Source organism: Lontra canadensis, unplaced genomic scaffold (assembly GCF_010015895.1).
Source record: "Lontra canadensis isolate GAN:19392208 unplaced genomic scaffold, GSC_riverotter_1.0 scaffold150, whole genome shotgun sequence".
NCBI classification, from domain to species: domain Eukaryota; kingdom Metazoa; phylum Chordata; class Mammalia; order Carnivora; family Mustelidae; genus Lontra; species Lontra canadensis.
The window spans coordinates 2,523,057-2,595,145 of NW_022631144.1; positions in this window are offsets into that span (position 1 = coordinate 2,523,057).

A 72,089-nucleotide genomic window follows, 5' to 3' on the forward strand; every position below is an offset into this window, starting at 1 on the left:
AATTTTTTAATTCCTTTAAGTGTCGTTCTTTGTAAATGGGCCTAAAAAAAACAATATGTACCTTATAGAGGTGTTGAAGGATATAATTATCCACACACAAAAAGCATCAAGCACAAGGTCCAGCACGTTGTGCTATCTAAATGTTATCCAATATCATAATAATAATTATTACAATTTCACCTATGACCCAAGTGGTTTGAAGAAAAGCTTTGGTTTAGGGGGAGGAGGGGGGAGATATCTACATTTCAACTAGGAGTTATAGAATATTTATAAATCCTGTCTCTAAGCCAGACCAGAGAGACGTCTTTCACAACTAGCAAGGCAGAAAGCTAAAAAGCAATGGTATGATTTTTGGAAGACTTATTTCACTGGGACCAATGGATAACTTTTGTTCCTAAAAGGGGAGGGTGCTTCCTGTGAGAGACAGTAATGTCATTATTCATGCAGTAAGCCAGCCCACTTCAACTGCCGGTCCTCACAATGCCTACAAGTGTAATAAAAAAAAGAATACAAAAAAACCACTTGCTTCCTTTTTTATGAGTATTGACATTCTTGTGCAGTATTAGGAGAGCTAATTTAGCTTCCAGTTCTAAGAATTTTTGAATCTATAGCCAGTAATTATTGGCATTCAGAGGTACAAAAGAGGAAAACAAAGCTTGCAAATTCTAGCACATTCATGTGGGATTGGGAGCTGAATTAGGATCCTCACACCCCATTGAATGATCAGCCCCCCTATTAGAGCCTTATTAAAATGGTAATGATTATATGCCAGCTATAGGCAGGCAGCCGCACCTGTCAAAAACTACCCCGATTATCCTGTTCATTGAACTGTCTGGCTCTTGAATCAGTGTCTCAGGTTTACTTCTCTGTGAAGTTTTTTTTTTTTTTTTTCCCCCATTTTAAATAAAAAAGATACAAGAACAAACATCTCTTTGGGGTCACAGAACACTCTTAGAGTCCATTATATCTTCTCCTCATTTTCTGTTTTTTATCTGGTCTGGCAATATGATAGGGGAGCTGTCCTCTCTTTGGTTTGGGATGCAAATAGGAGAAAGAAACAGAAGAAATGTAAACTCTCATCCAAATAAAAATTCTAATGTCAGTAAAAGATAATGCAAATCTATAATTAATCTGTAAACTGGGATTATTCGATTGTCAGTTATAAGTACTGTGATCAAGGCATAGATTCTTGTTACTCATGCATCATTTGCCAAGCCTAGAGATCTGTTGTCCTTTATTTAAAAGATATTTTGGGCTGTCATCTACCTTTTGCCTTTTAAAACCCACAGAACAATAACATGTTTCATTTGAAATCACTCCCCCCAACGAATGAACCATATCTTTGAATGCACAATGCTGGGTTTTTCCAGGGCTAAATTCTGCCCTTACTGGGAGGAAAAATGTCTTTAAAAGTGTTTCATCTAGTGGTTTACCAAATTCCAGAATATAAAAGAACATCGGTGGGAGAGGGCCCTGAGGGGTTGGATGTCACTGATAGCACTTGTGACAGATGCTATAATGGTTACTGCTCAGAGCACAGGAGAGAAAAGCAGATTTTTTTGGTTTGGTTTGCTTTTGTTGGTCAGAGGATCACTTCCTCTGATTCCTAGCATTTCGTGGGTAGGTGGGGGCATCATGAAGGATTTTGGTTTCCTACAATAGCTACTGAAATGCAGGGATTGCCATTACTTATAAGCCATATGAGAGGAGTGAAGGAAGCACAGACTTTCTTATCATCTGCCCTTTGGTAGAACTTCCCCCTAGAGGGACTTTGAAGATACAGGAAGTTAATAATAGAAAGAATCTCAGATTCCTTTTACACATTGTTTCATTAAGTTGCAGGAAGACAAACAACATTCAAATTTAGGATTTTGTGACACTATCCTAGCTGAAGTACCCTGGGTTTCTAGTCACTTTCATATTACAACGTGAAAATATTCACAACTAGGTCTGTTAACCAGTATCTTAATTACACTGAGCTGCTGCTTCTATTACTATAACAACAAAAGAATGCCTTTTTTACAGCAATTCACAACTCATCTGAGACATTCTTTCTCAACATGCTATTTATTTATTGAATGACTTCGGTGCAATATATTGCCGTGCCTTCCCAACACCCACTGCAATCTACCTTTGTCCCCATCCAGCCAGTATTGATTGACTATCATGAAGTACCACCTGCATCATTCTCAAGCCTTTCTTGCCACAATATTTGAAGAAGGTTGTATTATGGGATGATTACATATTGAAATAATTGATTTACTATGCAGCCAAGATTATTACTAGAGTGTCTGGGTGCCCAAATCCTGTTCCTAACCCTAAAGCCCCCTGACCTTGTTCTAGCATAAACAACCCTTGCCTCTCTGTCCAGAACCATTCAGCCTGACACCTTTGTGATATGTTATCTCCCTGGCTCTCCTCCTACTTCCCTTCTCTTTTCTTTCCACACTTTTCTTTTTAGCAATTTATTTTTCCTGCGATTCCTTGTAGTCATCTCTAAAAAGACAGCCCCAAATTTCAGCCTCAAGCAGAGACCTCTGCAGTCACTCATTCCCAATAGCTGGTCCTCCCTCAAAGGTATCTCAGGAGTTCCCAGCTCAGCCTGACTATTTCTGAGTTAGTTTTCTTATACCTGTTCCCATTTCTGTAGCATTCTCCTCCACTAATGGGTCACAAATTGACCATCGATATTCAAACTTTATAGCGTCTTACAGCAGGATATTCTGACAAACTAGACAGTGTTTCTGTCTAGAAATATATAGCCAGTAATTATTTGCATTCAATGTACATGCTTCCTCATGTACATTTTGTCTCACAAAGACCACCATTCAATGGGTAGTAAAGGGTATCACAGAAGAAAACAATCTTGGGTCTTCCAAGTTCAAAGCCAAGACCCCAAGAAAATTTAGTGTATAAACTGAATCTGGAGGAATTTGTGATAAATTATTCCAGTTTTCCTATCCACATCAGCTAGGTACAGATATCTTGGGTTGAAGGGGAAAATGAGAGGACCAGAGGGGTAACTAAGGAGTGAAGCCTGTGGGTTCTAGTACAAGGAGAACAGGGCTTGCACAACCTCCACTCTTGTGGATGTCATCTTTAGCCAGTCCTGTGAGCCGGGGGGAACTGGACCAGTGCTCACAGTAGTGGTTCTTCCCAGTGCACAATGTACATGGTCATGCTGGGCAGTTCCACTGGTGGTCCTTCATGGTGGCATCTGGTGCTCATCCATGGAGAGTAACCAGCAGAAATGACTTGGGACTTAGGACATTGAAGTCCTAAATGACTCACTGTGACTTACCAACTTACCATGCATAGGCAGCCTCCTGTCACTGATTTTGTAAACCTCTCCCTCCCAGCGATTCCTTGACGTGGAGAAAAGGCTCTGTCCTGCACTTCAGAGAGAGCATGGTGTTGTGAGAGGTAAAGCTCAAGGTCTTCCTCTTAGTCAAGGCACTGGTGGGAGAAACAGCCCACCCCACAATCTCTTAAATCTGTGACCTTATTCCTACTTGGCCTGCCACTAACCTATATGAGGTCTTCATTACCTTCTTACTTAACGCTGCATGTCACTGGTTTATCCCTCCTCCCATCTGTCTTGCGGATTGGGTCCCTTCAAGTTAGTTCCCTGTTGAAACACTATGAGTGGTCCTCTATTTCATGCTGCATCAAGTTCAAACTGCTCTTATGTCTTATCTACATAGGTATAAAAATCAGTCTCACTTCCTCTAAGTCTTAAAGAGAGCCATCCATTCTTGGCTCTGTTTGGATTCATAGATCACAAAGGTTACTCCTTATTTCAACAGATTTAAGTTCCTTCCACTCCTAGAGGCCCCCAATTCATGAGTCCTGTCCGCAGATAACCTCCTTTGACAGTAAAAGCTAGAAGTTATCTCTTCCTCCTCTGACTCTCCACAACACTTTATCTAAACCTCTTTCCTGGCCCCTTTCTCTTTAAATATTCCATATGTACCTATTTTATTTACCTCTCAGTTGTACATCTCTTGAAGGCAGGAGCAAATTTTGTTCCATTTCCAGAGAACCCAAGACCTTGCCTGCTATATCAAATTCAAAATACATGCTTGTTAGAGGAAAACATATCTGTGGTTTGTGTTATGCACCTGGCTGTACTGAAGTGTTGTTAATGTGTCCTGAAGTAATTTCCCAGTAAAATTGCTTAATATTCAGTGCGAAAGGTGAAAAAAGGTAGAAATGCTTAAAATTGAACTGTAAAGTTAATTTTATTATTTTATGAACTGATTCACATCAATGTTTAGAAAATTTTTTTTAATTGTAGCATTTCATTTTTGCCTCATGCCCCAAATCTTGAATTCTTTTTGACTCTACTGTTTCACATCTCAGAATACATCAGGACATCCTTTCAGAATATATCCAGAATCCTAGCCATTCTTACCACTTCTACTACTACTCTGGTTTAAGCTGCCATCAACTATGTTACCATAAATATATAATATATAACATATATGAAATATTATATAACATATATGCCATATGGTATATATAATATATAACATCTAACATATAATTATACATTATACATCATATATTATAAGTATATTTTATTTACATAAGTATATTAATATAAGTCTATTTTACATATATAATAATATATAGAATATGTTAGATGTTATCATATCATATTATAATCACCACCACCTAGATTACTATAAGAGCCCCCTAATTGGTCCATTATCTCTACAGTTTATTTCAATATAGAAGCTGAAGTGATACTGTTAAGATGTAAGTTAGATCATGTCATACCCCCTCTCAGAACTCAATGGCTTCCCATTTCATTCAGAAAAAAACTTAGCAACGGTCTACCAGGACTTACCTATTCTGCCTCCAGTCCTACCTCATCTATGACCTCTTTTCTTATCACTCCACTTCTTGATGGCTCTGAGCCAGTCACACTGGTATCCTTGATGGTTCTTGAGCACCCCAGATACTCTTGTGCCTTAGAGTCTGTGCCTGACTGTCCCTCTGTCTGAAACACCCCCTTCTAGATTTGTACGGGACTTACATCTCATTTCCTTTGAGTATCTGCTTGGATGTCACTTTCTCATAACATCTATTTCCAACAGCCCTGTTTAAAATTATAGTTTCCTAGGGTCTCCTGATGTCTAACCCCCACCACCACCACTCATCACCTTCCAACATATAACATAATTCACTTATTTTATTTTATTATCTGCATTCTCCATTAGAATATAAGTTCCACCAAACTAAGTTTTTATGTTTTGTTCTATGGTGTATCCTAAGATTTTAGATCAGCTTCTCATATATAGTAGCTGCTCAATAATATGGAGTAAATGAATGGTACCATATTAGACTTGAAAGAGAGGTCTCCACAATCTTCTGGTCTCATGGTTTCTGACTTGAGGGTCTCTGAAAGTCATAATAGCATCTCTTAGCACTTTCCATAATTTTCAAGAAGTCTAATAAAATAAAAACAACCACTTGGCTAGATAAAATTATCTAGTTTGGGAGTCACACTCCCAAACTGTGTGCTAGGGACCAGAGTCATCATCTAGCTCATGTTCCTTTCTTCAGGCTTTCTCCCTATGTCTACAAGGAGTCTGTGGAGGGATTTTCAATACATTAGATTTTGATAGGTACATGATCATTCTATCTGTGCTCTAGTAAAGAGTGTACTTTCCTTCCCTTGCCATGTCTTATGGTCATTGAGTAATTCTTGGGACATATTCAAAAAATGTATCTCAATTGAATTATACAGTGACCTTTCCATGTATAGATCAGATTTCTTAAGTAGAGATGTATATTGATGATAATGAAACCAACAGGAAAGTTAGAAAAACTGCTTGGTTCATAGAAGGAAGGAACTGGTGCTGGTTAACACATCAATGCATTAAAAATGGAGTGTGTTGAACAGGTGTGCTTGGACATGACTTTATTTCACAGAACATCTTGTGAATGCTGGAAAGAATATAGCCGTATCTATACACAGCACTCTTAGTTAAGAGAAAAGTTTGATTAAGAAGTCAAGGCCCTAATCATTTTTTTTAATGTAGATCATGCATTATTAGGATTTGAGGATAAGAATATTTTTAATTCCATCCTTGACAATAGAAACACCAGTCTTACTTACCAAATCCAAGTCAGCAATCTAAGAAATGTGTTGGCTTAGTAACCATAAGTATCTAGAGTTGTATATAGAATAGTTTCAAACTGAAAAATGAGAAAATGCAGAATAATGCCTGCTTCTTTAACATCTTGTGCTCCACAGATGGTCCCCTAGTCAACATAATTTTCTCTCTCATTTTGATGATATGGGCTGGAAAATGTCTCAACCAAATTAAGCTAATGGAGGTCAGTGTGTGGTATGTGCCATTAATTTGAAAAACAAGGAGATAGATAGAGGAAAGACAAGGTAATGATTTGTGACAGGGGGCCCCAGATTTGATTTAAACAATTCAATTACCCCTTTTAAAGTCCCCCGAAGAAATGTACTGCAAAGCTCTCCATTTCCCACCCATGCAGACAGGGACACAAAAGATGCTCTTAATAACAGTTCTATATTACTTCCCCTGTGACATGCTGTGGGGATTGCAAGACAAGAGCAAAACAAACCCCAATGTGTCCTATTGTAAAAGATTAGAGGTGGCCAGGCTGTGAAGGTCTGTTTATGCAGGGCTTAGAGAACAGAAGATGGCAAGTCTCATGGGAACAGCCTTTTGGCACCTTACTGGGAACGCTGGGCTAATGTTGCCAAAGTAGCTCTGGCATTATGAGAGACTTACTTAAGGAAATTTCCACCTGCAACAGCCCAAAGATACCAAGTATATTTAAACTTCAGCCCTGGCCTCACAAGGGAAACCAATGAAAGCATGTACTCTTGTCAAGGTCACAAGCTCTAAAAAGAAGCTTGAACACTGGTTCAGTGGCCTTCCCTAATCTTGGGCAAATTGGTGAGCTTTTCCCTGTCTCAATTTTTTCATGTGTGAAATAGAGATTATAGCAAAACTGATCTCATAGGACCCTTATGAGGTTCTTAGGAGGACCTCATATTTAATCCTCAGAAGGATTAAATGAGATAATTCGCATAAAGTATTTATAACTAAATTGAATTTGTGAAGGTCGGAGCTAACATATTATGGATACTAAAGAAACTTTCTAAAAAAGTAAGCAATAAAGAATCAATATTTGTTTGTTTTTCTTATTTTAATAATGACAAAAACACTTCAAAGTCTTAGTTATTAGCCATCTTCTGGGTACTTCCTTTCAAAACCAACACCAGTCATCTCTCACCCTAAAAAGGAGCAAGGCCATATGCTTAACTGTCTTTAGTTTGGAAAAGAGAGAGAATTCTCTGATCAAAGGGGAGAGTGTATCATTAGATACACTCAATGAGTAGTAGATCATTAGATTTACTCAAGGAATATTCTTTTATTACTTCACCTGCAAAGCCAAAACACATGTATAAGACAGAGATTGTTTGAAAGTGCTATGAAAGAGAAAATTGTTCAGTTTTTGAAACAGAATAACTGTAGAAGTATTTCACAATATTTCATAAATACACAACCTTTGCAAAGGGATTGTGGCTACAACACTGTGTAGAAGCACTGTGCAGCCATCATACTACCTTACATATTCATGGAATTAGTAAAGGCAGCTGGACAGATTTGAATGAGCAAAGACCATAGTCATCAGTTTGTGTCTGGTGTATAGTAGGTGCTCAATTATTGAAAGCTATGGTGATGGTAACAATGAGAAGAGGTACGATGGAAAAGAAACTGTATCTTAAGAAGAAAACATAAAAATAATTTGGAGACATATAGCCTGTCAGTTAGAACATGGATATTTTAAACATGTGTTCATCCTACTGCAAATATTTTGGTCAGGAAGTGATCTTTTTATCTATCATAACCAAAGTCCAAAATTTGCAAGGTATGTTGACTGGATGTAACATTCCAAAAATGTTTAATAGGTTGATCTCTTTTTGTGGCACCACGAGGTTAAAAGTACAAAGAGATAGATTCACTTGTTGATGACTTTGTGACATTGATTCTTAATTCAACATATAATTGTTGCTCATCTAATCACCCGTATGTGCTTAGTCAACCAAAATAAGCAAGAAGTAGAAAGAGATTTCTAGCAGCTCTCAGTGTAGCAAGGGATGCAGACACACAAGCCAATAACTTAAAAATCTTCTTGGTCTTGACAAGAAAATAATTATATACAAGAGCATACAGAAGCTGGATATACTAAGCATAAAGGAGCTTGAGGGTGAGCTTGAGGGACTCAGGATCTCTGTCATGTTGATCATTACCTACTTCGTCAAATACAAAATAAATTACAACAGCCCCTTTGTAGAGGACTTTGAAAGAATGGAAAACATATTGCATCCAAGCATAGGAAACTTTATTCATCTAATTAAAATAGAATGTATTTTCCATAGTGGTATGAAATGCTGTATCTGGAGAATCATTTTTAGTGCTTCTGTATTTCAAGAAAATGAGACCAATTCTTAATCACCTGGTTATCAAAACATTGCACAAATGGGAGTATCACCTTTCTTTCTAAAAGCTTATAAGTTTTGTAATAAGTAAATAATAAATATAGTAAAACTTAAAAATTTTACATGACATTTTATAGACAACTTTCTCTTCTATGTACTGGGAAAATAGACCAAGTTATTCAGGAATAAAAGAATATATATCCTGTGAGTAGATAAACCTATCTAATTAGTGCAGTCCCCCTCCCTTGATCAGAGTTCTCTTTTTTCCAAACTATAAAACATTATTTTGGATGAAATAAGTTACCCAATCTTGCCATACTTGCAATTTCTACTATGCTCATAGTATATTCTTAGCCCAATTCTGTACATTGCGTGTCATTTTGATTTTCTAATGCATAAGGAAATCAAACCTCAGATGTCTATGCTGTTCAGATCCCTAAGACAGGAGGACATAGGCCTGGTGTCCTTCCTTTGGAGCCACACACGCCATGCCCACAGGACTGGCCCAAACTTTGGCCAGCAATCTTGCCCACAGAATCGGTGAGCTGATGATGAATGGCTGTGAAGGCTTTGTGATTGCTCAGGCTCCTTTGTGGTACTGGACAATGGAGGAGGACACAAGTCTGGCTCAGGAGAGCAACGGATAAAACTGCTGGGCAGGATGGCGGGCTCCTGCCGACACGACCACTTGTTGACATTGAAAGGATTTCACAACAAGTGAGCAGAAACAGAAACGATTCTGTTCAGCAGAGCTATTAGTTGCAACGTGTGGCACCGGAGCGGTCACTCCCGATGTGTTTCCTCACTAATGAGCTCTGAATGCCCATTAAACTGGGCTGCCATAGGCCCAGAGCCACCCGGACAATGGCATGCATGAATGCCTGCCCCTGTTACTATTGGTTGGCCCAAGGAAGAAACAACTGGTATCACTCAAATTTAAACAGAGTTGACAGTACAGTTAAATGATCATTAATTAGAGTTTGTGGGCAGATAAAGATGCAGAGCCATTTCTAATGACAAGATAGGTTAGTGTGACTCACTCGGGAGCATAACCCAGTCTGGTCCTGCCCTATTTCTTGGGCCATGTGGAGGGGCATCCATGGGATTTTAGATAGGGTAAAATCATCTTTGGAAAAGTGTGTCAGGGTGGGGGTGACAAAAATAAAGCTTTATAAGTTGTAGGAGGTTTTTTAGCGATTAATAATACCTCAGAAATAGTATTAAGAACTGAGTTCAATTGTATATATGAAAAGTCCTTGAGCTGGAATAGTGTAGTAGGAGGTGCAAAAGACTTTAGATAGAAAACCAGGCTTAAACTTTGGCTTTTAAGTTTATTTGCTGAATGATCTTGAGCAGCTTTTGAAGCTCAGGAATCTCCATTTCTCCATCTGTGAAATGGGGATAATCATCACCTCAACTGCACAGCATTATTGCAAGGATCACATGAGGGAGAAATTCTTAGGTTATGTTGAATCATACAGCTGTCATTATCTCTCACTTTCAGGCTACCTACGTTATACACAGATATGACATATCCAGAAGGTGGCTAGGACTCTCAATAAGCAAAAATATAGACAGTTCCAATAAAATGACAAATTTAAACTTTGTTTTCCAAACATTTCATTCTTAGAGGAATGATTCAAGCTGCATGATGCCTCAAAACACCTTAAGAGAAAAATCAGTCATTCTCTCAGAGGTATTTTCCTTAATTGTTCACCTCATAGTATCTCCTCAGAAATAATGGCAACAGAGCTGAATGAAGAACAGTATTTCATGATCAGAAGATTAACATCTTATTCAGAAATTAAGAAATATTCTCATATATATCCTTGACATCAGTTTCCATCCCCATGCTGATAACCCATAAATCTCTACATAGAACTTCATCTGCTCTCCCAAAATTCAGATCTGAATCTTCCTTCATATCTAAATGGATATTTCACAAAAATCTCAAATGTAATACTTCTATAAAAGTTAGCTTTTGCTGTATGATAAACTTCTCCAAAACTTAGTGACTATTGATTTAGCTTATGATTCTGTGGGTTGGCAATTTGGGCTGGGCTCAGTAGGGTGATTCTTCTGGTGTTGGATGGACTCCAACACCATCCTTGGTGTTGGTCCACCTTGGATGGTCCAAGCTCAGCTGTTTGGTAAGGTGGGCTGTCTGACTGGTCCAGGATGGCTTCGGTCAAGGTGGCTTGTTTCTGCTGCACGTGACCTTCCATCCTGGAGTTGGTCAGCCTAGGCTTGCTCACATAAGGGTACAAGGTTCCAAGAGAAAGAGCAGAAGTGGTCAGAGCCTTTTTAGGCCTAGACTTGGAACTGGCAGGCATTCCTTCATCTGCATTCTTTTGGCCAACACAAGTCACACAGGTTAAGGGTGGGAGAAAAATGTTGAGTAGATTCCATTTCTCGGTGGAAAGAGCTGCAAAGTCTCACAGCAAAGAAGCATAGATATGCAGAGGGAAATTAACATGGCCATGTTTGCTGATAATCCCAAACTCTTCCAAACTGAACTCATGTTCCCAGTGAAATTTTTCTCACCCCTGTTTGTCCCACTTTGGTTAAAACCATCAAGACCTACCTGAAAACCTTAATGTTATTCCAGGACATTTCATGCTGACAGTGGGTGGTTGAGTTTTATTATGTCTCCTTGATTGATAGATCTTTATTCAATACTCACATCATCTCCATTCCAATAGACTCAGTGTGAAGTTATTTTGTTTTAAAGAGACAGTGCTCCCTCTTTTCCTAAAGAGGTTTCTCTCTCTCTCTCTCTGTCTTTAAGTATCTTAACTTCTCCTCCCCACCTTTTTCTTTTCTTCCCTTTTTTTTTTTTTTTAAATATTGATTCAGAGGTGTTTTTCCACTGCTGTCAAGGGAGGGTACTAAGGGGGGTATTGGCCCCTTGGGCTCCTGAAACTTTTTGTTTTATGTACTTAAGTTTAAAATATGAGTTTGAGTTCTCTTTTGTGGAACTTAAGATGTAGTATAAATGATTCTTTCCAAAATTTTCCAACAGCTTTAAGGAGGCAGTGACAGTTTCTAAGTAGTTGGCTGGGAGTCCTTTCACATTTCTCCTTAGATAATTTTGCAATCTGAGTGGCTATCACTGCCCCCAGAATGCCTGCTTAGCCATTTCCCCCTAATACGGATGTTTTATAAGAATCTGCTGATAACTTGGAGTTCGGCAGACCTTGTTATCTGGGCTCCAGGGAAACACACATTTTCTTGATTTCAAAAACCCAAAACACAAGCGACTTTACAATTTGGAGAATTAGCTGATGTGCCTCCCAGAGACCTGAGGAGGTGGTGGGGAATATGAGCAGTGTTGTCTCTTTAAAAGTGCATTTTATATGATTCCCCCTCCTGGGGCCTCCTGCAGGAGCTGTAGGCTTTGGTGAGATTGCTGTAGATGATAGTGAATCAGAATGAAATGATTTTGTGTAGATGCATTTGGCTGCATATATATATATACATATATATATGTGTATATATATCTTATTATAACTGTATAGTTTGTTTCTGTGGTAAAACATCATTAAACCATTTCCAAGTGAAAAAAAAATGATTCTTCTCATTTTTGCCTGGATTATTCTGATAACCCAACTGACCTGTCTCCAGTACTACATTCTGTATTAGTTTTCTGTTGCTATGTCACAATTTGCTACAAATTTAGCAGCTTAAAAAACAACCATTTATTATCTCACAGTTTCTATAGGTCCAAATTCTGGGTATAGGTTAGCTGGATTCTCTGCTGAAGATCTCACAAGATGTCAGCTGGGTTATGTTCCTTTCTGGAGCTCATTACCCTTTACCAATGTCATGGGGCTATTAGTAGAATTCAGTTCCTTGGTGTTGTAGGATGGAGGTCTCTACTTTCTTTCTGGCCATCAGAACACCAGAAGCCACCTGTTCTTCCTGTCACAAGGCCTGCTCCATTAACATTAGAGTTGCTTTCTTCCAGGTCAGGAGCACATCTCTCTGACTTCCATCCTTTCCCCATCCCAGGATGCTAAGACGGAATCTTATATACAATATAACTAAGTCACAGGAATGACTTGTCGTCATTCTCAGGTTCCTCTCACACTCAAAAGTAGAGGGTTACATAAGTTATGCACACCTACTCACAGGCAGTGGGAATCTTGGGGACCATTTAGAATTCTGTCTACTATATCTTCCTCCAAAAGCCATCTCATCAGAATGCAAATTGCATTATGTCATTCCTTGGTTTTTAATCCATTCATGGATTCCTATTACCTACGAGATAAGCATCTTCTTTGACAGGTTGAATCTTTCCCTTGAAACTCTTTCTTATTTAAGCCAGGACACAGGGAAAATGCTCTCAGTTTGGAATAAGCCTATCAAGTCAGAGACATGGCTAGACCAGCAGACATGTGGCACATATAATGACTTGGGCTCAAAATATATCATCTGTTCAGTATTTGGACTATATTTAATCATGGGCCCTATGGACACTAAAAAATCACCAGAAAGAAAATATTGTGGGTCATATAGGTTTTTTACTCCCTTTAAGACTCAAGAATAAAATAACTACACAACATACAAGCACACGCTTGTGTTTATTAAAAATAAATAAGCAGAAACAGATTCTAATAAACTTTAAAATCTGTAGAGTTATAGATACCAAACAACATAATTAAAGTTTGTCAACTGTACTCAATCCCACTTAATTAATAGTTCACGTTTATCCTGGGGCTACTCTATGCCAGGTGCTGTGTCCAGCTTATATGCATCATTTCATTTAATCTTTATGGCAGTCAAATGTGGTAGTATGATTAACTCAATTTTTTTGGAGGAGGAAGCTGAGGTAGTAGGAAGTTAGTTAGAGCACAGCTAATGAGTGACCAAAAAGAAAAAAAAGGTTTTCAAATATATATGTCAGAATGAAGTTACATGTAAGTACTTTCAGTCCTGGCAACGCACACACACAGGGGATAAAATATAACATAATTAGTTAAGTATGAGTTCAAAATAAAGAAAGACAAAGTCCCAGATATACAGATACCAGAATGAAAAGCCCAAATGAAGTCTGAACAAATGAACACTGCAGCCATCTAGGAAAATGCTGGATGTAGAAACATATTCCAATAGCTAGGAGTTGCGGTTTTCACATTCAGGTAGGGAGAGAAAACTGAGAAGATGGGGCCTTGGGTCTGCTCAAAATGTGCGGCTGGAGCTGAAGCGGGTGCATAAGGTTCTAAGCCCGATGGAGCTGTCTTGCCATACAAGAGTGGGGAGAAAATCTCTACCCACAAGGTCATGAAAACAGGAGGGATGTTTGTCTCTCCTTGGGGCTCTCACAGAACAAAATAGCCCCCACCTTCCACATGAAATATTAAAACCCAGGCCTGAACTGAACTGTCTGCAGGTGTGGCTTGGAATGCATGTTCCCACACTGTGTTGGTATTCTAAGCAAAGAAACATATGTAAAGATTTGTCTTAGACAGAAACCAGAGGCACATATGTATGCTGTGTACAGACTTCTACCCAGGCTCGTGGGACCTGGCAGGAAGGAGGTGCAGATAGAGATGAATTCAGAGTCAAAAATTATAAACCATATGAGGGAAAGATCCACTATAAGGGAGAATCAACAGGCACAATAAAGAGGAGGATGGACATTTCCATAATTTTAGATGTTCTTACAGCTGAAGGAGTTTATAAAATAGGAGACAAAAAAACTCAATTTTAAAAATAGACTGAAAACTAAAACATAATTAGATTTGAAGAAAAACTGAGTGGAACTGCCTATATTTTAATGTCTTATTTAAGTGAAAAACTCAATAGTTATTTAAATTAAATTAATTAATGTTTATTTAAATTAAAACCTCAACAGCAGACTAGATACAAGATAAAAGTACAGATTTAGAGCTAAATATGAGGAAATTAGCCTCAGAATGCTACACAGAGGAAGCAAAAGATAGAACATAAAAATTTGTGTTTTTTTCGTTTTTTCTTTTAGTGAAGTGTATTTCACACACAGTGTTATATGAGATTCAGGTGTACAAAATAGTGGTTCAATAGTTCTATACATTACTCAGTGCTCATCACCTTAAGTGTACTCTTAATCTCCTTTATCCACATGTGAAATTTGAAAGGGATGTTAGTGACAAGAACATAGTGATATAACATTTCAACATGCACCTGGGAAGAGGTTTGAGAATGGAGAAGACAATATATTCAAAGATATAATAATAGAAGTTCTTTTCATAATTCACTAGAAATGTGAAAGTATAGACTGAGGCACATAAGTACCAAGTAGGATAAAATGAATAAAACCATATCTGATAAATCATGCTACAGTTGCAGAGAAAACTTATTTTAATGTAGCCATGGGGCAAAAATTTATGTCCTCCTGAGGCATGGTAGATCAATTGACAAGGCTCCCCAGCAATAGAAATTGAAGTCAGAAAGTGATGGAATAATGCCTAGTTTACATATAATTCAAGAAAGAAAGTCATTGCCAGACATGCAATGACTGAGTTTATCGCTTGCCAACCCTCACTGAAATAAGATTGCTAAAGGATGCACCTGGGTAACAAGGAAGCGAACCTGAAGGAAACAGGTTCTAGCAATGGTGGGGAAAGAAAATACCAAATGTGAGGGAAAATATGAACAAACATGGACTGTTTTCTAAAAATGAGTAATTCTTAAAGTTATAATTCCATTTATTTTTTAAAAAATAAAACAATATGGAATTATCATTTTGTAACAGTAACACGAAATGTGGAATAAATGATCTAAAATTTTTTGTTTCATTAAGAAGGGATGTAGAAATACTGCTAAAATTTAGACTTTGTGAATACATAGTTAAAAGTTGTGGGTACGCACTAAAAGTATGAAAATAATATATTTGACTTCTAAAGACTGATGGTGAAGAAAAGGGTATAAAGAAAAGTCAAATAATCCCAAGAAGGCAGGAAAAGAGGAGGGGAAAAAAAAGAAGGTATGGGGAAAATAAAACTGAAAATTAAACAACAAAAAGAAATCACATGTATCAGTAATCACAATAAGCATGAATTTGTAAGCTCCATAGTCAAAAGACAGATATTCTGAGAACGAATAAAATTATAAAATCCTGCTAAGGCTGTTTCTAAGAGACACTATTGAAATACAATAATAATGAAAGATTGAAAGTAACCTAAAGGAAAATTATTTACCAGGAAAATATTAATCAGAAAAAAGCAGCTGGGAATGCAAACTGTTGCAGCCACTCTGGAAAACAGTATGGAGTGTCCTCAAAAAGTTAAAAATAGAACTACTCTATGACCCAGCAATTGCACTACCAGGAATTTATTCGAAGGATACAAAAATACTGATTTGAAGACATACACGCACCCTGACATTTATAACAGCATCATCTACACTAGCCAAATTATCGAAAGAGCCCAAATGTCCATTGACTGATGAATGGATAAAGATGATGTGGTATATATACACAATGGAATATTACTCAGACATCAAGAAAAATGAAATTTGCCATTTGCAATGACGTGGATGGAGCTAGAGAGTATTATGCTAAGTGAAAAAAAAAGTCAGAGAAAGACAAACACCATATGATTTCACTCATATGTGGAATTTAAGGAAAAAAAAAAAAAACAGATGAACATAAGCGGAAAAAAAAGAGAGGCAAACCAAAAAAGACTCCTAAGGATAGAAAACAAACAAGGTTGCTGGAGGGGAGGTGGACGGGGATGAGCTAGAAGCATGATGGGTAGTAAGGAGGGCACTGGTTGTGATGAACTGAATATCTTACGTATGAACTGAATATCTTACGTATGAACTGAATATCTTACGTACGTGCTGAATCACTAGATTTTACACCTCAACCTAATGTTACATGTTATACTACATGTTAACTGTATGTTAATGAACTGGAATTTAAATAAAAACTTGAAAAAAAAGAAAGGAAGTATAACATTATGGAAGGGAAAAAGCATTATGAAAAATGTTAAAAAGAATAATTTATGAGAAAACTATGGTAATCCTGGACTGTAAGAACCGCCTCATCTAGATTCACACTATCTAAAGCAGCAATCAGATAATGACAGACTCACAAGTTAACACACCTCTGTGAGCAACTGATAGGTCAGTTAAGCAGATAAAATTAGCAAAGTCATAAAACATTTGGTAAACAAAATAAAAACACTTAAATATATGTCTTGCCTATTGAAACCTGGAATCCTAAAATTATAGAATAGCATTCTTAATCTTAAAACTAGAGAACAGTATTCTTTTTAAGCACACAGTGGACATTTATAAAATTAACCATGCACAGAGTCACAAAGCAATTGCCAAAAAATATTAAAGAATCGAAGTACAAATCTGGGTTTTTTTCCCCTTGATATAGGTAAATATAAAAAGCAATAATAAAATTATAGTCCTTCCCTTCCTCTCTCTGCCTGCCTCTCTGCCTACTTGTGATCTCTGTCTGTCAAATAAATAAATAAAATGTTTAAAAAAAATTATACTCCTACTTCTCATTATGTTTGGAAACTAAACAAAATATATGTTTAATCAGTTTACCGGTTAAAAATGTGTTACAGAAATGACAATATTTAAAATTAGGTGACAGTGAAAGGACTACATTTTAAAGATTATGAGATACAGCTGATACAGCACTTAGAGAAAATTCATAATCTTTAACACATAAATTAGAAAGAGAGAGAGATTAAAAATGAATGAGTTAAACATTTAAGTTAAGAAGTTAGAAAAGAGGGGCACCTGGGTGGCTCAATCCTTAAGCATCTGCCTTTGGCTCAGGTCATGATCTCAGGGACCAGAGATCGAGCCCCATCTTAGGCTCCCTGCATAACAGGAGTCTGTTTCTCTCTCTCTCTCTCCCTCTGCCCTTCCTCCACTCCACTCACACTCTCTTTCTCTCTCAAATAAATAAATAAAATCTAAAAAAAGAAAAAAAAGTTAGAAAAAAGCAACATTGCAAACTTTTAAAGTAGAAGGAAGGAAATAATAAAGAGAATGTGTTAATGACAAAAAGAAATAACAATTAAGCCAAATGTTATCCTACTGCAAAGACAATAAAATCATTCTCTAGAATGACTGATTTAAAAAGAGAGACAAGGAAAAAAAATAATAAAAAGAGAGACAGAAGAAATAAACAAATAAAATCAGGAAGTTTAAAGGGACAAATAAAGACAGAGAGGAAAATATTTAAAAATATAAAGTGAAAAACAGCTTAATGCCAATTATTTTTAAAAGCATTAAAATAAACAACAGTCCAGATAAATATTAATTCCTATAATTGACTAACACAAAACTTCATGACATGAGCAGATTTATTTATAATCATTATACAAATTTGATCTACATCCAAAATTTCCTTGTTATGAAAAAGAACTGGCCAACAAAATTTTTCTGGAGCGACCTATCAAATCTTCTAGGAACAGACACTGTTGTGTTATAGCAACTGTTTCAGAAAACAACAAAGGAAGGAAAGCTCCCTGATTCATCTCATGAAACCAATAAAATCTCCATGGCAAAAGTATACAAACTAGTGTTGGAATGAAAACTTACAAGGCACACTCATTCATGAGTATATATGCAAAATCATAAATAGAATTCCAATAAATTGAATCAAACTCTGTGTGTGTGTGTGTGTGTGTGTGTGTGTGTGAGAGAGAGAGAGAGAGAGAAAGAGAATGAGAGAGAATGTGTATGTATATGTCTGCATGTAGGACTTATCATAAGAGGTAAATATGATTTAATACAAAAATATTTGTTAATGTAGTTTATCACATGAGCAGACTAAAGGAGGAAAAACCACATAGTAATTCGAAAAAAATGTAAACATGCAATGCAATCATTATTTTAAAAACTTTTAGCCAAATTGGTATTGAAAGACTCTTTCTCAATCTGATAAAGAGAATCTACCTCAGACTGAAAACAAACATCATAATTACTCATAGGAGTATACCTTTCAAAATTAGGAACAAATCAAGGATGCCAGTTATTAATTTCTATTTAACATTGTATAAAAGATCTTAACAAGTTGCCATCCAAAAACTGTGGATTAGCCATATACTGAGGTAAAACATTTGTAAAACATGTATTTGACAAAGGTTCAGAATATAAAAAGAATATTCTGGAATATGTAAGTAGCTGTAAGTTACCTACAAATAGATCTAGATATGAAAGACCCAATGGAGAAAATTATTAGCATTTGTTGAAGTACAAAAGGGAAGATATTAATCTTTGGAGAAATGTGTATGTCATTGTAGGAAGATTTGATATCATAGAGGTGTCAGTTGTCACCTAACAAATGTCTAAATTTAATGCAGCAAATCACAACTGACAGTTTTTCATGGGCTTGGCAGAACGCTAACCCCAAAATTTATACGGATGAAGGGGGGGGCAAGAATAATCAAGAAAATTTTGAAGAAGAATTAAGAGGGGAAATTTGACTGATCAGATATTAAGAGTTATTATAGAGCCAGATTAATGAAAGTAGCATGATATTACTGCAGGTGTAGAGAGACAGACCAATGAAACAGAGCAGACAACTCAAAAACAGGCCCATATACACACCTGTGCAGGTGTGTGCATGTAGGTGTATGTGTGCATACATGTGTGTGTTGCAAAGCTAGTCTATGAGACAGGTGCCATTACAGATGAGTGGGGAAAAAAGAACCACTTACAATCTGATTTGGGGACCAATGGCTTGCATTACAGAAAAAAAGAAAATTGAATCCCCATCTTAAGCCTTTCCCTAAAAGCAATTCTAGATAAGTTAAAGTTCTCGGTGTGAAATGCAAAACTTTAATATGCTTAGAAGAAAAATAAAAGAAAATGTCACTATACTATCAGGATAAGCAATGATATCATAAGCAATACACAAAAGCATCAATCATAAATGAAGTCTTCTTATAAATGATACTACACTAAAATTTAAATAATTAGATAAAAATGGGCACCATGAGCAAATAAACATGATAAGACACTGATTTTTTTAAATGTGCATTAAAGGGCTAAAGACAATTTATTAGCATCTAAAATGTATAAACAATTTCAATTAATGTTAAGTAAGTGTCAAACAATCCCTCCCCCATCTCCAGCTCCCTACAATGAGAAAAGGTTATGAATAAGAAATTCACAGAGAGGGAGTGCCTGGTTGGCGCAGTCCTTGAATGTCCCAATTTTCATTTCTGAATCAGATCATGATCTCAGGGTCTGGACCGCCAGCCCGGCATGGGTCTCTGCACTCCGCACGGGGTCAGCTTGAGATTCTCTCTTCTCCCTTTTCCCTCCTGCTTATGCTCTCTCTCTGTCTCAAATAAATAAATCTTTTAAAAAAATCACAAAAAGGAAATAAAAATCCCCATAATAATATCGATGGTAATCAGAAAAAATCAGTAAAGCAATAGGGAGAGAATGTTAACTTTTTACACTATGTAAAAATAAAAAATCTGATGACCTCAGATGTCTTACAATGTCTAGCAGAAGGTTTAATGGTGGACCCAGGCCCTCCCTGTCTGCTACACCTCTTTGGGGAGTAATAATCAGCTTGTCCATCAATAGAGGGTACATAAATATATTTATTACACCTTGAACTACTTACTACAGAGCGGAGATTAATGAACAAAAGTTAATCAACATGGTTAAAACTGGAACACTTTGTTGAGTAAACAAAGCAATAATCAAGAATGGACCTTGGGTATGATACCATTTATGTAAATTCTCAGAACATGCAAAATAAGATTGCCTGTTGTTTATGGAAACGTGTACTAAAAGCACAGGAATGTTATATAAGCAACCTCGGGATAAGAGTTCTGTCTGGGACTGGAAAAGGGGAGTTGGTTAGGGAAGGTTATCTTCCCATCCATTTTATGTAAAACAAAAGCTCTGGAGCAATTATGACAAAGAGTTTTTGTTAAATCTAAGTACTGGATACAAAAGAGCCTGAAAAACCATGAGCTTTTTTTCATGTCTGAAATATATCAAAATTAAAGTTTTAAAAAGTCATACAAAATTTTCTGGCTAATGCAAAAACTACATAAAATTACCAGAAATCTCTATGCATTAGAGTATAAATACGTACAAATATCTACTTCCTTATTTTCTATTTTCAAAACTCTTCTGGATTATAAAAAGAATAAGCTGCTACATTTCAAATTTGGTTTGTATGTTTAGGATGAGAGATTTGGCAAGGGTTTTATTTGCAAATAATGCTAATATCTTGGAAGCACTTGTTTTTTAGCCGTTTATAGCAAATATGTAAATAGATTTTAAGTCGGTAACGCCAGTGGGCTTATTTGGTCATTATTAAATGTCACGTTCCTGGTGCTCTCACCAAGGAGGGTTAAAAGAGCAGACAGTGCTGAGCAACTCTCGGTTTTTATCAAAACTCTATGTCCTTTGGCCTCCAGGAAACTCAGAGCTCATTGAATTATCAGGTACAGCTGCCAATTTTACTTTGTTTTGAGTCTTATTTATTCTACCTTTCGCTTTTTTTTTTTTTTCATTTTTGATCGTCCTTTCAACAGTCTTATTGTTCTGTCTCTTACACCAATCTCAACCAACAGCAATAGAAAACGAAAATAAGACATTGGAAAATAACTAAAATGTGAAGAAAGTACTTGTTCAGAAAATTAAGTTTAAAACATGTAAATTTAAAACTTGGACCCCCTCCCCTGTCCTGGCCTTTCTGACATTAGTCAGTGTCCCTAAACTCAAGTCTTACAGAAGTGGGAGGGATAGTGTGTTATTACTTTCAGAGTCCCTGTACCTTCAAAGAATTTCATGGAAATAAATGGCCAGTGGTTAGCCCCAAGGAAAACAAACAGTAGGATTTCAGGAACAGTGGGAAGATGTTGTGGGGTTAAGGCCTCCCCAGCATCTCTAGAGCCACATGAAATTAACCAGTTCAGTTATCTTGTATGCAAAACGCCCCACCCAGTTCAGGACAGAGAGCAAGCAGTCAATTAGAGTTCTCTTCTCTTGAAGCCTTTGTTCTCAACATTTGGTCACATCTGGAGACATTTAGGGTTGTCCTAACTAAGGAGAGGCCCCCAGCATCTAGTGGGTAGGGTTTAGGGGTGTTGCTAAAGATCCTACAATACACTGAACAGCCCTCTCCCCTGCCCCAACAAAAAAGGACCCAACCCAAATGCCAATAGTTTCAAGGTTGAGAGACCCCAGCTCAGAGTTCACGTTTAATAGCAGAGATTTAGAAGAAGCTAACTGCTTTTTTAAATTAAAGTCATTGCTTTCTCTTCCGTACTATGGAGTCCTTCAAGTATGTGTTTCAGAATCTTCATTTTGTGAACGGTCATATAGGGTTTGGAGTATGGAAATGTCGATTCCAACCAGACCGCACTTTATCTAGTATGTGTTTCTTTTCACCAAATGAGTTCATTTGTCAAAGTTTAAATTTTCTTGTCAGATCATAGGTTTTTAAAAAACACTCTTTAATAACGTGATTTCCCCTACCAGAAAGGGGGAGGGGAGACATTTTCCATTTTTGTTAAAATGTTTTTCATAAGATAGAAGGTATTCCTTTGGAAACGTTTGAATTGTTTGAATAAGATTTTGTGGTTTGCATTTTAAAGAAAGATTAATTTAAAGTGTCTGGAGGGAGATAGCCAGTGGATCTGTGGCGATTTGTTGTACACGGGCAGTGGGGTCTAGAAAGAGGAGGCATGGCTAGGAATCAGAAACCCGTCTTTTACTCCGGTGGTCCTCAACATGGGGTCCATGGAAGAGTAGCAGCATCAGCATCACCCAGGAATTAGTGAGAAATGCAGGTTCTCAGTGACCTGCTCACTCGTGCATCAGGAGCTGGGGCAGGCACACAAGACTTCCACATAACCCTGATGCATACCCAGGTGTGAGAGCCACAGACCTAAAGCTCTTTCACTTCCTATTCATATCACTTGGGCAAGTCAGTGACCCTCCATGACCCTCAATTTCTTTGTGTATTTGCCTCTTTGGATGAAAACAAAAGGAGACTTCACTATAAAGGCACTTTGCAAACTGCATGGTGTAACACTAATATTGTTAATCTGCAACACATCAGAACCAGAATCCACACTGTTGAGGACAGAAGGCCTGCACCTCCTTTAGAAATGTGTCCTTGTCTTTTTCTGTTCGTTATCCCCAAAGTAGAGACATCTACCCCTAGGATGAGAGGCTTAGGCCATGTATCAATCAGATAGAGGGTTCACAGAAATGACTCAGTGTTTACCAGGTAAACAAGAGAATTTGCAAGCTGTGCAAAAAAGGCACCCCAAAACACTTAATGATTGTTTTCATCCTGGCATAACTGTATCCCAATGTACTTGGTCCTTGTTGATAACAAAGTGTACCCTGAACTTCAGTCTCACTGGTAAAGTGTGAGAACTAAAAACACACTGTGGGAATGGCATTTGGTCTGGTTGGTCACCCATCGCCTCTCAAAAAAGGAATGGAGTCTTTGTATTCATCTCTAAATTAATAATTTCTAAATTAATCTCTCATGCTCTCACTTCCTTGCCCTTCAGCTAAGTTACCATAGCAGCAGATCCTCTCAGAATAACACAAGTTGTGGAATCTCCTGGATCCCTAAATAGTCAATGGATAATTTTTTTTAAAGTTTTATTTATTTATTTGAAAGAGAACGAGCAGGGTGAGAGGCAGAAGAAGAGGGAGAGAGAGAATTCAAGCAGACTCCCTGCTCAGTGTGGAGCCCTATGTAGGTCTCTATCTCATGACCCTGAGATCATGACCTGAGCTGAAATCAAGAGTCAGATGCTCAACCGACCAGGCCACCCAGACACCCCCCTCACTGGATTATTTTTTGATTATGACTATAAAATAATCTGGAGATGCTGAGTGTTTTAGTTGAGATTCCAAAGTGATATTATAAGGGTTTTTGCCCCCACCCTTTTATCCCCCACAAACCCCAAAAATCTCTATTTACTGAAAGATAAGAGTTCTAAGCTGTTTTGTTTCCTTTATCTCATAAAGTCAAAAGGGTACCTTGGAAAATTGTGTGGGTGATGAAGTAAAATTGAAGTAGATGCTGTTTTTATTTGGAACATGTAGAGAAATGGGGGCTTTTATTCACAGCAGGTTCTGTTCTTGGTACCCACTTGTAAAGTAGGACCATATCACTCACCTATCAGATTTGTCTGGATAATTTAATGGGATTATAAGATGTTTAGTACATGCGAAGAATTTCATGCAGAGGATGGCACATAGTAAGTGATCATTTAAGATTATATATTTATCTGCAAAAGTCAGTTCAAATGCTCAGGCTTGCTTTTGTGGACACATAAGGACCTCTCCCAATTCCGCCCACAGTGTTTGAATTTTCTTGGCAAATATGGCTGGATTCAGTTGTAGAAATCCTGACTATAATGGTGGGTTTCACAAAAACTATAGCTTTTTTTTTGCCTAGCTATCTACATAGGTAGCGAGTGGAATAGGATTTCAGTCACGGGGAGCTCTGAACTTGGAGTTTGGGTTATAAAAGGACATTTGTGAAACAATAGATCAATATGTGAACATACCATTGCCCCTGCTGATAAGGAGAGTCAAACAGAGCAAATTTTTATTGCCAAAATGGGGTGTTGAGAAAGGCGTCATTACCTCTTGATGACATTTAAATTTGGGGTGAAATGGTGTCTGTCTTGTTGGGTATTTCATCCAAGCCCAATGGTTCCATTACATTGTGAATACTAGGATGTGCACTTCAATACCTTGGTCCCAAAACTCTATACCAGAAAGTGCTATTTTTAAAAATAGTGATGACCCATTGAGCATTCATCCTGAGCCAGCAAAGTGCTCCCGTCAGTTCACTAGTGAACATTGGCGTGTGGAGACCGTGGGTGACACACTGGAAAATTAACAGTCCACATGATAAAACCAACCCCCTACCCTCATTGAGTTCCCCCTTGGGTGCTTTTTGTATTTACTATAGTCTTCACTACAGGAAAGATGTTTTTATTCCCATTTCACAGATTACAGAAAGGAGACTCAGAAAGTTTAAGTCCTCAGAGACTGGATTCAAACCCAGGTTTCCCTAACTCTTAATCCAATCTTATTTTCAAAATGCCTGGTAATCTACAGCTATATTTGGTGTTGAGCCCTTTTTGTCATGAGAATGGTAAACTCAAAGTACTCTTTCAATGGAGCAGTGATAGATTCTGAATAACTCTTTGCACTTTGTTGTGTTTAAGGCACATTTCAAGGCTTAAGCAATGACTGTCATCCATGTACAGGTTGCTTATGACTTGTGTCAGTTGTCTGCTTACTTTTTTTTTTATAACCTTCAATATAAGGAGGAGAGTGCTCGTCCCTGTTACCATCCCCACGTGCAGAGAGGAAAATTGAGATCCCAAAGTTAAATAAGTGGAAAAGCGGGCATTCAAAGTCAGTTCTCTGACTTCATGTACTGGATTTACTTTCTATCCTGAGTAGCTGTGAGAGCAGTGGCACAGGGACCCCACAATGACCAAATTTTTGGCTGTGTATGGTGCATGAGTATCAAACAGTCCCACCTCCGTCATTAAAGCGATTTCTTTCCTTTTAACAAATGGATATTGCTGGCTAATTTTGAGATTAGCTGATTTATGTTAATGTAAAGATCACTTGGTCTTTAAAATATATTTTTATGTATGTGGTTGATAATGGCTATTTCAATATTTTGAGAATAATCTCCAGAAGGATGGAAGAGAAGTTGCAATAGCTCTGAAGCTCAAATTTAATTCTGCAAGAGTTTATTAGTAAAAGATTTGGGTTTTATTCATTTCCTTCCAGTGTATTCTATGAAGGCACTCTGGCTATAGCTCTGATTTGTAAATAAAAACCTTGAATTTTCACATCCTGACCCCCCAGCTTATTAGCCCTATGGTCTTGGAAAACTCAAAAATGCAGCTTTCTCATCTACCAACTGAAGCTGAAGTACTCTCTTTCCATTGTTATTGTAAGGATTAAAAGCAATAATTTATGTTAAAATGATCTAGAAATCGTAAGTCACAGAGGAAAGTGAAGCACTAGATACTTTGGTATCTTTAAAATTTTAACTTGGAGGCATAAACTCATGGTGGTAGAAGACTAGTGTTTTCATAACTTGGGAGGCTTAGCAGAAGCCTATGCCTGGACAGAAATTACACCACTGAGTTTATCATTTGTGTGTTTGCCTCTATCACCTGATGGAAAATCTAGAGAGCAGGCATTATGACTTACTCAGCTTGTTTATCTCCAGTGCCTGGCATGCACATACACAAAAAAACACTTGAGCACTTAATAAATATTTTGAGGAATGAATGAATCCAACCATCTACTGGGAGATAATATCATAAGGGGAACATAAAGTCCTATAGTTCATCATCAGTCTCCCCTGCTAACTCAAAAACATGAGTGCCAATGGAAATGAGAGTTGGTTCAAGATTAGACATGGATCTTTAGCTTATTTTTCTTTGACTTCTCTCTCTAAGCATTAGTTTTCTTTAGGTACCTGGAACTATGAAAACATTAGCTTTTATACAATCATAGGCTATGTCTTAGATTTATGAATTTATGGAAACCAAAGTATTTAATACTTTACATTTTTGTGATTTAAATTTATACATTCCTGAAAATTCAGCCCAAGATTGCATAAAAAAGTAAGTACATGCCCCAATTTGCCTAAAAAAGACCTGGCTTATATTTGCCATCCTGAAGGGGGGTTAATTATTAATAGTTCTTTCATTCTGCAGAGGATTCTGTTTTGGATAATTAAGAAAAACTGGCATGAAGGTAACTTGCTGGATTTCTTTTTTGCCGCTAGAAATGAGGGAAGCACTATTGTTATATGGTTTGAACATATGGGCTTTGGGATCTAACAACTGGATCTTAATTCCAGCCCCTTAATTTACTAACTATTTAATCCTGGGCAAGTTACATAACCTCTCTAAATGTTATAATTACTGCTATTAAAACAGAATCACTGGGGCGCCAGGCTGGCTCAGTTGGAAGAACATATGGCTCTTGATCTTGGGGCCATGACTTTGACCCCCACATTGGGGGTAGAGATTACTTAATAAATAAATAAATATTTTTTAAAAGCCAGAATTGCTAATAACATCAACCTTGACAGTTGTTATGATAATTAAATGATATAATACATGAGAAGCATAGAGTCTGCTGTAAAATAAACACTCAATAAATATTGGTTAACAGCTACAGATGTAGTTCTCCCTCCCATTTTTGTCCCACTGAGGTGCAGCACAGTCACTCAGTGTCGTTGGTGGTATCCACCCTGAGCCTCAGGAAGGACCCCAGGACAGAGGAGGTGGTGACAGAGAAAAGGGATGTTAACTAGTAGAAGACCCATGAATACTCATGATCTGACAGATCCAGATAACTTTTCAGAGAATGCAGTGATTGCTCACTTGTTCAAAGTCTGTCTTCTCCAAGTCAGCTACATGCTCCATGAGAGCAGGGACTCTATCGGACCTTTATACTCTTTGTGGCTTTGGAACGTGGTATTGTGTCTTAGGAAGAAGGCCAGCATGCAGAGGAATGTTGAACCACTGGAATTCCCACGAAATCTAAGGACGCCAAGCTACAACAAATGTGGAATGTCCTTAGTCTACAGGACTTCTGTACCAGGTGTCTGGGAGGGACAAGATCAACATGTGCAGGAGAAAAGGTGGTCTCTGGGATCTGACTCAGTGGGCCAAGCCTGGCAGGCTGTCCCCAGTAACCACACCGCCATTGTCCACAATTGTCGATCAGATCCAACTGGAGTTCTATCCTCAGATTTTTCTCACATCAGAAGTCTGTCTCAAATGACCCTGGTGTCCAAGATTTGCTCTACCCGAGGATTCTAGATTTCACTCATACTGAATAAAAAGATTAGCCTCTGCTAGTTTTTGCAACCCGAATATCTAGATGACTATATTGTGTAGCTAAGTCATTTGTATTTCAACTCAGTGGGAAACTAATAACACAAGTACTTTAACATCTATATAGGGAAATTTAGAAGGAAAATACCTTGCCTAGTAGAGATGGTGTTTTGAGCAAATATGTGAACTGGGGGTTAAAGGTGTAGTTTCAAAGAAAGTGGAGAAGTCAGGAAACTTTAGTCATTACTCAGGCTGAACAAGCCATCTGGTTGATGGATTCTGGTTTTTTTTGTAATCTGAAAATTTGCTTTAATCTTTTACTACACTTTATATGTGTACATACAGCCTTCGGGTCTGCTCAAAGTGGCCAGGGCATAATTTTTTTTTTATGTTAAATTCTGTGAAAGCAGCCAAGTATGGGTCAGGCTGAGGGAAGAACCAAAGACACATCCTGAAGTGCTTCGCAACTGCAAGGAGGTAAACCAAGGGGGGTGGCAAATGACTTTGTTCTTCCATTCTTCCTGCTCTTCCTTCTGGTCTGTTTGCATTTGTGACAACCCACCCCCATGTCAGAAAGAAATGGGCAGTGATATGTGGAGGGGTTCCCAGGAAATGCTTTTCAGAGTTCCAGAGGGAGCAGAGCCAGACTTCCTAATGTGCAGGGCCCAGGGCTTTCTGCATGCATCAGGACACTTTTGTTTCCTTTTGCCACTTGAGAGGGTAATCCGGGGCAAGATTGCAGCCACTGTTTTTATTCGTTCAGCCATTCAACAAATATTTATTGGTCACCTACTATGTGTCAGCACTATGCAGCTTCTGGAAATCCAGGAGTAAACCAGATATATATATGGTGTAGGAGAAAACTGGACAGACAAGAAAAAAATACATATAAATATGTAAGTAAAATGTGTATAATGTTAGATGGTGATAAATTCTACGAAAAGAACTGAACAAGGAAAGGAGATCTAGTATTGGTAGGGGACTGCCGTAATGAACAAGATGATAAGGCCTGTCCTCACTGATCAGGTAACATTTGACTAATGACGTGAAGGACATAGGGGAACACACCATGGGACTATCTTGGGGGTACACATTCCTGGCAGGTGAAACTCAAGTGCCAGGGCTCTGAGGACTCTGCCTGCTCTGCAGAAGGAACAGCAAGAAGGTCTAGAGCAGAGTTAAGAGAGTGGGGAGGTGGGGTCCTAAGAGAGTTATTGCAAAACATCTTATAGGCCAGTGTAAGGACTTTGGCTTTTTACTGTGACTGAGATAGGAAGCCATTGGAGGGTGTGGATCCAGGAGTGGTATGAACCACCTTGCATGTTAACAGGATCAGTCTGATTGCTGGTGCAGAATATACTTAAGAGGGGCAAGGGTAGAAACAGGAAGACCAGATAAGAAGCTACTATGATAGCCCAGGCAAGAGATGATGGTGTTTTGAATCAACTGTTAGTCATGAATCGGTGGGAAGTGGTGAAATTATGATATATTTCATTGAAAATATTGTTCACAGGGTCTTCCGTAGAGACTGACGCATGTTAGGGGGGAAGCTCATGGGTTCAAATTTGGGAAGTTTTGAGACTTTGCTGCAATCTGTATGGACTAGCGCCTGTTCTGTGTTGCTAGAGAACCACAACCATCTTCGATCGAGGTTAGCCAAGGAAAAGTCCAGCCAGTTGGCAAGTGTTTGCAGACAAGTAATCACAAGCAGGTCGTGCAGAAGGCTTTAGTGTTGCTCAGATGCTCCAACTGACTAGGTCAGTAAGCAGGCTGCCAGCTTTAGCACATGGCAGGAAGTCAGTTTCCAAGATAATCCTGGGATGACCCTGGTCATGGCTCTCTTAGCGCTAGGTCAGAGAAGGTACTGGATTTGAAGGAATAGTCAAGAGATACGACCTGGGGAATTAAAACTTTCACCACTCAGCCCGAAGCACTAATTAAGGAACTCAGTGAGGAAGAATTAGTGACTGACCAAAAACAAAATAATAATAATAGAAAACCTATATCTAATGCTTTAGAACCATTTCCTGATATGGTAGCCATTAGTAACATGTGGCTCTTGAGCATTTGAAAAATTCCTGGTTGACATGAGATGTGCTGAAGATGTAAACTACATATGGATTTAAATACTTCATATGGGATGGCAAGAAGGTAAAATATCACTTTAACAGATTTTATATGGACTACATGTTTAAATCATATTGGGTAAACTTTAAAGAAATACGTTAAAACATTAAATTAATTTCACTTCCTTCTTTTTAAAATATTTGACCACTAAAAAACTTAAAATCATACTAATGAGACAGACTCATAAATACAGGGAACAAACTGGTGGTTCCAGAAGAGAACCAGAAATAGGTTCCAGATGGGCAGAAATGGTGAAGGGGATTAAGAGGTACTAATGTCCAATTATACAATAAATAAGCCATAGGGATGGAAAATACAGCCTAGAAAATATAACCAATAATATTGTGATAACTTTGTATAGAGATAGATGGTAACTACACTTTCATGGTGAACATTTTACAATATACATTATTATCAAATCATTATGTTGTATACCTGCAATGAATATAATATTGTATGTCAACTATACTTCAGTTAAAGAAAAGAATACATGGGATGCCTAGGTGGCTTGGTGGGTTTAGCATCCAACTCTTGGTTTCGGCTCAGGTATGATCTCAGGGTCGTGAGACTGAGTCCCATGTCAGGCTCCACACGGGCTGTTGAGTCTGCTTAAGATTCCGTCTCTCCCTCTCCCTCTGCACCAACCCCACTCGCACTTTATCTATCTCTCAAAATTTTGTTTAATTAAATGGGGTAAAATTATACTATGCCTCCCATTTGTGACCCTCATTATACTTTTATTGGGCAGAGCTGCTCTGTATAAAATGCTTTCATGCAACACCTCAAGGTAAGTGCAAATTTGTCTTTGCTTTCCTTGAAGAAGTCAAAGTACAGAGAATCCTTACCAAAGGATACCTAGCTAGTGATTGGAATCCCTACTCTTTCAGCCATGAGAAGGAAACTATGTATTAAGAATGGAAACAAAGCAAATTAATGGCTTTTCAAAATCTCTGCTAGTTCAACTGCTCTATTTGCTTTAACTTTGTATAGTAGTTCTGTTTATAATGTTGCTGTGTCTGCTCCTTTGGCCATAGGGTTCCTATTCATTATGACCCCAAGATGCTAGGTAGGTTGTATGCAATTCTGTAGGACTCCAAAATATACTTTTCTACACAATATGTTGGTTTTGATTTTCTTAGGGCCTTATTAGAGAATGTAAAGGAGGGGGGAAAAAGAACTTCTATGGGGTTTCCATACTGAGGCTGAAAGTTATTGATAAGAGGTGGGTTTGTGGTGATAATGGGCTTTCTGGATGTGGATGGGAAAGTCACCAACATCAGTAAAGGACCTTGAGAAGAACCAAAGGACACCCTTGGCATCACACAGTCTCTGATCATAGACACCTCAAAGCCCCTCTAGGTGCCTGGGTAATGTTACCACTACACATTTCACAGTCATAAACTGACCCTGCTTTCAGACCTCTTGAAAACTATTTTTGGCATTGCAGTATCTGGAAAGTCAAGAGGTAAACACTGGCCAGCAATTCCAAGTGACCACAGACTCAAATCAAAGGACCATAGTTATTTATGGTTGAATCCAGCATAAGAATACACTGTTAGTTTTTTAATGGCCCTTGTACCTATACATCCTAAGTAATTACTATGTAGCATTATCTCCAAACACTTGGGATATTGACACAGATGTAGCTTTAGATATTTGGGACCAGGGCCAGTAGTAAGTATTGGTAAAGTGGGCTTTCATTTATGAGGTTCATGAAAATAATTCTCTACTCTCCTAAAAGGCTTTGTTCACACAAACTTCCTGGTGATTTGGACTCTACCATTCTTTCATATTCTGTCTTTTAGTTCTTAAAAAATTTGGGGAAAAGGCTACAGACTGAATTTATTCATCCTAAGTTAGTAGCAAGCTAGATTTAAAAATCGTAGCTTTTAAAAGATTCAGAGAAAATGACCTTTCATTATGACCTTTCATAATCCAAGACTCATAGGATACCCTAAAAAATCCTAAGAGGTTGACATTAAAATTACCTACAACCTCAATCCAGGAAGAAGAGAGGGATGTATTCATGTCTCCAGCAAGACTATGCAGGGGACTCTCTAGGAGCTCAGACTCTCCTATAACTACCTGAAGACCACACAGCACTGTGTGCTATCTGTAAGTGCAGAGAACCTCAACATAAAGAACGCTAGAAAGAAATTATAGATTTTTTTAAAAAAGAAAACTCTGTAAGATGTTAATGAGAAAAAAGAGAAGGACCCACTACTTGGTAGAATGCTAACAAATGGCTGAGAAAGCAGAGTACCTCTTTTACTTGTCTCTGTATTGTGTATCCAGAAGTAATGTGTTTGTTCTCAAAGCAGTAGGCCAGTTACCATTGCAACTGATCACTGATGAGGACCTCTGGGTCAAACGGCAATGTGTTCACAAGAGATCATTTCCATCTTTCCCAATTCCCAACAAAACCACCTTAGTGATGTAGAAGACAAGGTGGGAGAGATTTACATCACAAAAAAAAAAAAAAAAGAAAAATGTTATTGCTATGTCAGAAACATTGACAGATTTCTGCTAGAAATAGTGTAAGAGAGACCACATCAGACTGAGACACTACCAACTCCTGATGGTTCGTCTTTAGAATGAACAGGAAATGGAAAGCCCACAAGTCTGAGCTCTCTTCACGTCTATGAGCCTATGTGGAAGCAGCTTGTAACTCTGGGACACCCTCAGAGTTTATGCGTGATGAAGGCAGAGACAGTGACCACAGGATGATAGGAGCTGTTTCCCAGTTGGGCTAACCACTCAAGGAAGAAGTGTAGGTAGCAGTGCTCCCTGTATCTATCTGCCCCAGGATACAGCGGGTGCTGTTAGGACAAATCTCCTAGTGATGCTTGATTTGTTGAAAGCAAAAAGGAAATGATGCCAAGAAAGACCCCAGGTAGGAAGGCCCACAGCTCTGGCCTTTTCCATGTCACTTCTAGAAAGAACCTGAAAAAAGTTCAATACCCACTCTTCATTCTAAAACAAACAAGAAACACACCATTGTAAAGAGGATGAGTAACTTCTTAATATAAGAAAGTTATCTATCTGAAAAGTCACCATAATTATACCTACAGGTGACATGTTAATTTCAGATCCATTAATATCAGGAGCAAGATAAGATATCCATTATCAGAGCAATTATCAGTTTGTTCTGGAAGCCATAATCAGTGTAATGGTTCAAGAATGGGAGGAGAGGTTATGTATTAGGGAGATGTAAACCTATAGATATTTGGAGATGTGATAGAAAGCTTCATGGCATTATCTGAAAAAATAAACAGAGAGAAAGGACCACAAAGAGTGCTCATAGATACCACTCCCTACTAGGTTCCCACATACTTTTTTTTTTTTCTGAAATAAGATCTATTCACAAGAAATACAAAATAAGAAGTAGCTAAAAGTAAAATTACAAAAATTTGTTTCTTTGTAAAAATACAGGGTTAAACTCACTGCAGGAGATAAAAGGAGACATAAATGCATGAAAGAGCATACAACACTCCTTGTCTAAAAATGGTAAAATGTCAACTTTCCCAAAATTAATGTTAAATTTGAAGTATTAGTTTGAAACATATAAAATTGTCAATATGCTATAATTTTTTTAACCTAAAAAGACTGTAATTCCAATAAAATTCCCCACTGGATTACTTACAAATTTTATGAATAATGTTAAACAAATTTTAAATGATTTTAAAAGTTTTTAAAAATTCTTATATAATTACAAAAATTATAACTAAAATTAAGAGACAAGTAGCAAACTGGGAAATTATTTTTTTGTATATAAGAACAATAAGGGTTACTCTATATACCATATAAAGAATTCTTATAAAAATCAACTCTTAAAAAAGAAAACAGTCAGATAAAAATAAGCAAAGGACACAGAATACCATTCCAAAAACAAGAAATGCAAATAGCTAAAATATGCAAACAGTTGTTCAATCTTACTAGTAATCAAGAAATTCAAATTAGCCATGTGATGCTATTCATTTTACCTGTCACACTGGCAGAGATTTAAAATATTGCTAATACCAACTGTTGATGATGATGTGAGAAATAAGCACTGTCATGCAATGCTGAAAGGAACATTTTTTTTTTAAGGTTTTATTTATTTATTAGACAGAGAGCATACAAATAAAAGAAAGTGAGAGAGAAAGAGAGCAGGAACAGGGGGAGAGGGAGAAGCAGACTCTTTGCTGAGCAGGGAGCCCAGCGTGGAGCTCAATCCTAGGACCCTGGGATCATGACCTGAGCCAAACAGATGCTTAACCAACTAAACCACCCAGTCACCAAGAGGAGCATTACTTAATGACTTGATTACTTTCTGGAGAAAAATTAACAAAATCTACAAAGGTCATCAGCCTAGAAACTCCATTTCTAGGAGTTTATCAGGGAAAAAAAAAACAACCTTCCTTTACTAATATCTATACATTAGATGATTCACTGCAGTGTTTCTTATGCTGGAAAAACAATTACCTTAAGGGGCAAAACTAGGGTAAAGTTTCCTTATATGATAAGTATCATATAAGGATAAAATGCAGTATTCTGTAATATTAAGCATAAAATGCATTATTATTGAAAAATATCTAAGATATTATAATTTAGATATTCTTATCTATACAAAAACAAAGGGTTATGAAACAATGTGCATAACATAACCCAATATTTAATATACACAAGTATATTGTTTGCATAGAAAAATCCTGGCAATTAAAATGTAAGTGTGCATGAATGTGTATGTGTGTGTGTGTGTGTATGTATGGAGAGAGAGAAAACAAAGAGCTCTCTTGGAGAAATCTTGCCTCTTCTCCAGGAATCATTTGGTCAATTGATGTTTTTTGCTTCTCACAACTGGGCAGGGGTAACGTACCAATGTCTAGTGGGCCAGGAATGCTGCTAAGCTTCCTAAAATGTACACGACAGAACTCACCTCAACAAAGAATTATCTGAGCCAAATGTCAATAGTGCCAAAGAAGCCCTGATACATACATATCCATCTGTGTATAGTACTTATGGGAATATTCTTTATTCGGGCTTTTGTTTCTGGCTTTTGCTTCTTTGTAATCTTCACTGATTTAAATGTTTTTGGCCAAGAGGCTTGATTATTTTTAGAGTCAGGAAAATCATGAAATATTATCTAATTTGGGAGAGGAGGAGATGCCCTTATAGTGTCACTTTCTGCTTGCCTCTTATTCTTTACTATCCTTCCCCCTTCTCCCTCCTCTGGACTACTATAATACTTCCAGTGGTATCACATCATTTAGGACAATTATAGTCCATTTGGTATTATTCTGGTCTACTGTCTATTGTCTCCACCATCCAACTAAATTATAAACCCCTGGAAGTCTTGGAATCCTGAAAACTTTCAAAGGGGGATTGTGTTCCCCAGCTGTCTGCCCCCATACCTGACATGTGAGAAGTGTTTGATACCTGTGTGTGAAAACAAGGAAAAGAGGAAGGAAGGAAAGAGGAGAGAAAGATAGTGAGGGAGGGATAAAGCAGAAGAAATTGCTAACTTTATAAATCTTCACAGTTTCCCCTGTTCCTCTCACCCCACCATCTGGCACAGGGCAGCCAAGGGAGCCAGCAGCACGGTATAGAAAGAGCAGTGTGGGGTGGTAGAAAGAGTACCTGTTTGGGAGTTAGAGAAACGGGTTCAAATTTTGATTCTGCAACTCACTGTTTTTGGGTTTTCGATTTTTTTTTTTCTTAGCAAACACACAGTGCTTTCCATTTGCCAAGCACTTTCTAAACTTTTTGCAAATATTTACTAACTGTGTCATTTTGTGCAGACACATGACTCTTTCAGAGCCCAGATTCTGCATCTGTAAAATGGGAGCAACAGTACCTTGCACAGTGCTGTGAAGTGTAAATGTGATCATGTATGCCCAGGGCTAGGGCCAGGCCACAATGTGTGATAGGCACTCAATATCACCATCATTGTCACCATCATTATCTTTCTCATCCTGATCATCCAATGAACTCTTTGCAGATGCTTCGTTATTAATGGACCTAATGGACTATGAGATGTAAATTATGTCTTGAAACTATTTCTGCAAATGAATTATTAGCTTGATAGAGGGTGGCACAGTGCTTCACACACTCTTAAAGGAAGAAATCTCAACTTCCTCCTGGAGTATCATACCGACTGGCCGACTGCAGAATCTGGGAGTTGATATGCAGGGACTGGTGAGGAAGACCAACTGGAAAAGTGGGGTGGCTTTCCCATACGGTATTCTTAGCAATCTGCCTCAACTATTCTATGATCCTTGACAAGCACAGGAACTGCACACTGTATTCTTGGAAGTTATACTTAAGGACCAACATCAGAATCATGGACTGGAGTATAGGAAATCATGGACTGGAGAGAGAGGAAATGCTGATGCATGGCCCAGAAAAATGCTTGGGGCTACAGGGAACGAGATTATGGACAGATAGGGGGGAAAAAACTATTGATTGTCCAGACTTTGCCCATGATTCCAGTATGTTACAATATATGGGATGGAGTGGCATCAGGGCATGTTGACGCTGAACCTTGACCAGAGCTGAGTCAGATGGGATGAAAGATGAGAAGGTTGATAGGAGAAATCAACTGAATGGGTGGAGGTTTCTTTGAACATATCTCATTGGTTTGTTCTATTTGCCTCTCCCACGTTCCCAATCAATAAACCAATCAAAGTATTTCTCTAGCAACTACTACATATCAGATCCCTCCTAAGTGATTACTGGTTTTGTTTCCTTTTGGTATGTCTCCCAGAGTCCAAGTCCTCCCAACCCCTTTTAAAATCTCCTTTCTCACCATTATGATATGTTTTTCTCTATTCACACCTTCCTAAATAACATGGGAAGGCATTCCAGCCCAGTCTTCACTATCCACCATACTCCAGAAACATGAACATGTTTTGTCTTTTAATCCTGCAAAGCACCCTCTGGCATCTTTTAACCCACTTTACCCCAAATGTCTTCTTGGCCCAGATCCAGATGATATCAGCTACCACCTACTGCTGCCTGGCTGAACCTCTTTTCTGTGTTATATATGGACTTCTCCCCGTCTTGCCCACCTCTCATCCCCAGTGCCCATGCAAACCCCCAGAAAAATGCTGAGGATGCTAACTACCCAGATTCCTGAATATTGTCCCCAGCCCTTTCCCTTGGGAGAATTGCTTATTCCATGGAGATTTGCATCACTCATTCCTGGAAACATGTAAGTACTTCCCATTTTTAAACTTTTCCCCACAGATACAGAGAACATAGTTATACTTTCTCCAAGTCAACCTTGGTGTCAAGCCCTTTAAGTGTTATGGCTCATCTGATTAGCAAACCTCTTTGGTAATTATTGTCTTCAATTTACAGATTGGAGAGCTGAGATGGAATGAGGTCAAGTTATTTCCCCAAGGTCATGTGGCTATAGGTGGTAAAGCAGCAACTCTAAGTCAAGTTTGTCCACCTTTAGTCTGTTTTTCCAAATTTCATACTGGGTGGCTTGGCTGAGGATTTGTCTCTAACCATCATTCTAAATAAAAAGAAAAAAAAAAACGTACACTGTAGTTTTCAAAGAGGTTTTACTGAACCAGCTCATTTGATGCTCACAAGAGCTCTATGGGTTGGAAGAAGTCAGTGAGGTTGAGAAAGAGGACGGGTGTTACTTCTGCAGCCTGGGTCCTCCAGGGAGCAAACTCGGAGGTGGGGCTTAGTGTTTAAGTCATTTCTTGGAAAGAGGGTTGCCAATCAACTCTCATGAAAAGAAGGAAGGGAAGTGGACCAGGCAGAAGCAGAAGTCAAGCTCAGTGCAGACTCAATGGCACCCTTGGCCAAGGTTGGGAACTAAAGATGAAATAACCTTCAGTAGGGGTGAGGAGACTGAGACTAATTATATTACCATGATTGGTCATTGGATGTAGATTGTCCTCAGAAATTTTCATGACCTTCTCCCAGGTAGCTCTTTGCTGCTGCTACAACCCCTGGTAGCTGAGGGGAATGTGGGTTGTGCATTGGGTTTTTCCCTACAGTTACCAGCTAGTCAATAGTACAGCGAGAATGATGAGCTGGTCCTCGGACCCCCACATGGACATGCTTGCACTTCTCTAGAGAGTCTGTCACATTGCCATTGCCTTCCCAGCATTGACAGTTCTTTGTTGATTTTGAGGCAAAGTAAGAATCCAATAACTTGTATTGACCATTTTGATACTTATAAGCTGCCTACATGGGTACCCAAAGTAGATGTTGGTGAGTATGTTAGTGGGATTTATGGGGGCCCTATGTAGCATAACAAAACTGATAAAAGTGGAACTTAGCCAGCACATTCCATCTATTACAAAAGGACAATAAACTTCTGTGAATAGAAATCATCGTGAGTCATTTGTAAATGATTCGATGTCCTTGAAAATTCACATAGAAAGAGAAGGATTTTTAATTCTTTGGGAATTCATACAAAATCCATTGCATGCATCAGTCCTGACTTTTAACTTGTTAAAAGTTATACATTTGATATTTCCTCTAATCCAAGTCACTTTAAAACACTTGCTTTTTTGGCCCCAAACTGCATTCCAATCCAAAAGTCATAATCTGGGAAGTATCCATTTTCATGTACTTTCACATGGTATAGTTTGTCAGATTTTTTCCTTGATAATTTTAATCAAATCATCTGTGGTTTAGTTAGGGCCTCATATTACTTTCAATTTCCAAGATCTTTTGAATTATCTATACAATTTTTGCTCATTCTTATCTTGTTTTCTCAGAAGGAATCTAAGAAATTCAATCCAGAAAGATTCACCTCTGAAGATTTTTCTCAGAAAATCGGACAGTTGTAGTCACTTGAGGGGGAGTTCTGATGAGGAATGTTGGTGGTGATGGCAATATTGTTTTTGGTGGTGGTGGTGATGTTGGGGATGCTGTATTATTGAGGTCGGGGTTTTGTTGTTGGGTGTTGGGTGATGGTTGTGGTGGTAGTGACATTCTTACTGGTTGTGGTGGTAAAAGAGTGTTTGGAACTGAGGGTTGCTGGGGGGAGGGGGGTTGGGAGAGGGGGGGTGGGGTTATGGACATTGGGGAGGGTATGTGCTATGGTGAGTGCTGTGAAGTGTGTAAACCTGGCAATTCACAGACCTGTACCCCTGGGGGGAAAAATATATTATATGTTTATAAAAAATAAAATTAAAAAAAAAAGAATGTAAAAAAAAAATAGTGTTTGGATCATGATGGAGGTAAGGAGTTCTCATACTGAGAAATCCACAGTTTAGACCATCTATTGAAAAGGAGCTAAATAGGAATGAAACACATTTGCTTCCTGTCCTGCTCTTCCAAGATCTGAGCCAAAATAAGGGTGAATAGTACTGGATAAAATCCTTTTCTGAGGTGCTCATTCAAAATTCTTTCCCAGGAAACTATATATTCCCTAGAAAACAAGTCAGAGAAGAAAATTTCCTGCCCTCTCTGAGAAACCAAAGTGATCATTTTATGCCATAGCCCACTTCTCGTGCTGGTTAGAGTGTTTCCTTCCTTGGACCCTGACAAGCCACATCACTCTCCACTGCCTTTATTCACCTCTTGCCTTTCCTTAGCATAAATCCATCCCCTGCTGTACTTTTCTCAATTCTATCTTTGAAGATTCAGCTTGAATTTCAATTCTTCATGGGGTGAAACCTCCACCTTTGTAGAATTCTGATTCCCTCGACCATCAATACCACAAGGTTTAGCACAATTACGTATTTGTGCTGTTCTTAAATGGTGCCATGCGAGTTCATCTCATCTCCGCAGACAGACTCACAGCTCTACAAGGACAATGCCGTTGTCTTGTGCTTTCCTCATATTCTCCAGAGGATCCAGCACTCAGTAGGTACTTAGCTGAATACCATACATTACTATAAAGCACAAAGAAAGAACATCAAACTGGAAAAAAGGACCCTAGCTTGGCTCTGCCCCTCATCCATTACATCTTTATTTCACTTTTCTGGTCCTGTTTCTTCATCAGTAAAGTACATTACTGAACCAAATTAATAATGGTAATGATAATAATAATAACAATAGTAAGTTATACATTATATTAATAAATTTATTATCATTATAAATATTAATAAAATTAATGTTATAATAATTTATATAATATATTTATATAATATTAATAAAATTATTATTATTATTATTATTATTCAGCAGTCTTTTCCAAGCATGTGGATGATATATAAATTTCTTTCTTATTTTCAAACATTATTCAATGCATTTCACATATAATCTTTGAATTCACTATTTATTATTTTGGGTTAAAAAATAACTTCAGAGGTGAGCCTGGGTGGCTTAGTTGGTTAAGTGTCCAACTCTATTTCAGCTAAGGTCATGATCTTAGGGTCACAAGACCGAGCCCCTTGTCCAACTCTACACTCAGCATGTGGGGTCTGCTTGAGATTCTCTCTCTCCCTCCCTTCCACTTGTGTCCTCTATCTGTCTCTAAAATAAATAAAATCTTTAAAAAAAAAAACTTTGATACGAGGAATTTGAGAGGGAAGGTGGGGAGGTTCATGGGGAGAAGGGAGGGGAAAAATGAAACAAGATGGGACTGCAGGGAGACAAACTTAAGAGACTCTTAATCTCAGGAAACAAACTGAGAGTTGCTGGGGGATGGGAGAGGACAGATAGGGTGGCTGCATTATGGACATTGGGGAGGGTATGTGCTATGGTGAGTGCTGTGAATTACATAAGACTGATGATTCACAGACCTGTACCCCTGAAACAAATATACATTATGTGTTAATAAAAATAAATAAAAATAAAATAAAATAAAATAAAACCTTCGGAGTTCTTGTTCCTGATGTTCTAGGTGGTGATGTAAACACGCAGAATCATCCTTGTCCTGCTTCTACACTCACAGACGTAATAGAGAACAGTATTTAAAAATATTAATACACATTTTGCTGAACTCAAAACAAGAGCAAAAACAGAGATTTCCAGTGACCAAAAAAAATTATGATGTGCATGGTTCTCTTAAGACAAAAAGAAAGGGAGACACAGAAAACTCAGAAACTAATTCAAGCTGATTTTGAAGCACAGAGAGGGTCAGTCATGGATGTGGGTCATGCTGCAGAAGCTCAGGTGCTATATCTGTCAAGTTTTATCTGTAATAGTCTAATCTTTTAAAAAGACATATGTGTTATGTGTAATTAAAGAAAAAAAATGCAAATACAGAGTAAAAAAAAGGTCAGAAGGCAAACATGCCCCTAATGTTTTATGATGGCAGGACTATGAAAAATAGCTATTTTCTTCTTTGTCCATTTCTATAGTTTTAAAGTTAAAGCACAGACAAAAACTCCTCCTCCATTTCCTTATCTCATTGCTCTACATGTCTCCCTTCAATTACCTGAAATAATTGCCAAAGCACAAGCTACCTGCGCTCTAAGCCCAACCTCTGTGAGGCCAACATACTAAAACCCAGGGCTCTGGGCAGTGAATCTAAGCCAGAAATGGTGGCTTCTTCCAGTTGTCAACAGAACTGTCCTTGGGAAGATCAGGTGGGCTCTTGTCTGTAGCTCCTCTGTCCCCTCCCCCCTGGTATTCTTCTGTAACAATACAAACATTCTATCATTAAAAGCTAAAAACCCACTGGCTTCTGTTTTTGAGTCATTTCATTGTTTTGGTGTCTTGTGGCAGGGCACCCGATGAATGGAAGCCAGGCTGACCTAATCTAGTCTAAATATTCAGAACGCTAGAAGGGAATCCTTGTGCAGCAGAATGCCAACCTACATCTTTTAATTGCCTCGGCTCCTGATAGATTGGCTCTTACCCCCTTTGAATTCCTTTGTTGCAAAGGAGTTAAAATTCATGAGCCTGGGAAAATTTACTCCAGTGCTGCGATTTTTCTGAGCCAAGCTGGCCAACATCGCAAAGAGTCGGAGGTCTGTCGGGCCATCTGTTACATAATAGTCAACAATCTCAAAAATCTAGGGAAACGGGAATGGGGAGAGTGAAGATGATGAGGCATTTAAACAGAACAGATTGCTGCTTTACTTACGGGAAAAAACGGGAGAGATAATATGCTTTGATGGAGGCAGAGACAAGCTTTATTAGCATAGGGAACAAAACAAACTTAAAAAAATGGCACCAATAAAGCTGACAGTCTAAAGAGTCTTGGTGACAAACCCCACGTTGAATTGTAGGTCACAGGGGCCCCAAATGCGACAGGGAGGCACGCACACAGTAACAGCACACAATGTATGCACTGGCACACAGACGCGCACACAGCAGTGACAGAGGAGAGAACTTGCTGTTGGATGCAAACACTAAATATAAGCCTAGACCTGAATTTCAAAAGCTTACAGGCCTGGGAAAGACACTGGGACATCACCACCACCCAAGCGAATCACCTTAGTTATTATGGGGTCAGAAAAGAGGCAGGACACACTTAGCATATTTCAACAAAGCCAGGGCCTCACATTTGATATGACTAGGCTCTTCAGGTGCCTGGGAGCTGCCAGGAAACTGTAATCTTACTAGGCACAAGTCAGTTCCCAGTCCTGACTTGTAACATTCCACCTGAGAAATACTGTTTCTAGAGGAAAAGAAGGAACAAGGTAACAAAGAGTAAGGAAAACCATAGATGAAGACAACTGGGGAAAGAGAAATAACAAAAGAGACAAAAGAAAATCTGGAAAAGACATAATGTCAGTAGAGAGGCCCAAAATATAGTACAGAAATAAAGTATGTTAAAAACCAACCAACTGGCAAAAAAATTGAGCACTAGTTAATGGTGTGCAGGCTGAAGTCTTTCAGGGGTGGGGGTAGGGCTGTCTATGGATGTCCACATCTTACCTTGAAATGCAACCAAAAATCAAATGGACTGACGGGCTGAAGGATGGATGAATTGATCAGTTTATCACAAAACAAATATAGAGAGATGCTAATTGTGGCATCTAGGTGGTGGGCCATATGGATACACATTGAGCAATTCTTGTCTGATTTTGAAAACGTCCACAAGATGTTCAAAACAAAATAAATGAATGTGTGATTCCAAAAATTAAAAGGGAATGAATATTGAAATTAAAGTCCTAGATATTTAAAAACGTCCAGTTATTCACCCCTTTAATTTCCATTTTCCTTTGATGTGACATTGTTTCCAAATATGTCGCTTGAAGTAGAAATGAAAGAAATGGATTAAAATATGTGATTGCCAAGTTGGAGACCAGTTTTGTGACTGTGCTTACTCCAATGTTGTTATTTTATTGTTGTTTTCAGGAAACTAAAATTAATGAGATTGTGGAAAGTCAGAATCTGGTATAAAATAGATTTTCTTTGTCACTTTCCCAGAAATGGACTTTCTTTGAAATGAACAGTACAAATTCTTAATTCCTCCTCACCAGCTCCTTTTCCTGACTGATCATCACTTAAAAACAAAACAACAACAAAAACCACAAAAAACAAACAAACAAACAAAATCCCAAAACCAGTTTAAAATGTCAGATATTTCAAGGTGCTTTTGGATTTTGGAATGTTTTTGGCAAATTTCACTCCAGTGAAGATGATTGTATCTGGTTTGTTTTCCTGCAAACCTTCACTGGATCTAAGTAACTAAACTCATTAGATGTATTTTTTTTTTTTTTTGAAGGATTGGCCCCCAATTTAAGACTCTTGTATATCAAGGACAGAGAAAGAGAAAACTTTTCTTTCCAAAGATCTCCTTTTGTTTATCTCTTTGAACTAAACTATGAAATGGCAGGATTGAATCAGTGATGGGAGAAATCAAAAAGGAAGAGGAAATTCAAAAGGTAACAAAATCTTCATATGCATCTGTCTGTGTATGTCTAGGTAAAGGCTTAATCTCCATGTTCAGGGCATTTTATGTATAATTCAGCAGTGTAGCAAATCACCTCTTTCTGTAATAAAATAGCAAATATATATATATGTGTGTATATATATATATATATATATATATATTTTTTTTTTTTTTTTTTACCAACTCCACCCAATGTGTTTAAGTCAAATTTTTAAACACCTGACATTGGAATTTCAGATGAAGACATAAAGCAATTCCATTTAACATACAAAACTATCTTGTGGGGTAACATCCCAGCTCAGAACATGAAAGACCAAAAGAGGGCAAGATGAGAAGCTTGGCTGGTGCAAGAATATCTGTTTGTCAACAAGTGTTGGAGAGGATGTGGAGAAAGGGGAACCCTCTTACACTGTTGGTGGGAATGCAAGTTGGTGCAGCCACTTTGGAAAACAGTGCGGAGATTCCTTAAGAAATTAAAAATCGAGCTACCCTATGATCCCGCAATTGCACTACTGGGTATTTACCCTAAAGATACTGATGTAGTAAAAAGAAGGGCCATCTGTACCTGAATGTTCATAGGAGCAAAAGCCATGGTCGCTAAACTGTGGAAAGAACCAAGATGCCCTTCAACAGACAAATGGATAAAAAAGAAATGGTCCATATATACAATGGAGTATTATGCCTCCATCAGAAAGGATGAATACCCAACTTTTGTATCAAAATGGACGGGAGTGGAAGAGATTATGCTGAGCGAAATAAGTCAAGCAGAGAGAGTCAATTATCATATGGTTTCACTAATTTGTGGAGCATAAGGAATAACACGGAGGACATCGGGAGCTGGAGAGAAGTGAGTTGGGGGAAATCGGAGGGGGAGACAAACCATGAGAGACTGTGAACTCTAAGAAACAAACCGAGGGTTTTGGAGGAAAGGGGGGTGGGGGTTGGGTGAGCCTGGTGGTGAGTATTAAGGAGGGCACGTATTGCACGTAGCACTGGGTGTGGTGCATAAACAATGAATTTTGGAACACTGGGGGAAAAAAGAATATCTGTTTGTAAGCAGCACATTTTACACTGGAATGCGACAGGCGACAAGGTTATTGTCTACAAGTTTTCACCTCAGGGGATAAAAAAGAGAGGGGGAAAAATGTAAATGTATTTGAGTCAATAGTAGACACTGTGGGGTGTCCTCTTTTCCAAGCCAGTAACAGCATTTTCGATGCCCTGACCCATGAAAGGAGACATTGGTAGCTCAATGCCCACCAAATGGCAGTTTTGGAATTCAGTATTGGAAAATTACTGGGTAGAAGTCGATGCAATTTCTAAGAGCAGAGGATCTGGAAGAGGCCAGACTCTGACTGTTTGTTATGCCTTTCCTGGCTTCTCTCACTCCTTCCTCCTTCCTTGGGTCACATCCCAGGTCTGAGAACCAGCTGGGTACTACCACCTCAGACACCAAGAACCCCAGGCAAACTGCCACCAGTTGCCCAATTGCTTCTGCATACTCAATGTAGACTTGCAAAACCCCACCCCGTTTATTTGAGAAGAGTGAAAATTCACCTCATATTTTTTGTAACAGTGATCTCCAATGCCTTGCAATTCCAAATGGAATTCCAAATGCTTGTCTACAAAGTCTTTCTCTCATAGGAGAAAAGGCCTTTGAAGAATTTATCAGATGGGATAATAGAAAGGTTTGGGAAAATTTTTATATGATTAGAACCTCTGAAGCACAAACAAACTAAACACTGATTTAAAGTCTGATGGAGTACCCGGATGGCTCAGTTGGTTAAGTGCCTGAATCTTTGTTTCTGTTCAGATCATAGTCTCAGGGTTGTGAGATCAAGCGCCTTATCAGGCTTGTGCTCAGTGTGAAGTCTGCTTGATCTTCTTTCCTCTTTACTCTCCCTCCCTCTCTCTCCCCATTTGCTCCTCTCCCCTCCTCCCCCCGTCTCCACTCTTGCACACTTTGTCTCTCTAAAATGAATAAATACATATCTTAAAAAAAAAAAAAGTCTGACTCTCTGAGAACCAGTTGCCTCTCTGCCATTTTCTACTTGTGTATAGTGTGCTAGGTTTTTGTAACTCTGGTCTCAGCTTTCCCATAAGTAAAATGGGGATGATAATAGTAAGAAGAAGACAATACTACTACTAATCATTCTCATCATTATTATTAACACAAGGTTACTGCAGGTTTCAAAGGAGCTAATCCAAACAGAGCATATACCACAGGGCTTCACAGTTAAGTGTTAATAACTGCTTAGTAAATCAACTACTGCCCAGTTTATTGTTATCATTATCTTCTGAGTAGAAAGAAAATATGAACTCCCATAAAATATATTTATTGGGGGCTCCTGGCTAAAGAGTCTTACACGTGTACTTCACAAGCTTGGGCTGAAATGCTTTTCAGTGTTTCTTTAGCTTCCTTCTCTTAAAAGAAAAAAAAGCCAGAGGAAGAGGAGGAGAAGAAAAAGCTAAAAGAATGCATTATTTGTAGGCAATCTTGGCTTTAAGCAAAAACCATTCATCTCTCCAGAGAATTGTGGCTATTTGCAGTCACCTAAGCAAGACTGAGGAAAGTCCCATGGTATTTTTCTATTCTTAAGCCATATTTGCAGTAATAAGGTAAGTCCCTTAATGAAAAATGAGATGCCAAAGAGGCTGAGAGTACAATTTTCTGATTTTGCAATGTGCTAGGCAAAGTAGATGTTGGTATCAGCTTTCATCATTGCAAGGCAATGAGGGAAGTCTTCCACACAGATTTATTACATTTGACGGTTGAGCTTTAACACATTCCTCATGATCATAGGGGGTGATATAATTTGGAAGGGTGGATGAAAAACTACTTAGCATTCACATCATATATATATATATATATATATATAAAATTCACATTCTTTATATATATACATATATATCTCATTCACGTATATATATATCATTCACATCATATATATATATATATATATATATATATATATCACATTATCCATCTGCATGTAGTTGGCATTCTTAGTTGCAGACAACTTTAGCAGAAGGGATTATTTGGAATGATATGGAGACTGTTTAAAAGGACCACCCTTAGAATGAGCAAGGACCATTGGAACAGGGCGGGAGGCGGCAAGCTGAAAGAACCCCACCTCTGCTGTTTAAGAGTCATCATTGACATCTTCCCAACGTGTCCACCCCTCAAGAGGCAGAATCCCAGGAAAGCATATTTGACTGGCAGAGGCGAGTCATGTGACCTACCCTGGCTGTCTTGCATCTGTGCTGGGGCTGTGGTCTCCTTACCTCCAATGCAGGGAGTGAGCACCGTTTCCTCTGATGGTTACATGCAATGAAGGATAACCCAGAAAAGCAATCAGGATGTTATAAGGGCTAGTAAAGGATGTTGGAGAGCCAGAAAAGGTGCTTATACGCTGTGCTTTTCTAACCATCCCAAGAGGTTAGAATTAAACTGTTATTTCTAATCATGGTTATCATCTTTCACCCTTTCTTAAAAATTCCTGTCTTAAAATAGGTAATTCTTAGAGATCTGAGTTTTCTAGTTCCAATTCAGTAGGTTATGGATCTTAATCAATCCCAAAGAGTAGTAATGACCATGGTCATTAACAGAGATGTTAGCGTTCAGGCTCCATCCTGTTGCTTTGACAAGTGTGGGTTAAATTTACTTTTTGTATATGAAATTAACCAACATAAAAATGGAATAATAACCACCAGTGATGAGGTTAGAGTGAACCAGACACTCTCATACTTTGCTGGTAAGAGATTGAATTTGTGCAGCCCATCTGAACAGAAATTTGGCATCATGTACCAAAAAGCCTTGAAAATGTCCACATTCTGGGTTGCTTGGGTGGCTCAGTCAGTTGAGCCCCCGACTCCTCATTTCGGCTCAGGTCATGATCTCATGGTTCCAGGGATGGAAGCCACCCCCCTCCAACTCCACTCAGTGGGGAGTCTGCTTGGGATTCCTTCCCTGTGCCCCTCCCCATAGTAAATACATAAATCTTTAAAAAAAAAGGTCCATATCACCTGACCTGATAATTCAATGTCTAGGAGTTTATCCTAATGGAAAAATTAGTGTAAGTACAAGGATATTTATTATAGCATTGCACATAATTGTGAAAAATTAGGAACCACAAAAATATCCAACAAAATCTAGATTGGTTGATCAAAATCTAGATTGGTTGATCAAACCACAAAAATATCCAACAAAATCTAGATTGTTGATCAAAATCTAGATTGGTTGATCAATCAAATCTAGATTGTTGATCAAATTGGTTGATCAAACTAGATTGGTTGATCAAACTGGTTGATACAACCACAGGATGAAATACTTTCTGGTTATTAAAAGATGTGGAATTTTTATCAACATTTTAAGATATTTATGATATATTGTTGGTGAACAAAAAAAAAGTTACAAAGGAGTATGTGAAGTATGGCAAAGTTTTTATTTAAAAAAATGGAAATAAAGTTTGTATGGATTAATATATATATAAATATAGAAAAAGGAAAGAGTTTGGAAAGCCACCCCAATGTGTTAATCATGATAACTGCAGGGGATTATGGATGATTTGCTGTTTTTCTTTGTGATTATGGTGTGATATTTATGTTTTTCTTTGTGTTTTTGTTTGATTTTTTTTGTCTTTATATACTATAAATACAAGCAAAATATAATAAACATTTTTAATAAGACCTTTTAGGGTTAAGAATATATAAGCTAACATAAATGAGCATGCAGAAGCAAGATCAATGTCACAGATACTATTTCAGAATCTGCTTTGTGTAAATTGTGCTCTTTTCAGAAAAAAATACCTCTTTGCCCAAGTTGAAAAAACATCTTGAAAGCATCCTTACATGTTTATAAGATAGATCATAATGTTCTTTCTTATGTCTTTTTCACATCATGAGGCTAAGGCATTTAAAAATAATTATCTGGGGCGCCGGGTGGCTCAGTCGTTAAGCCTCTGCCTTCAGCTCAGGTCATGATCCTGGGGTCCTGGGATCGAGCCCTGCATTGGGCTCCCTGCTCAACGGCAATCCTGCTTCTCCCTCTCCCACTACCCCTGCTTGTATTCCCTCTCTCACTGTGTCTCTGTCTGTCAAATAAATAAATAAAAATCCTAAAAAAATATGTAAAAAACATTTTTAAAATTATCTACTAATGTGTTTTGCATAAACCTTGGGACACTGGGAGAAGCTGCCTTCCTTTGCTCATGGGTGGAAGAGCAGAAAACTGCATTTTTCCAAACAAAAAAGGCCCACTAAGGTCACCCAGAAATGCCATTCAGACATGACCTAGATGTGAGATCCATAGATAAACCTGTAAGCAGAATGTCCTAGCCCCTTATTTCCAGGACAAAGTTGGCTCCTGGAGCATAATTCAGAGGGCCTTAGGATACAGAAGATACACTCATTTAGTGTAGCTCAGGATGAATTTGTACACTTTTAATTGAAGTTAAGCTTTAATAATAGTGGTTTCTGTAAATACGGAGCCCTATAAAAGAGGCAGGAAAGCAAACATTATTAAAGTGTTACCCTGTGCTGTGATCAAAATGAAGTTCAAAAGAATGAAAACAATTTAGTCTACTTCTTTTCCCCTTATCTGGCTTCTAGCTTTCATTTTTCTCAACAATTATTTTCTAATTCAGATGCTTATTAAGAACCTTCAGGTCAATATGATGAAAGACACTTCGTAAAATGGAGAACTAACATTATGCCAAAGTTTGGGGCTTTGCAATGAATGAAGCATTTTCTACATAGAAAACCATGGCTATGTCCCAGGGGCAATGTAGAGGTTAATTTTTTTGTTGTTGTTTTTCTTTCTAATGAAACTTTCTCTCTTTTTTTCCTGCCAGTTGTCTTTGTGTCTCAGAATTGAATGCAACCCACCAGACTATGCCTCTGGTTCCCTCCCTTTTCTGCACTGCACAACAGTCACTACTACACAAAGTGTGCTCTGTAAAGCCATGATTGTGTAAGGCTGGTGTTCACTTGGAGTGTTGGTACATTACACGTCATCTTGTTTAGGTCCCTGGCCCCCTTTTCTATCTTGCTTTGAAAAACCTTGTTCAGCCGTTGCAAGAGAGAACAAAATGCCTTGCAAAGCAGGAGGGAAGAGATTGCAGAGAAAGTCTGTTTACCTAAGGCACATGGACCAGAAACCAAAATAGCCTGACCAACTTTGTGGTTTAACTTTTCATAAGTAGCGACCAGAGGACAAAGCTCCTGGGGAATAATGGGGGAAATAAATGTTGGTAGCATCCCCTCCTCTTTTTATTAGTCATACAAAAGAGGGCCATTTAATTTTAAAAGGACTAGCATGTGTGGGAGAATCATACCTCTCTTTATGTATTATTGATGGGTGACAGTAACGCAGACAGATGGAAAAATAAATTGACTTCGTTCAATAAAAGCAAAAAAGGTAGGTTTGTGGAAATGAATCCTCACTATGGTAAACAAGAGATGTGATCAGGTTTCTGTGTGGGTCTGCTAGAAATCCAATTATTTTAGGTTATTTTAGGTTCTTTCACTTACAAGCTTTTGCTAATTAATAAAGGTTGATATTGTAGTTATCACTGTATGCCTGTATCAAGAGTCAAGTGTTGAATATGACTTCCGTCTTATCAGTTTCAGACCTAAGTATGTTTTGCTTTAATCAAGGCACTCCCATAGTTCTAATTATGTTTTTAAGTCTAGTTTGTAACCTGGATTTTTTATGGTCTTCTGTGGCCCATACTGTACCCACAGGAACACCTAGCTGCAAATTCTCTGCAAATCCCACTTTATTTACAGGTCAGTGCTTTTTCTTCCCCAAATTACTTCTTTATCTACTGTCCTTGTTTGAAATATTAGAGCATCTTGGAAGAGTGTGAATAAAGAAGGTTCCTTTTCTTTCAGTGGTTAGATTTATATCATGAAGGTCTTTTTAAAACTTCTTCCTTTAGGGCACCTAGGTGGCTCAGTTGGTTAAGCAACTGCCTTCGGCTCAGGTCATGATCCTGGAGTCGCAGGATCGAGTCCCACATCGGGCCCTCTGCTCAGCAGGGAGCTGGCTTCTCCCTCTGCCCCTCGCCCCTCTCATGCTCTCTTTCTCAAATAAATAAAATCTTAAAAAGAAAAAAAAAAGAAAAGAAAAAAAACTTCTTCCTTTAGCCCTGTGTGTTGTTCTTTGGGCCCCAGGACCATAAACTGAGCAGATGCTAAACAAGACTCATCCCAGCTACTGGGATTTGCTAGCAGATATAAATAATAGTGTCCACTTTAGTAACATGGGGTGTCTCTCAGAATAACCAAGAAATAAATTGGTATCCATTTCATATTATATCAGTCTTTCTTTAATTATCTCTGTAATGTAATATATGTGGACATAGATTTTAGTACATTTCCATGTGGAAAACTAAGTACAGATTAGTTGAACATTATAAAAAATCATGTTCTAGCATGCACCTGGTTAAAAATGTGGGCTAGGGAAATTGCAGAAGAGGCTCCCAAGATGTCTGTGCAGCCAAGGAACTATGGGTCCCTCAACCACTCAAGAAGGAATTTGTGTATCATGACATTTCCTTATACAGATTTATATTAAAACTATAAAACTGGGCACTGAATATAGTTGGTGTACAATTCCCTGTTCTCATTTATCCAAAAGGCAAATTTGGTCAGGGAGCCCCAACACCTAACTAGTTCCTACCTAAATGTTTACTTGTCTTCAAAAATCCATTTTGAGGGGAGCCTGGGTGGCTCAGTGGGTTAAAGCCTCTGCCTTCGGCTCAGGTCATGATCCCGGAATCCTGGGATCGGCCCCGCATTGGGCTCTCTGCTCTCAGGGAGCCTGCTTCGCCCCTCTCTCTCTCTGCCTGCCACTCTGCCTACTTGTGATCTCTGTCTGTCAAATATATAAATAAAATCTTTAAAAACAATCCATTTTGAAGTACAAAGATTGAGCCTAAACTGTATTCCCTTTTCACTGATTTTTAAAACGAAACCTTTGTTTAGAGTTAGTTTTCTGTCGATAGAACAGCTGAAGTTTTCATTCCGATTTTGGGACCAAAAAAATAGCAATTCGTAAACCGTGCCCCCACAGAACACTGTACGACATAGACTGCCTCACTATTTGGTTCCATCCTTTAAAATGACATTTTTCAAATTGCCAGTTTAGCAAATGAAAATTCAGGACACCTGGTTAAGTTTGAATTTCAGATAAACAATGTGTACTTTCTAATAAACAGAAATATAAGTATATTTCTATACCTTCTGAAAACACTTAGGAAGCAATCTGGTCATGAAATTAAGATTTCATTTTAAAAAAAGATTTATTGATTGATTGATTGATTTGAGAGATAGAGGGCACATGCTCACGAGTGGGAGGAGCAGAGAGATCGGGAGAGAGAGTCTCGAGCAGACTCAGTGCTGAGCACAGGATGACGCAGGTCTAGTTCTCACAACACTGAGATCATAACTTGACCTAAAACCAAGAGTCAGAACTTAACCGACTGAGCCACCTGGGCGCCCCAAGATTTCATTTTTAATTCACTCCTCATGTTCAAAGTTTTTTTAGTGAAGAGGATATTTAAGATTGGAATTAATAATCTGGAAATGTCTATTCTCTCATAAATATATGTTATTACTTTTGTAAAGTCACTTTTTAAATAAAATGACTTACTTTTACACCTATATTAAAAATGCCAAGTTATCCCAAATCTAAGGAATTTATAAAAGTAAATCTTGGTGGATGAATTGTCAAACCAAAGTTTTTAAGAATAGACATGTCCTGAAACTTAAGATAATGACCTAATTTAATGAATCTCTGTCACCAATACTGCAAGATTCTTCTTTTCATTTGGTCATATAGTAGAAATTATTGAGCATCTGTGCTGTGTCAGGCACTGGATATATAAATATGAAGGAAATCATGTTGTTTTCTTCAAGAATCTCATAGTCAAATTGGCAAAAAAGAAAAAAAAAGGTAAGTTAACTGCAAGAAAATGTCATTGTAGCCAAATACCTCAGAAATACCACCCACACATGCATTACTTCTGCTAAGAATACACGTTCCAAAAAACCAAAGTGCTTCTAAAACAGTGACTAGACAAACATTTTTGAAGTTAGCTTTTAATGAATGCTTATTATAGGTTAGCCTCTCTGCTAATTTAGGTTAATCCACAATCTAAGTGAATCCTCATAATTCTACGACATACATTATTTTATGATTCTCTTTTTGCAGATGAAAAAACTGAGGCACAGCAAGACAGAGTCGCATACCCCAGGGCACACCTCTTTGGAAAGGTGGCCCAACTGATGCCTGCTATGAAACCAAAGAACTGGGATATAGGACTGACTCAAAGTGATGCATGGTTTTAGTTTGCTCCAAGTAGATTCCTGGAGGTATCACCAATAGCAGACACCTATTTCTAATACAAAATACTGAAAGAGCTGAGAATTGTGGATTAGTAATTGCTTATATCAGAGTTTTTCTCTATTGGACTGCCTTGCTCTTTTTTTTCCATCAACATCATCACTTTACTCCAGAAAAGATCATAGATTACATCCTAGATTTCTTAACCTATTATCTGAAGGAAGAGTATCTTCCAAAGTGATTAATACTGGCAGACACCCAAATGACTTCACCAGTGAATTAATTGAAACATTTAGGAATGAAATAGTATCGGTTTTGCACAAACTCTTCAAGAGAATAGAAAAAGAATACTTCCTAACAGGTCAGAATAACCTCAGTTTTTAACCCAACAAAAATATTGACATTAATATTAATTAATAATACTAACATTAATTAATTAATTAACACTAACATTAGCATATTCTTTAAGAAGAGTAGCATCATAATCAAATGAAGTTTTAAAAAATCAATCAATATAACTCACATTAAGAAAAGGAGAAATTATTAGTCATCTCAAGAGATGCAAAAATTTGACAAGATTTAATATACACTTGTGAAAATAACTTTTGACAAACTAGTTATAGATTTATTAATTAATAAAGAATTCTCAGTTCCTTCTTCTTGAGTATTGGCAGAACCTGTAAATATGATGGGATCACTTCGCAATTAAGTTAATAATGAGTGATGTCAAGTTAATCAAAGGGCAGATTATCCAAGTGGGCCTGACCTTATCAGGTGAGCCATTAAAAGGAACTGAGTCCTCCCTGAAGTTAGAGATTTGATATAAAGAGGGTTTCCCACTCCTAGCCTTGAAGAAGGAAGAGGCCAAGTGTCCAGGACTTGAGTGTGGCCACTAGGAGCTCCAAGAAACCCCAAGCAGGGAAAATAACAGAAAACAAAATAAGGACTTCAATCTTACAATCACAAGGAACTGAAATCAACAAATGAATGATCTTAGAAGAGTACCCAAATCTCCAGACAAAAACCCAGCCTCAGCTGGCACCATGATTTCAGCCTTATGAGACACTAAATAGAGAATCCAGCTGAACTCTGCCCAGACTTCTGATCTACGAAACTATGAGATAATAAATTTGTGTTGTCTCAAGTTGCTGAATTTTGTAGTAATTTGTTATGCAGCAATAGAAAAGCAACTCAAAACTGTATTTTAAAAATCCATGAGAAATATCAAACTAAATGACAAATATTAAAAACTTCCCTTTGAGATCAGAAATGCCCACTTTCATTATTTCTATTCAATATTGCACTGGCTGTCCTAACAAATACATCAAAACAAACAAAAAGAAATAAAAGGCATGAAGGATTGAAAAGAAATGGATAAAATTGACATCGCTTTCATGATTGTGGACCTAGAATATCCAAAGAATCTATAAACTTTTAGAATTAAAAATAAATGTACCAAGGTTGCTCAGTACAAGGAAAGTCAATATAAAGCAGTATTTTTATAAAATAAAATTTATAAAAATGTATTAAAATTTTTATAAAATGCAATAATTGTATTTTACCCTAGTAAGCAGCAAAAAGTGAAAAATAACATTTTAAAAATGTTATTTAAGATAGCACCAAAATAGGGGCACCTGGGTGGCTCAGTGGTTTAAAGCCTCTGCCTTCGGCTCAGGTCATGATCCCAGGGTCCTGGGATCGAGCCCCATATCGGACTCTCTGCTCAGTGGGGAGCCTGCTTCCTCCCTCTCTCTCTGCCTGCCTCTCTGTCTGTCAAATAAATAAATAAAATCTTAAAAAAAAAGCACCAAAATAGTCAAACACATTTGAGAATTATAATAAAAGATATACAAGACTTTGTACTAAAAACTAAAAGAATATTATTGAGAGAAATAAAAGATTTAAATAGAGAGATAGACCATGTTCATGAATTATGACAATATCAAGCCCCCACAAACTAATCTATTTACCTACTGCAGTCCCAATATAAATTCCAGCAGTATTACAGATTGAATGATTGTGTGCCCCCCCCAAATTCATATGTTGAAATCCTAACCTCTACTGTAATGATTTTAAAACATGGAGGTAATTAGGTCATATGGGTGCAGTCCTCATGGATGGGATTAGTTCCCTTATAAGAAGAAAGATCTAAAATCTCTCTCTCTCCATCTTTCCCTTCTTCCATCCCTCTCTCGTTTTCCATCTCTTTCTCTCTCTCTCTCCCTCTCTCTCTGCCATGTGAAAAAGTAACAAAGTGTAACCTGCCTGCAAACTTAGAAATGGACCTTCATCAGATACCAGATCTGTCAGCTCCTTTACCATAGACTTCCCAGCCTCCAGAACCGTGAGAAATAAATTTCTGTTATTAAAGCCATCCGGTCTATAGTAAATTGTTACAGCAGCCCTAGGTTACTTAGAGGAGCAGTTCTAAATATTTTCGATAAAATTAACAGGTTGTAGTCTCTGTTGTTTAATGTGCTTATATTGCTTGTGATTTTAGTGTCATATCAAAAAAAAAATCATTGCCAAGACCAATGTCAAGGAGCTTTATCCCTATGTTTTCTTCTAGAACTTTTAGTTTCAGGTGTTACAGTTAAGTCTTTAACGCATTTTGATTTAATTTTTGTGAACAGTGTAAAATAGAGTCTAATTTTATTTTATTTTTTTGCATATGTACAATACCACTTATTGAAGAGATTATTCTTCCCTGTCTGTTCTTAGAAGGCTTTAGAAGACTAGTTGCCAACATACATGTAGGTTTATTTCTGGGCTTTCTGTTCTGTTCCATTTCTCTATTTGCCTGTTTTTATGCTAGCATGCAGAAGTCTAAGAAGAGCTAAGAAAAGGTTATTGTGATACATCAGCTAGTATCACGAGAATTGTTTTTCAATAACTAACACTGTATCAATTGAATATCTTCACAGGAAAAAAAGTATCATAATTCCTACCATACATTATATAGAAAATTAAATTCCAGGTGGATTGCAGATTTAATTGTGAAGAATAAAACAGTATGTCATTCAGAAAGAAATTGCAGGAGAACATCTTCCTGACTTGGGGTAGCACATTTTGTTTTTAAACATGACATACAAGACAAAACTATAAAAGAAAACCATCTGCTAATGAAATTATACATAATTAAAATTTTGTGTTCCTCAAAATATACAAATAAGAGACTTACAAGTAAACTTACAGACTGGGACAAGGTATTTTCAATAAAGAATTCATATCCTAAATATATAAAGAACATCAACAATTCAAGAAGAAAAAGGCAGACTTCCCAATAGAAAAATGATCAAAAACCTTGAACAAATACTTCATAAAAGTAGATATTTGAATGGCCAATGACTTATAAAAAGATACTCGTATTCATTCATCATCAAGGAAATTAAAATATTACACTCACACTAGAAAAATTAAAATGGAATAGACCAAGTATTGCTAAGACATGGAGCGTGAAACTCTCATGTACAAATAGCACAAGTATAAATAGGTACAACCACTGTGGAAAATTGAGTACCTATAATATCAGAATATATGCACATTCTATGACCCAGCATTTCTACTCCTATGTGTATGCCTAATAGAAATTAAAACATATGTCCACCAAAAACACATACTCCAATATTTGATAGCTGCACTATTCATAATAGTAAAAAACTGGGAACTACCAAATCCCCTTCAATATTAGTAAGTAAATTATGGTGTAATCACAGAATGGAATACTACACAACAATGAGCATGAACAATCCAGAAGGACATACAAGAATGGGGATGAATCTCAGAAAAATAATTTTGATAAATGAAGCCAGACCATGTGGTCCTGCAATGAAATTCCATTTGCATAAAAAGTACAAAGTACGCAAAACTAATTACTGCTGACAAATATCAAGACGGTGACTTCACTTGTGTGGGGAGGTGACTGGAATGGGCTGTGAAGTTGAGGGAGTGGCTTTTGGGGTGCTGGTAATGTTTAGGAGCAGGTTACTTTTAGTCGGTGAAAGAAAATTCACCAAGCTATGTAATTATATGTGCATTTTTTTCTGAGGGAATATTTTTTACCTCAATTAAAAGTAAAATTTAAAAACAAGCAAAAAAATCCCCATGTTTTGCAGTCAGGTCAGGCATCCATCAGTGTCGTGATCAGCCTATAGGGCTACTTCTAGCAGAAGAAGACAGTTCATTCACACTGGGTGATAGGACACATCCTAGTTTTAAATTTTATCAAAAATTATTTGCAGAAATGCAAGACATATAAAAAAAGTGTCTGCCTAATTAGTAGTCAAGAAATGCATATTAAATGGAGAAATATTATTTTTACCTGTCAAATTGGGAAGTGAAGGCCCTTGCCCGTGCTATGAAGGAACAGTGATTTTTTGGGTGAAGACACAAATTGATTTAACCACACTTGGGAAGTATTTTGGTGATACATAACTGAAATCTAGAAAGTTGCTTTGTTTTTTTTTTTAATTCTTTCATCTAGTAATTCTTCAGGCAATGTAAACCAAGGAAATAATATGAATTATAGAGAAAGCCTATGACTAATGTTGTATTTTAAAGCAGTATTTATAATGATGAAGGAAAGAAAATATTTGAATATGTGACAAAAACATAATGATAAGTACACCCTGGCACTTTCATTGATTCGATAAGACATTAGGCAATCATTCAGTACTATGTAGAGTATTGCAATAACACGGAAAAGACTTAAGTTAAAGTATAGACTAAAATAATAATTTATTTGGAGATAGGATGATGAATGCTTTCTTTCTTCCTCTCAATTTATTTATATCTTCCAGATTTTCTTTACTGAGGATAAATTACTTTCATAAGGGAAAAAAGAAAAAAAAATTTTTTTCAGAAGACGATCATACTCAGACAAAACAAAATCAGAAAATGAGGTTTGTCACGCTGTTTGCTTAACTAGAAATAACTTTCCATTTAAAAAATGAGTTGAATTTGTGATTATGTATATACACTGGTCCTTTGGCTTTCAGCTATACCTGGTTTTTTAATTTTTATTTTGTAATTTTTTAAAAAATTGAAGTAGAATTAACATACAGTATTACATTAGTTTCAGGTGATTCAGCATTTCTAAACATTACTCAATGCTCAGCATGACAACCGCATTCTTATTCCCCTTCACTGTTTCACCCTTCCCCACACCCGGCTCCACTCCAGCAACCACCAGTTGGCTCTCTCTATTTGAGTCTGTTTTTTCATTTGTCTCTTTTTTCCTTTTTTCATTTGTTTTGTTTCTTAAATTCTACATATGGATGAAATCCTATGGTATTTGTCTTTTTTCCATCTGACATTTCACTTAGCATAATACACTCTAGGTCCATCCATGTTGGACTTTAAATTTCATATGTCTGGAACAGAACTCACCAAGCCAACCACCGCTACCTCTCTGACAAAATGCCTAGTGCTGTGTTCTGTTAGTGAGCTGGTGCTCAAAACTGAAAACCTCCATCTTGCTCTCTCTCTCTCTCTTTCTCTGTTCTGAATCAGTATACACCCTTTATATTCTACTATAAACATTTTCCTGGAATTAATCTGAACATACCAGTTTGTTCCTCTTTGTTCTCACTGTTCCTGCCCTAGTTCAGGGTTTTTAAAATCATGCTTGAACAAGGTCTTCCTAAATTATATTTTTGTCTTAGTTTCTTCTTCCTCCAGCCCCATGACCAAACCACAGTGATGGCGGAGGCAGGGAGAGTAGATCACATTTGAGTGGGACCGGGGGTAGGTGGCAAGCATATCTAACAGGCGTGCATCCTCAAGCTGTAGGGAGTGCCACAGTGAAACCTGATCACGAACTTTGGCTTTGGTCCTCAACTATACTTTCCAGATGAGCCACAAAGGCACTAATAACAAGGGCTATTCCCATCACTAATAATTAAACAGAAACACTGAGCCAGTTTCGTGAGCAAAGATACTGTGGGCTGCACCACAAGGGAATGACCAGGGCTCAGCAGAGCTGCTGGCCCTTCCCTCTACCACAGAGCCCAGAGGAATGTTCACATTGCTCATGTATATTATTTCTAAAGAAGTTATTAAGATTATCTGCCGGCGGGTCACAATGATACATATGCTTCCTTTGAAGAAAGTTACCCTTTGCCATCTCCTACATCTGGCATTTACTTTTTATTAGTATAAAATGGATATCTGTTAATGTGTTCTGAATACCCATGAATACCAAATAATATCTCATTATGAATAAGTATTAAGAATATCAATAATTAATTATCATTATAATCCTAATTTCTACTATATATTGGTTTGTAGACTAGTGCCTGTTGGTTTGGGGGCAGGTCAGAGCTGAAAAGTGATCCTTTCCAGATTATTCCAAATGTTTCAATCTCCAGGCCACACTGTTTCTTCTGACATTTAAAAACAAGACTTGTTCAACTTGGCCACAGGATCATAACTCGTATATGAACCTATTTATCTATGTATAAAACTAGGTCAAACTAACCTACAGTGTGTGTAAGTCAGCCTGGCGGTCACGTTTGCGGGTGGTTGTGATGAAGAAAGGGCCATGAAGGGGACAGGGGTTCTGGGATGCTGTAATGTTCTTCTCAGTGTGGGTGCTCATTGTAAAAGACCACTGAGCCATATGCTTCTCTGAGGACTTCTCTGCACAAGCATTATTCTCCAATAAAAAGTAAAATAAAAAGGAAATTTGTTCAAATCATTGTCAATACATGCTTTACAAAAAAGTTACTATACACAAATGGCATGGAAATGTACAAATTGTAATTTTATAAAATCATGTTTTTCTTATCCTACAACATCTTCCTCATCCATCGATGTATCATTTGTACTAAGGAATAGTTCTTGATTACGTGGTTTTTTTTTTTTTTTAAATTTCCATTCTGTTATGTTTCAAAAAGACAATTAAGAAATAAGGAAAAGTCTTTTAATTCTGGGGGCAAGGACATCAACCATAAAAGTGGTACATGTGTTTGAATGTCTAATACACATCACAAGCATTGCATGTATTGTCTCTAATTATCCAACATCTGGTGAGATGAGTTCTGTTATTCCTTTTTGCAGGTGGGGTAATCGAGGCTCAGAGACAAAATCATTCGCCCAGGCCACACAGAATTTTTTTTTTTTAAACTCAAGTTTGTTTCAGCCTCAAACTGTTCCTTTTGCACAATAGTGCATCATGTATTTGTCTGCTTTTCAGGACGACGCCAGATTGTTGAGATGTGCCCTGGAGACAGAGTAGCGACTGACCATCAGCGCTGCTGTCTAGAGACAGAGAACCCATGTGCCTTCCTTTCCCTTCCCCAGTGACTCCATAGCCCAGCACTTTTTACCCTAGTCTTCCTAAGTCAGGGGTCATCTTATTTAGATGCCAGTGTTTCACTTTCAGTTTCTGTCTTTTTTGAATCCCCTTCACCTATTTCACCCATACTCCTAACCACCTCCCCCTCCGGCAACCACCAGTCTGTTCTCTGTTTCCATTTTCGTTTGCTGTATTTTCTAGAATCAACATGTAAGTGAAATCGTATGATATTTGTCTTTCTCTGTCTGACTTATTTCACTAGGCATAATGCTTTCTAGGTCCAACCCTGTATGGCACAGGAAAATTTCAGATGTTTTATCTGTCTCTTTACAAGGAGATAAGGAGGTGAAGTTATTCATACTGGACTTTTAAGAAAAAAATGTATATAAAGACCCAAATTATGTTGATAGGATTGCTTTTATGGACAGACTCCTCTCTCCTTACTTCTGCTCCATCAAAGTCACGCTACTTTGTAGAGCTCTAAGGGTGCCTGTGGGAGTCCCTGGTCTAATGCTAGAGATGACACAAGGATTCATCATGTCTTTAAATCAAAACTTTGTCGAGAGCCTGCCATATATCAGATGTGTTATATATTGGATGCTGAGGATATAGCAGTGAGTAAGACATTTTTCTTTGAGAAGATTCCAATCTTGTCCCTAATGGGTTTGGGATCCCATAGCCTCACAACCACTGCAGAGCTGGCCTGCATCTATAGATTACTTCTAGAACCACTGGTTTTGCTTCGATTAAGCCAGCTGAAACACCCTCAACCTTTCATTCCCTAAGGCATTCACCTTCTGCAACAAACACTATTTGTAACCCATTTAATCTCCCCTCCATGCTCATGGTCACGCTTTCCTTTTTATGGTCTCATTTGTTCATATGCTGTGTTCATGGCACCCTCCACTTGTAGCCTGGGTGTGTGTGTGTGTGTGTGTGTGTGTGTGTGTGTGCCTATGCACATGTATGCATATACGTATGCATGGGTTTCATCTTCCCAACTAGATCTCCCCAACTCTTTGGAGGCAAGAACTCTGTGTTTTCGTTGTGCATGCTTAGAATGCCTTGTTCACTCAACTTAGTTAAAGAAGTAATGTTGATCAGCTGAATGATTGGCTGAATAACTCTGAGACCCCCTATCCCTTATAACAAACCAGGTGGTCTAACTGAGAAATGCTTCTCTGGGGTGAGGTCACCAGAGGTGAAACAACAGAGCACTCATCAATGGGGTGTTCACCTTGTGGTGTGTGATGTGTGATCAGCTGCTGAGAGTTTGCCAAAGGTGACGATGATGATTCCCTTATTAAAGTCAATTCCATGGGAAAAAAAATATCTAGATAGCATTAAATAAAAATGCAATCTTCAGTCCTTCCCAGAATCTGGCCTGATATCAAAAACTCCTGAGATTCTACGATGAAGGAGAATAAAAAAATCCCTATAACCGCACAAGAATTCCTTTGAACAAAGGGGCCCAGGGCTAGCCCATCCCCATCCCTCTTTTCCCATAAAGGGGTCCAGGTATTCTAGAGGCTAATGAAAAAGGCTTGTAGGGAATTACCCTGTAGCATAGACCAATTGTTCTCAAATACATGTTGTCCCCAAATAAAGCAAAAAATAAACACTGGTTGGACTTGAGGTCACCATTTGCAGAGGATAGGCTGGATCCTTCAAAGAAAAGCTCTCAAGCTTACTGCAAACACAACGCTTCACATTTGCTCATCAGATCCCTTCCTGGGGAGCCATGAAACAGATGGATACCCCCAATCCTTACTGAATCCCAGCTCTTATCTTCCCAAAGGCATTTTGACTCCTACGAAGCTAACCTAATAGCCCAGAGGGTTTCCATCTCCATGAGAAAATGAAGTTCTGGGGCTTCAGTAAACTGTGACTTGGACAAGCTAAGATATACAGATATGTCAACATAACCCAGTGGCTAAAAGTCAGATTGCCTCATTTTGTTTGGGACACTGTGCCTGGGTTTAAATCCTGGCTCTACCACCCGTTCAACAATTACACCATGGGCCAATTTGCTTAACTCCCCTTCCTCAGAAGTCTCATGGTAACAACAGCACTTACTGAACTATTTGGGAGATGAAATGACACAGGGAAATGTTGAGCATAATGTCTCCTATACCTGAGAGCTCAATTTTTATTGGCCCCACTCCACTGGATCTCAGACGCAAAAAGTGGAATGAATACCGTCCCCTCTCAAGGGCAGGGGCTGGGTGGGGGGGGAAGGTTTCCCATTCTCGTCATTGCAGGGATTCTAACTCACAAGGTTCCTCTTGGAGGTCCCCATGTCTCCACTTCTTATCCCAAATTCCAAACTCAAGCAGAGATCTGATGATCTCCCAATAGGTCAGCATTGTAGAGGCTGACACGGGGATGTATCCTATTAAAGTAATAAAGGACAGGGGTGGGGGACAGCCTTCACATTATCATGTTCCTATGCAAGTTCTTCCCAGTTTTGGTTCTATGAGGTTCCAATCAAGAAAAGACTGTTCTGAGCAAACACATTTTAAGAACACTGCTACCATTCCCCTGTCTTGGAGATTTTCAGACTCATCAACATATGAAAGGCTCAAAAAGATTATTCGGGAAATAAACCTATTTGACTTCATCTCACATAGTATCTCTGCCATTTATTTTACAGCAGACCCTATGGTTAATATCTTGAAGGTTGTAGTCTTTGGAAAACACATTGGAAATGGAGGGAGATGTCAAAACAACCACCACCAATACATGTACCAGAAACAGCCACCATTCAATTTTTGCAAATTCTCAGAAAACATTTTTTAAAATGCCCTGTAATTAGTATTGGCCACAGTTAAGCTGTCCTTTTGTAAAATGATCACACCTTGCCACAGAATTGAGATCTCGCAGTGACAGAACAGTGACAGCAGTCTCATATTCACAGATGACCTGTTTGTTTGTGAAATGCTTTATGTGAAATGCTTATGAAATGGCACAAATAGCTTTATTTTGACTTTGTTTTCTGGGTTTTTTTTTTTCAAAAGAAAGTTGTCTTCCTTAGAAAATAGATCATTCAGCTCCATTCTACGCCAATATGTTTTTGCCTCTCACTCTTTCTTTGTGTAGTAATCTACTATAGAATCTGTTCCCACAGGTTTGGGGAAGAAAAAAAGGCCTCCAGCCCCCCAGCCCCCCCCCTTTTGCCTTCCAATGCCCCCGAGCAGCTGGTAGAGTTTATTGCTGTTCCCTGACATTGGCTTCGTTCTATACATGGAGTAAGATTGATTATCCTCATTCTCAAATGTGAAGATCCAGCGTGCGCCTTTGTCCCGTATCCCCCGAGAGTGAATTGGCATCAGCAGCCTTGGTAAAGAGGCGGCAACTTTGGGGCCGTGAACGGTGACAGTGACAGTCTGGAGCAGGCGTGTGGGGGCCGCGCCACCACCCATCGTCATGTTCAGCCTCTACCTTGAGGGCAGGCCCCACCAGGGTAGGCTGCTGGCTCACCAGACACTGCAATGGGAAAAGTAACCAAGTCCAAACCCCCTGCAGGGCCTGCTTTGAAAGGTTGGCCAGGGGGAAGCTGTAACTGCAGGTGAAATGGCTTTTCAAAGGCACCTTCGATTACACATCTGAGGCTACAGTGGTGTGTGTGCGCAGTGTGTGTGTGTACACACAATGTCTGCCCGAGTCACGCCAAAGACAGGTTGCATAAACCTGGCATATTACAAAATTCTAACCAGTCTCTCATTTTTTTTTTTTCTTTCACCAGTTTGACTGAAATAAAAACTCAGAGCCCCTGCAGTATTGAACCACCATTCCAGAGCCGGCCAAGGTTTGGAACATAAAAAGAGCTGAACGAAGCAGCGTGGAGGCGACCCAGGGAAGGTAATTGTTCTTCTTAGCAGCTTGGCTGCTTCTCTGCTTAGCATCTGAACAAGTTAATTTGGAAACATGGCCTTCTGGAAAGAAAAGGCACTCATCTCAGCATCCTGGGGATTCATGGGGAGAGATGCCCTTTCACCAGGTAGAAATAGTAAATTATATTTGAAAACCATTTCTATTGAAGAGGAAAAAAAATCTCTTCCTTGGGAGCCACTCTGTTTGCATGATGGCAACACTTAACATCGGTTGTCCAACTTCAGTGGTCCCTTTTTGCTCACACCAGTGTCTGGCAACTAAGGGGAGAATTTTACTAATGAAACAGGGAGCAGTTTAATTAAATACAAATTCGCAAAAAGGAGTTTGCCCTTTGCCAATCCTGGGCTTCAAGGAACTGATCTCAGCAGCACCTAAATCAGACAAATGGGCTAAATTGATCCTGCTTCATAGAAAGGGTGCTTCATCTAGATCCAATCAGTGGCAGATTGAGGTGTGATGTGCAATCAGGGGAAGAAATCAGGCAGTCCTCTGTTTTTAGGGTAGGAGTCAGACTTCAAGGAGCAAAATTACCTTCCTTTCCTGTTGGATTTTTTACCCCTGAAAACACAAGGACCGCCGAATCATGGTCCAGGACTGCCCTTTCTTCTAAGCGGAGGGATAGGCTCAGAGAAAAAGAACGAGAGAAATAAGATCTAGACATTGTGTCCTTTGTGATGCCCACAGGTTGGCAAGCCTGCATTTGATCCTCTATCCCCAATTAATTGCACAGTAATAGCAGAGAGGAGCCACAGCATTTCTGGCCATGGCTAGATGGTTTACAAAATTATTTTCCATACCATAGACCTGAAAAGTCAGCTGTGGAGTATAATGGAGAAGGTGTACTTGGGGAGTGACTCCCAGCTTCCAAGGATTAGCGGTGGATTTGAAGCAAGTGACATACACACCCTGAAGCACAGTTTTCTCCTCTGTAAAACTGGGAGAGTGATAGTGAAGGTTTCAAAGTGACAATCCTCAAAAAGCACTTCCTGCAGCTGTGATGACACTCATTTTCGTTTACAGATAGGGGAAGAAGCTCAGAGAAGAGGAGTTGTCTCAGATCCCATTGTTAATAAGTCACAGAATTAGGGAATCCAAATTGGATTTACTGGTCACTGAAGTCTAAACAGCTTCCTCCGTGACAGGTGGCCATGATGGAAAGTGATCGTTAGATGCCTTCCACGATACACTCTCTGTTAAGATTCGTAAAGAGGGACAGAAGAAATCTAGGGTGTCATTTTTTTTTTGTCTCCAAAGCAGTTTAGATAATGAGCAGTTATGTTTAGGGCTTACCGTAAGCAGATTAAGACTCCCTAAAGAGGCTCTGTCATTACAGAAGTAGCAATGCTATTCTTATCTCCATATGATCCCCCACAACCATCTTGAGTCTTGGGGATATGTGTAGTCACTTTTTGCTCTCTGACATTGCAGCTATGTAGCTATACCTCTAGAACCTTGCTTCCCATTTCATGGACATTATCAATTTATATATACTCTTTCTTCCTCTGGGCAGCAACTCCCTGAAAACAAGGTATTACCAGATGCTATTTGAGCTTCTCCAACCTGGCGCAGTGCCTAACACACAGTAAGCTATGAGCAAACAGATGTCAGATGAAGACAAAAATGAATAAATGAATGAATGAGTGCATTTCTTTACTTTTCACAGAAGGACTGCTGCCTTCCTAGGTCCTGGGTAGGTCCAGAGAGGTGACAGTGGAAGTGGACATTGTCCTCAAGAAATTTCCATATCACATTATTTTCCATATACTCATACTCACCGTTGTTTGTTCCAGTTTTGTAAGCCTTTCAGTCCCATCCAGATTCTAAGCTCCTGGAGAGAGGGAGCCATCCATTTACTCTAGACAACACCCTGCACAGGAATAGGCTTGCATTATGTCATATTGAATTGAATTACTGGCTTAGTAAAGAAGAAATAAGATTTAAAAAAAAAAAAAAGAAACAAGATAAATTGGCAGGTGACATATGCCTATTAATATATTCCCAAATAGGGAATATTGGGATATTAGGACAAAATATGTGCAGAGTTAAGGAAATCTTGGGTAATGGTACTCATGGCACTCCTAAGTATCTTCAGATAAAACCAGTAAGGTTCGCCACAACGGGCATGCCATCCGGGGCATTTTCTTCATGCTGAAATCCACCTTTTCAGTGAGGGAGAGGGTTGCAAGTATACGTCAAAGATAATAACAGGTCTAAGAGGTATTAAAACAATAGTAGACAGGCCTTCAAACTCATGTAATATAGCCAGCTAGGGATGATTTCCCTTTTGTTTTTCTTTAGCAAAAACCATGAGAAAACCGCACAGGTTAGTCTTTCAACCTACTGCGCTCCTGATACTGTATCAAACACTGTGGACAGAGCATGACAAGGCCAAATGAGATCACTTTGCTCAGGAGCTTATAATCTGAAGAAACCACATGGCATTGTGGTCAGGAGCATGGGCCCTGCAGTCAGCCTTCCTCTCTTTGAACCCTTGCTCCACAGCAAGTTGAGTCTCAGTCTTTGTGTAAGAAATGTGAATGGCCCTGTGCCTAGGTTTCCTCACCTATGTACTGGTGAAAACAGGGGATGGGTGTCATAAGGTGTTATTCTTAAAGGTGTTATTCTTATTAAAGGTGTTATTCTATCTAATGAGATACTATATAGGAAGAACTTAGTGATATTCCTTCGTATAAATGCTTAATAAAGTTTAGCTTTGGGGGCGCTGGGTGGCTCAGTCAGTTAAGTGTCTGACACTTGATTTCTGCTCTGGTCATGGTCTCAGGGTTGTGAGATTGAGCGCCATCCCTGGCTCCGCACAGAGACATGGACCCTGCTTAAGATTCTCTCTCTCCCTCTCCCTCTGTTCCTCCCCCACTCTGCTCTCAACCCCTCTCTAAAAAAAGAGGTTAGTATTACTGTTATAATACACAAAATATAACATATATAGCACACTATGTATAATATAATAAAGGAAATGTCCTTAGCTTCAAGAATCAGATACTCTAATAAACATTTTGGGTATTTTATCTCATTTCACTTGACTATCACAACAACCCAATGAAGTAGGTCATATTATTCCCATTTTATAGATGAGAATATAAAGATTTTAAAATTTTAAAATAATTTAATTATGATCTCATAATAAATGAACTCAAGATCTGAAGTGAAGCCTATTTGTTCCCTAAGATCATGCCCCTTCAGCTATCCAATATTACTGAACAAATCCTTCAATTCAAAGGCAATAAGCTCTTCTTCCATTTTTAAAATTTACCTGGGATGAGTAGAGACATTTCATTTCATATTTCACATTTTCCTTTTTCTCACACTGTCTTCACTCTCTCTTTCTTCATGTCCATTTGATTTGATTTTGATGGGCAATTTTTTTTTTCCTTTTCAACATGCTAATTAATTTCTGGGGACAAAGTTCCATGCATTGATTCTTTTGTTGAGAGATTGGTGGTGGTTGTTGTTGTTGTTGTTGTTATTATTATTATTATTAAGAAATTAAGAAATTATTAAGAAATTATTATTATTATTATTATTATTATTATTAGTCTTCGTCTTTCCCGACTCTTTAAAAACATCTGCAATCCATTTTGGTATTTCTAATTCTACAATAATTTCTTTTTGCTGCTTACCAAATAAATAATCATGTTTTTTAACTGAATTGCTGTGCTCATCAGTATATGTGGCCCCTCTGTCACCTTGTATCTCTAGTGTGACAGGTCTCCATGACCCTGATAGCTTCATTGGTTGTGTAATCATGGTCTTTTTCACATGCAGTTCTTTCGAGGTGTATGTCCTGACCTGCTCCAACTTGGCCTAGCTTTAGATAACAAGGACTTTCAGGTTCAGTTCAGCATCACTATGGTGCCTTTCCAAATAGAATTACAACTGGCAAGAGATTAAAAGCTTGATCTCCATTGGTAAATCATGCATATATTTAGCATTTACTTCCCTAAGCCTGGTCCACAGGGTATCTGGAGAATCACTGGAAAATTTTGTGTTTCCCCAAATTGAGGCTTCTCTGGCTAGTCTCCCCTATGTGGGCTCAGACCACAAATCTCTAGTCCCCGATTTGTACACTAGTCATCTCTGGAAGCTGCGTCCTATCTTGAACCCACTGAAGCCCTGATAAATTTTTGTCTCTTGCATCTCCTTAGCCATTGGCTGCTTTCTTGCTTCAATCCAATGGATTCTCCTGGAAGAAACATGCTATCCTGGACCCACCATTAATCAAAATCTCCTGTTGAATTTCTTCCACTCACTGGATGAGATTTTTAAAACTTCATTTCAATAATCATTTAGTAAACATCATCTCTGGGATCAAACACTGAACCAAATAAAAATAAAAATTAGACTTATTCTTGAATAACATTCAGCATCAAGGGACAAACCAAACCAACAGTAAATGGAAAAAAAAAGTTACAGATGGAGGTATGAAGAAAAGTAAGCTAGAAATAGAAAGAAGTATTTAACAAGCTGTCCCGATGGGCTATGTGCATACGTGTGTATGAAAATATGTAAATGCTTACAAACAGCTCTCTCTTAAAACTTAATTCTAAATAATCTCCATGTCTTAAATTGTGTCTGTGTTCACATGTATGTACATGTCTTTATTGGAAAAGAGGGAGAGACAATGGGGGAAAGCTAAGAAATGATTACTACTGCGGATATTTTCTGCTTTTATTCTCCACAATGGAAAACTTTAAACATAAGTAATTGAAAAATGATTTTCAGTTTTGTATAGGAATGAAACCAATAGCAACACATCAGAAAAAAAAAATGGGAAAGCCAAGAGGCTGAAATGCAAGATACCAGCACAGTAATCCAAGCTTGGGTGGCAAACACTTTGGTCTTCTTCCAGTCCATGGGCTACACCTTTGAGTCTCCCTTGTGGGTACTCTTCATCTTCTCGAACTTTCAATTTTTGGAGTGTCCCAGATTTACATTAAAAAATCTCTTTTCTGAGCACCTGGGTGGCTCAGTGGGTTAAAGCCTCTGCCTTTGACTCAGGTCATGATCTGAAGGTCCTGGAATCGAGCCCTATATCGGTCTCTTTGCTCAGCTGGGAGCCTGCTTCCTCCTCTGTCTCTGCCTGCCTCTCTGCCTACTTGTGATCTCTGTCTAATAAATAAATAAAATCTTTAAAAGAATTTAAAAAAGAAAAAAGAAATCTCTTTTCTTCTCTACTTATACTTATTTCATTTTAAATGCCCTACTTACACTGGTTATTCCAAACTACATACTCAACAGTTTCATTTGGATGTCTGGACCTAAATACAGCCAGGTGAAAAGCTGACATTTTGGTATTCTTCCAAAACTTGCTTCTTCTCTACTCAGTGGCTCAAGGTCAGTCTTGACTTTTCCTTTTCACACTTTTTACCAACAAACTGACTTTTTTTTTTTTCAAAATTTGACCACTTTCCTTCTTAACAAGGAAGTCAAGTCATAACGTGGCCTTGCTCAAGATCCCCCACTGATTATCTATCTCAGTAGAATCTGAATTGTCCCACATGGATTGTCCCTTGCTCTCTGTCCTCATCTCCACCTCCTTTTTATCACACAATTAATACCCAGTGTACTCAATTTAATGCAGTGTATGCTACTGCTTTGTCAACTACGGAGGATATAAATATGAATTGGTTCCCTGCCTTCAGATAACTGATAGTCTCATTGAGATGATAAAATATTTCATGGCCTGATGATATTTTAGAGATCATCCAGTCTAATTCTTCCAATGCAAACATTGGTGGAATGTTTACTCAATACTCTTGAGTAAACATTGGAATTCTACTCAATACTCTTCCCTCCATGCTATATTTGCTCTCTATTGTATACATGCCCATTACACAGATCTCTGTCTTTTTCCTGAAATAATCTAAGTGCATTCTCTCCTGGGACTTCCAGTCATCTTTCTTCAAGATGACTCTTACCTCATATAACCACCTGCTCACTCTCACTTCATTGAGATTTCTGCTTAAATATCACCTACTCAGAAGGGGCCACTAAAATAACAGCACTCTGATACCATCTATCCACTCACCTGCTCAGTTTTACTTCATATCACTCATCACTACTTGACATTGTATGTACACCCAAGTATATGTTTATTAATTTGCCTTTTTTTCCTATCTTCCTTTCCTAGAGAGTGAGTTCTATGAGGATGGAGATTGTCTGCCTTGTTCACTATATTTGTTGAATGAAGGACAGCATGAGCAAATAAAAGAACAGAGGGACAGGTCTGAGAAGTTTAAAAAGTATAAGAAAAGATGAGCCAGAAGTGAGCAATGTTAGGAAGGGATAATTTATAATCCCTTCTGAGAAGATCTAAGAGGACAAAGGTAAAGGAACTGTCAAAGAGATTTTAAGTCTCGGGCACTGGGAGAAGAGTACTTTCAAAAATTTAAGGAGTTGGGAAATAGAATAAGTGCTAGAGAGGGATGTTCAGACGTTATTTGAGAGGCAGTGGTATGGAAGCCTGGGTTTTGCTAAGATTTCAGACTGGGAAAACAAATAAAGAGAAGAGCACAAAGTCAAAGATTAATCCTTGGGGTCTACCCATGTCTAAGGTTGGGAAGAAAAGGCAGACTTTTTTTTCCTTCTTCTCTGTAGTGGTATCTTGGGAGTAGAGGATGTACCTACCTACAGGGAAGCTGGTGGATGGGCCAGGGATGAGAAGGGAAGCCCAATGAAAGGGACACAGAAAGGCAGAAGTGGTGGGAAATATTCAGGGAGGAAGCATAAAAAGTCAGTGTCTCTGTGTTGAACACAAGTAGGCCAGTTTGGACCACCAGAGCCAATGATCATGTAGGGCACAAGATAAGGCAGAATGGAAAGTCCAGAGGTGAAGATCAGGTCCAGTCTATTTCTAAGAATGGGCATCATTTGTTCATTTCCCAAATTTTAGGCAGGAGGGAGGCTACTAAAATTCATGAATAAGATTGTTCTCCTAATTTCAAGGACGTCCCAGTCTGGGATTGCAGGAAAAACAGAAGAGAATAACTATGAATGAAAGGAAGTAGGGAAGTTTGGGGAGCCGAGTGGGTAGAAATAATAACATGAAGGAAGTGAAGCTCATGAGTAAGTGGTAAATTAACCAAGTGACAAGGTGGTTTGAGGAAGTTGACAGAATGAGCAAAAGACAAACAGCCCATACTTGTAAGGACAATGATAGTGGTAACAATCATCATGTTTTACAGAACTCCCTGTTCCCTTTTGTCTGCTTACTTTTCCACCTGCCCACATGTCTGATTTATTCTTCATGTTATATCTGAGAGATAATATCCCCCCTTTATTTATTGATAAGTAAACAGAGGCTCAGCGAAGCAAAGGACTTGCCTGAAGGTTTCCAGTCCCCAAGCCAATTCTCACTGCACTGTCATGTAGCAAATTCACAAAGTCCTCTGCCAAAACCATTTTGTTTCCTAATAAACCATACCCAGATTTTATTGGCCTGTTTCAAGGATAGCCTTACAAAATATTTCAAACAGTTTTAGTGTTTTCCTTTTTTCCTGGAATTTAATCCAAAATAAGAACATGGTGTAATAACCCAATTCTAAAGCTAACATCAGCCTCCTTTGTGCCTAGAATCCAAATTTCATCAAGTGTGTCTCTTGAACTCAGACCCCATGTTAATAATTAAAGTTCTCACCACATAATTTCCATGGGTGTTTTTGTTTGGATTGCCCAATAGTTGATGTCCAGGGACAGAGTTTCCCCCAATCAAGGCTTTGAAGTGTGTGTCCTCTTCTCTCCAGGAACGAAATTGTCCTTTTGGAAAATCAGCACCACAATGGCCGTCAGAGATAATCCACTCCAAGGTCCTTGAATTCAGACTGCACCTAAGGTTACCGAAGATTTTAGCGATATTCTCGAGGTTCCAGGGCTGAGAGAGCATTTTATTAAATCTACATACTTGTCTTTTTGCATTTTTATTGGCATCTACATGCCCAATATATAAATTCATGAAATATAATTGATCAGGGATTATTGAGTTTAACACCTTCATTTTATTAAGGTAGGAGACAGAGGTGAAGAGCAGCTAAGCAATGAGTCTGATTTCACAGGGGAAATCAGCAAAAGCTGACATCCCGACCTCCTCATTCCTCCTCTGGACATTTTGCATAAGACAGTGCTTCTCTAAATACACTTCACGGACGCGTTTCTGTGTTAAAGAAAATCTGCTTCCCACTCTAACTCGACTAAACTGGATGATTCCTGATAGTCACTAAGGAAACTTAAAGAAGTCCTGAGAACCTTCTGAGTCCTGACATTACCCTTTTCTCATGCAGGTTTGAGTACCTCTAGCTATGAGAAGACAAATTTTA